This window comes from Periplaneta americana, chromosome 16, assembly GCF_040183065.1.
Source record: "Periplaneta americana isolate PAMFEO1 chromosome 16, P.americana_PAMFEO1_priV1, whole genome shotgun sequence".
In the NCBI taxonomy this organism is placed as follows: Eukaryota; Metazoa; Arthropoda; class Insecta; order Blattodea; family Blattidae; genus Periplaneta; species Periplaneta americana.
Genome location: NC_091132.1, coordinates 148,154,804 through 148,218,275, shown reverse-complemented (window position 1 = coordinate 148,218,275; position 63,472 = coordinate 148,154,804). Strand labels below are relative to the sequence as shown.

The 63,472-nt window shown below is 35.3% G+C and overlaps 1 protein-coding gene across 2 annotated transcripts; it reads right to left on the bottom strand.

Moving 5' to 3' along the window:
* Positions 1-2,876: 2,876 nt before the first annotated feature.
* Positions 2,877-58,885, bottom strand: LOC138691292 (uncharacterized). 2 transcript variants are annotated; one of them, XM_069813129.1, is made up of 5 exons: positions 58,794-58,885; positions 25,373-25,467; positions 19,274-19,441; positions 14,986-15,078; positions 2,877-3,279 (listed from the first exon to the last, which is right to left on the bottom strand). In XM_069813129.1, exons 2-5 carry the CDS (start codon positions 25,425-25,427, stop codon positions 2,993-2,995), a joined length of 603 nt encoding a protein of 200 aa, XP_069669230.1. In that variant the 5' UTR covers positions 25,428-25,467; positions 58,794-58,885; the 3' UTR covers positions 2,877-2,992. The 2 variants fall into 2 exon arrangements, with proteins under 2 accessions (XP_069669230.1, XP_069669231.1); XM_069813130.1 differs by having other exon boundaries at positions 19,274-19,438.
* Between the last annotated feature and the right edge of the window lie 4,587 nt (positions 58,886-63,472).

Below are 63,472 nucleotides of genomic sequence, written 5' to 3'. Positions count from 1 at the left end.
AATGATTTCTGATAATTTTTATTCTCTGAAACATTTTTGATAAGACTGATATTTAATGAGATAAATGAGTTTTAAAATTAAAATATCTGCCATCTAAGGCGGTGTATTGAAATAAAAAACAAATGACTTCGTCTATAAGGGGCCTTGGACACAACAATCGAAAGCTATGAAACATAGCCTACAGACAATGTTTCTATGTTTGTATGAAGTAATATCGGAAGCTAAATTAACCGATTTGTATAATTAATTATTATTTCATCATTGGAAAGTGTAGTTTCTCTGGATGGACATAATGCTATAATGTTATTACTGTAACTTGTGAGTGAATTGAGGACAGGTAAGATTAAAATAGCTTCTTATGCACAGAAAACTTGATAGGTTATCTGTATATTCATTTCCTGTATTTCTTAATATAATGTATGAACATATTCATTTTTATCTAAGAGAATTAACGAACAATGAGAGTGTATTGATTTAGTATGCAATAATAGTACGTTAGCTTAGCAATCCATTATTGTATAATTCAAATTTTAACTATGCTCAATTGAATCATGTTAAAATACATAAAATATATATGCAATAAATGTAATGCAAAAAAAATTGGGTAATGAGCCAAGCAGATTATGTTGCGCTGTTGTAAACGCTGTTCCTCCTGAGATTCAAGAGCTCCCACAACAAATTAAAAACTTTCTAATTCGAGTACATCCGTTATCAATACACTTTTTACATAATATAATGTAATGTAATATAATATAATATAATATAATATAATATAATATAATATAATATAATATATTATAATATAATATAAACATAATAATAAATCTGTAGCCAAAATTTTTCTGTTAATTTTCGCTTTTCCAAAAATAATTGGTAATAACAATTAAGAAACATGTTAAAGGAATTGTCATTGCACCAAATGAGTGGTCTCTGGATCAAAATGATCGTATTTTAATATTTTAAATACAATTTAAATTAAGTAACATATTGAACGATTTATCCTTCTATCAAACACGAATGTTCCCTGGATCAAATGTCCTATTTTAATTATGTAATTACTTTATATTTATTTCTAACGGGTGCAGCGGAGCGCACGGGTACGGCTAGGATCAAATAAGAAACATGTTAAAGGAATTGTCATTGCACCAAATGTGTGCTCTCTGGACCAAAATGATCGCAATTTAATTATTTTAATACAATTTCAATTAAGTAACATATTAAACGATTTATCCTTCTAACAAACACGAATGTTCCCTGGATCAAACGTCCTATTTTAATTATGTAATTACTTTATATTTATTTCTAACAGGTGCAGCGGAGCGCACGGGTACGGCTAGTTATTAAATATGAAAAAAAGAGTTCTTGCACTAACATACTGTTTATAAAGTAACCAAATCTTAAGAAATACAGTGCAGTATATGTATCAGTATTCTATATAAAGGCATAGGAGTGAATATAAATCTGTTTTAAGGAATTCCTATTCAATATTCCTGCTATAGGAACTTGACAAAATAAATACAACGCAGCATGGAAGCTAATTTAACTCTTTATCGAGTATTGTTGATAAGATGTGTTATGAAGGTAAACCGAATCATACAATATAAATGTATAAGTAGGTTGAATATTAATAGATTAATTTCAATGTATGTAGTATCAAAACTGAAAGCGGTAACTAGTCTATGAATGATGTCTTAACAAGTATAAATAAAATGGACTCTTGACAATAGACACACATTTGGCTTCAGTAATAACTAGGACTTCAAGGAATTTATAGTAGCTCACCTGTCAAGCAAAACTCTGAATAGTCAGCATTGTCGAACTATAGAAGCGCGATTAAAAAGTATTTTTTTTTTCCCACCCATTACATATGATTGCTTTTTTCAAGTCCGGGTAATAACATTATTAAATTAATTATCCCACATATTTGGGTGGCGCCTTTCTTTGTTTCTGACATAATTTATGAGGGTTTCTCTTTTACACTTCAATAGAGAAATACAACTTTCAGTGGACAATGAACGTGTTACTCTAATGGAACTCTAAAAACCACAGCATGAATGTTTTCTTTTTTTCTTTCATGCCCTTTATTTTTTGTTGCAGATAACATCATGCTATTGGATAATTATACATGCACTTTTCTAATAAAATTGGCATATATTTCACTGGTCTCAGAAGTAAAATGAAATGTATAATAGCTTCTCGGTGCAAAATATTTACTGAAAATTATTGTAGGATATAAATAGAAATGCCACTTCTCAGGCAAGGTTATTCGTGGATAACTGTATAATATATAGAAAAAATTAGTGATAAATCTTATATCACCGCCTTGCAAAACTAGCTTGATGTTATTGAAAACTGGACTGCAACAAATAAAATTAAAATCAATGTGATCAAACGTAAATAATAATATATCTCTCCCGAAAAATTTGATTCGGTGGACAGGTGTGCCTTTAAAAATAATCGATTCATTTGCAGTTTTATACAACATGAACATAGACTATATTGAGTCATAAAACATATAATTCATTCATTCATAGTCTTCTGCCCAAGGGCAGGTCTTTCACTGCAAACCCAGCATTCTCCAGTCTTTTCTATTTTCTGCCTTTCTCTTTGTCTCCCCATATGATCCACATATCTTAATTTCGTCTATCATCTGATATTTTCTTCTGCCCCGAACTCTTCTCCCGTTCACCATTCCTTCTAGCGCATCCTTCAGTAGGCAGTTTCTTCTCAGCCAGTGACCCAACCAATATAATTTATTATTGATATTATAAACTTACATTACAAAGTATATGTATTTCGGTTTACTGGGAGACATTTTAGCTACTTGATTTCGTTTCCATAAAGGATGTGAAGTAGAAAGGAATGAATTTGTACAATTACGGTCAGACACAAATTTTATTCATATGGTACACGTTCGTCACTGCACATCTGTAATCTAAATACATGGATCAAATTAATGACTTGGAAATGGAAGCATTGTGGAAGTGAGATGTCACACAATATCTTCATCCACGTCATCATAGTCATCGTCATCATCTGTTGTGAAGGTGCCCAGTGGAAGACCACCACCATCTTCAGGCTTCACTACTGCAACACCATTAGCACCAATTCGGATGCAGTCAAACGAAACTTTGAACAATGTGGTGCCAGCCCATTGACCTTTCATATCTATACACATATGCACGTTTCTACCAGCGAAGTAGACATTGCTGAAGACTGCGCATAGTTTTATGTTTGGCACTCGAGGGACAGATACACATACAGGCTCTGGATTCTTTCCTGGAATCAATGGAAACACGTACAAATTAAGTAAATATTCTCCTATAGGAAAATTTCAAAATGCAAATTTCTAATCCTGATTCTTTGAAATACCCTATAATTGGTATCTTTATTCTGAGAAACATATCAAACTCATTTTGTTTTCCATTATACGTAGCATAGGAAAAATAAATCGTGATCATGCAGAAACGCGACTTCAAGGCTTTAATATTGTCTCAGTACTCGTTTTCAGTATTCAAAATATCGAAAAAGATATTGTTGGCATGCTCTGTGAGAACAGCTATTGCTCAGCAGTTATTGTCCCTACAGTCGCGCTCAAACCTCCTGAAATTTCGCGAGCGCCAGTAATATTAGAGCGCGACGTTGTCACAACTACTCTCTCCGTCTCTCTCAGCGGCAGTAGTTTTAAAACTGTGGAGCGCGACCCTTTACCTGAGATTAGTTTGATAGGGAGATGCAGAAGGCTTCTCAGCAATAATAATAATAATAATAATAATAATAATAATAATAATAATAATAAATAAACAGAGTGCATCGAATTAATTTGAAAGTCACAAAATACAGAAAAATTAGTTGAGTCAGACGTAAATTATCATACTCGCTGAGTTTATATAAGTTTTTGTAAAAGTTTTACTTGTATTAGAATGATAAAGTTGTCGAATAACACAAAAGCGCAGTATGATAAAATAAATTGAATGATAGGCTTCATTTGAAATAGTAACTTTCTGTACAAATGAATTGACATGACACAAAATAGCATTATGTCCTTGTTGTCAAAGCATATTCTTGCAAAAATAGGGGTTATTACTCGTATATGCCTGTACATTTCATATAGAGTATAACGCCTTTATAAAATACTCCGTTTGTTGCGCTCATGTCCCGCATATTACGTTATTTTTGTGGAATATTTTCGATGTAATTTTCATCAATATATTGAAACGGCAATGAAACATTTTGGCCATTGAATGGAACTTTTTGCTGGTCAGTTTGTTGTCTTTTTAGTGTATTGAAGTGCCTGTGAGTGCGATTACAATGAGTGTTATACGCTTTCTGTGTCGGAAAAATTGGAAATCTTACGAAAGTACGGTGGAAACAGTACTCTTAATCAGAATCAACTCTCTAATTAATGAGGAATGCCATCATCGACATTAAGGACGATAATAAAAAATCGCGACTCAATCACTGCAGCTGCGGCGTCGGGAGGATATAAGTGCAGAAAGTGAAGTGTGGTAAACAGAACTTGGAGAACACGCACACGGCAAACAACTATAAATGACTTTTTTCGAAAAAAATTAAGTACAGTACATATTGTAAATGTCTTTGACCTACAGTACAGTAATTACATAATGGAGTAATACTGTAACGGTATTATCTTTCATGAATCATGTATTTCAATAAATAAAAATGCTAATAGATACTGTAAATAAGTCAAAACTAGTACACCCGCCTAATACGCGATCCCGGTTAATACGCGGTTTACACACGGTCCCTTGGAGTTTTACTGTGTTAATCCATACAATTGGAACCAATAGGGGTAGAAATGTGATTTTTGTTCCTGTGTGTCCAGAAAACATGAAACATTCATCATATATACGTGCAGGGTCCCTACAACGTATCAATTTTCCGAGCGCACTTGTTATTTGATTTTGAGACTTTCCAATCGACGAGTCTGCGTGCCCATATGTTGCAACGCAGCACTGCCCCCATTGGCTATCGCCGATAAGCGGACACACCTGCAAACGTCAGGAGGCTTGAGCGCAACTGTAGACGCACTCAATGTATTTTGCAGGTACAGTTACTTCAATATGATTGTCAGACATAGAAGTAAGTTAGTTTTCTTTTAGTTACTTCGTTTATTTTAGTGTGACGTTTCATTATTAGGCCTAAGTTAAGGTACGGTCACGTGTCGCTACTTTTGCAGCGCTGCAGTACAAAAAACTGCGCAATTTTCGTACTGCGACATGTGAACAACGGTGCAACCGAAAAGTAGCGGCTGTCGACCCTGCTGCCCCTACTTTTTCATGCTGCGCGCAGCTTATAAGTAGCGACGTGTGAACAGGGTTCTCAGGGTTGCAGCCGCAGCATTTTTGATATCGGTTTTGTTGAAACTTTTGCTGCGGTTGCGACCAGTGTTGCCACTGAAATGTGTCAATGATACTTTTATTGTTTGGATATATTTTAATGTTAATGTGATGAAAATAAATGATTTGTAACAGTTACTAAATGTACAACACAGTCTGAGCATATTTCCTGACGATATAATTCATTTTTTTTTTCCTTAGCGTAGTTTCAAACAGGAGGGTTGCCAACATTGATTACGTGAATATGCTGTTGGTTTTCATTTAGGTATATAAGCGATTTTAATAGCTTTATAGTAAAATAATGCAAATTCCTGAATACTAGTTAGGACATTAAAGCAAATAATAGATAAGTAAGCTATCGGTGAGTTTCATAATAATGCGAACATAACCACAAAATGTATATTGAAGAGTCAACATGGAGATGGAAACCTGCAGCTATATATAGACTGCAGCTGCCTTGTGTGTCAACAGACTCGTAACCTCTAGTTGCAACTTTTGCAGCGCTCGGGTTCCGCAGCACGAAAAGTAATGTACAGCTGTCAAAAGAAAAAGTGGCCGCTCTCTTGAAACAAAGTTCCCTTCGGGTATCTTCGCTTCAATTCGGAGACAGGCGATGTTACATGTTGTTGGACCACGTTGCCTGATATCTACAGTTATAATTGAAGTATACTGTGTGTTATTCGATAGCATAATGGTAGCGTTCAGGACTCTTATTCATGAGGTCCTGCGTTCGACTACAACCTCGTGCTTTTTATGTCCTTTTTTGTTCTGTTTTTGAGAGAGACAAACTATACATAATGGCTCCTTTTTTAGTAATTAACATCAGGTTCATTAATATATTATGCCATGACTTTATCATTATCATTATGATATTATGGCTGCAAATGGAAAGAAAAAAGATTTTATTCTCAATAAAAATATCTTTCGTGGCATAAACATGACAAATTTACTGGCGTCGGCCTTAAAACATTCAAACAATTAAGCGTTCAAAAACAAAATAAAAAGCCACAATTCAATATTTAGTCTATCTTCCTCTTATCTCGATCATCTTGCAGTCGAGTGGGCATGGAATTGACTAGTCTTTGCAAATAGCGACTGTTCTTAGACACGATATTCCAGGCATTCTGAACATACACACATAAATGTTCTGGCAATGGGCAGGTCTTTCATTGCAAACCCAGCAATCTCCAATCTTTCCTATTTTCTCCCTTCCTCTTAGTCTCCGCATATGATCCACATATCCTAATGTCGTCTATTATTCTTTTCAACCAGAGACCCAACCAATTCCTTTTTCTCTTTCTAATCAGTTTCAGCATCATTCTTTCTTCACTCACTTTTTCAAACACAATTTTATTTCTTATTCTGTCTGTCCACTTCACACGCACCGTTCTTTTCCACATCCACATGCTTCAATTTGTTTCTCTTCATTTCGTCGTAATGTCCATGTTCTTTCCCCACACAATGCCACACTCCACACAAAGCAGTTCACTAGTCTCTTCCTTAGTTCTTTTTCCAGAGGTCCGCAGAAGATCCTTCTTCTTCTATTAAAAGCTTCCTTTGTTCATGCTTGCAGTTTTCTTGGGAAGGATAGGCCTAAATGCGGTAACATCCCGTTGCTTTCCGCACACCACTATCTCTTTCGCATCTTATTAAATTCCAGGGGGCCCAAGCGTGGAGATGAGGAGAGTGAATTTGACTAATTGGGCCCTCCGGACTTCACCGAAAGTCACGGCAAGGGTTAAATATTAATTCTATCAGGATGTTTGACCCGGTCAGAGACCGGGAAATCTCAATTAGCCTTTGCCCCCTGCATCCTGGACTAGCTTCTACGAATCATCAGAAAATCTTAGAGTGTGATTGGGCCAATTTTTCCGAAAATGTTTCCACACTTTTGCTCTCGTAGCTCAGCGGACGAACGTCGGAATTTAGATGTCAACGTCTTAGGTTCAATTCCTCGTTACTCCTTTTCATTTTATTGTGGTTCAAGATAGTAAAATGTAATAATACAAAAAGAAAAACTAATACCAGTATTATTCAACTGGATTTTTCCAAACCTAATATTAAATTTATGTTATTTATATCGCTAAAGAACGATTACAATATAAATAACTTGAATATTATTTATACAGTATCACTAAAGAACGATAACAGAATATAAATGATAAATATCGGTTTGTTTAATTAATATATTGCGAAAGAACAATAACAATATAAATAACTTGAATATTGTTTTATAATGCTAATGAAGGAAAACAGAATATAAATGATAACTTGAATATTATTTAAATCGCTAAAGAACGATAACAATATAAAAAACGTGAATATTATTCATGTCGGAATTTCACAGATTTATTACAGATGTATTTAAGAAATTGTAGAAGAATAGTAATTAGTAACAGTGTCCTATTTATTCTTCTTGGAGCCAAATTTGTAACTTTTAAAAGTGTGGTTACTATGTTGAAGTGTAGGGTAAACATTGGTAATTTCGTGATAATTTCATGAAAAATAATTTAAAATGCAAACATAAAATTTACTCTGTCACACGTTAAAAGTGTTAAAATTGTTAAAAAGGTATTTACCTTCGACAGACGGCCCGTTTCGACGCTATTTGTCTCAACCACTCAAGAGACACTGAAGACGACGACAAATAGCGTCGAAACGGGCCGTCTGTCGAAGGTAAATACCTTTTTAACAATTTTAACACGTTTAACGTGTGACAGAGTAAATTTTATGTTTTTAACAAAGTGTTAACGAGAACTTTAATCAATTAAAATGCAAATGTGTAAATATATCCTTATTCCGATTTTTTCATCTAAAAGACGATAACTCGCTGTACAAATCTGGAGACATAAAAGATTGGATACGTTCTTGAATATGTGCCAAAAACCACTTTTACAACTTAAGCTGAAAGGTTGGTTATTTCGTGATAACCTTGGTAATTTCGTGATATTGCATTGATAATTCGTGAGAGATAGAAGAATTGTGGAAAAATTCATTAAAGTCAAATGGATTTCTCATTTATTGTTACAAGACTTCAAACATAGTAATTCCCTCTAATATTCATAGCAAGAAAACATAGAAATACATATCAACACATAATAAGAATGAAATCAAAGTATAAATTGAATTTGAAAAGGGATCTTCTTTGCCCTGAAAGTGTGAAGATTTTTATTACGGACCTTACTATAGCCTATATTGCTAGGGTAACTCCAAAAGTAATGCATAACATTTGTTTAAAAATTATATTTTTATCCTACAGCTTTGCTATTTTCACAGAATGTAGATGCATCCTTAAGGAACAAATGTCACTTTTCCACATAATCCCTGTCCCTTTCAACTGCCTTACGTAACCTAGGAACGAGGGCCTGTAGACCATCACGGTAAAAGTCTGGACCAACACGTCTGAGCCACTCTTTAGCAGCGTGCACAAGGGAGTCATCTTCTAACCTCGTTCCGCGAAGGGATCCTTCAGTTTACCAAAGAGATGGTAATCGCACGGTGCCAGTTCAGGACTGTAAGGCGGCTTTTTCAGTGTTATCCATCCGAATTTTCTGATGTGGTCTGTGGTCTTGTGACTGACATATGGCTGTGCGTTGTCGTGCAATAGCAGAACATCCTGCTTCTCCCGATGTCGTCGAACACGACTCAGTCGAACTTGAAGTTTCTTGAGAGTTGCAACATACCCGTCAGAATTAATGGTGGTTCCGTGTAGCATGATGTCCACAAGCAAGAGTCCTTCTGAATCGAAAAACACAGTAGCCATAACGTTTCCTGCCGAAGGTGTACTTTTGAATTTCTATTTCTTTGGTGAATTTGCATGATGCCACTCCATTGTCTACCTCTGTCTCCGGTCCAAAATGGTGGAGCCATGTTCCATCTTCTGTCACAATTCTTGCAAGTAAGTCATCTAGCACTTATCATTGACACTTAGCATGATAAGAAATCAAACAGAAGCTACACTGAACCCACTGCGTCTCCGTTTTCTTTTTTGTTATCACATCTTGTCTTCAGATTTATAAAATTCCTATTGTAATACATTTTATACTATTTTAAAAATTGTAACACTTAATGCTCAACAAAATTTCGCCTCAAACAGCTAAGATTTCTATCAGTAAAGCTAAGCCTATATGGCGACTACAGATGTATCTAAAATTCCAAAAACATTTCCTAAAATTTCATGAAGATACAATAAATCTTTGTACCAAATATCATGTGCTTACCTTTAGTAATAAGCCTGTAATGTAATTACAAACATCCACAAAATTTGTATGCCTGAGAAGTCGACGCAAACTTGCTCTCTCCAAACATAAAAGCTCACTGAAGCAACTACAATAGTCACACAAAGCTTAGCTGTATGTTTCTGGAAACTGGACAACATATGCAATCCCTTGGCGGAAATTTGGATCTCGTAACACCATTGGTTAGTTCACAAAAGAGCAAAGAAGAAGTATCATGAAATAACCATTGCCACGAAATTACCAATGTTTACCCTATGTGTTGTAACGGATGCTTGATTTGTTATGTATGTGAGTCAGTTATGGGATGCTTGATGTCGTCGCAATGTCGTAATTGTAGTTTGATTGTGTTTGTGTGACTATTGTGTATTAATTTATGATGTATGGTACGGAAAGCTGCATATTTGTGTTATAGAAGTGTTACGTATGTGTGTTGTTAATGTTTTTGTAGTTTCAAATTGATACCTGATATTTGTTTTGCAATCGCAATGCCTAATTTACGGATTGTTTATGTTTTGTTTACATCGCGTAAGCTAATTTAATTTTCTTTTCCATTTCTCTTTATGCTTATCTTTTTTTGTGTATAAAACTATAGCCCTAACATACATATGTAAAATAGGGCTAACCCCCATTGGAGATACAATAATAATTATTATTCATATCGTTATAATACGATAACAGAATACAAATGATGACTTGAATTTTATTCATATCTCTAAAGAACGATAACAAAATATAAATAACTTGATATCCATAAAGAACGATAACTGGATATAAATGATAATTTGAATATCATTTACATCGCTAAAGAACGATTAAAAAATAAAATGGAAACTTGAAGAAGGCCCGAACCCACGACCTTTGAATCATTAAACAAGCACTCTACCGCTGGTCTACGAGGCGCAGATGTGGAACACTTTCATAGTTCCGGAACTGCTTGTACAAGCACATGCATCGTGTAACATCGCCGCGACCCGAAGTGGACTATGAAAATATTCGCTGTTCACGAGTGCGGCCACTTTTTTTTTTTTGACAGCTGTACAGCGCGCTATTTTCAGCTTACGTGTGAACACGACACGCAACTTTTCCAACTGCAGTACAAAAGTTGCGCAGCAAAAGTAGCGACGTGTGACCATACCTTTAGTTGCATAAATTCGAAGATGCCATCGACGTAGCTCAGAAGGTAGCGCGTTTGCCAGTTGATCTGGAGCTGCGCTCAGGCGTGGTTTGAATCCCGCTTGGCCTGTTTATCTGCTTAGGAATTTTCCGAGGTTTTCTCAACTGAAATGCGAATTTCAAATAATGATATGGCGAATTCTCAACCTGATTGCGCCAAATACAATCTCGCTATTATCAATTCCATCGATGCTAACTAACCAAGTTCTAGTACACCAGAAAAATGTTCGAAGAAGAACACAAGACTGGAAAATGAAAATATCAGATTTGTTCGTAAATTTACTATTTTAATGTTTAATAATAATAAAACTACAATACTGCTGCGGTTTTAGGGTGAAAGATATCAAATTTAAATATTTCTTCGGAGCGTGCCACAACGATATCCTAGAGTTTCATTGCGGCAATACCGAGTGTCACTGTAACGTTGCAACTGGCTGACGAGAGGCAAGTCATCACATCCTTAGATTTAAGTAGGGATGACAAACTACAGTATTTAATGTTACAGTATTTAATATCCACTTTATCGCAACGTAGCATGGCTCTCATAATTCAGTTTATATATTTATTTTTGTTGTTTAGTCAACTGTCCGAAGACAAGTCTGACTCTCACAAGCAACACCAAGAATGCATCACTTATGAAGCAACTAGGAGATAATGGGGTAGGGTGGCCAGTTCCTTTCCCCTTCCATTGCATACATCACCGACTAGCTACATATTAGGGCCTATACTAGTCAGACTTCAAATGCATACAAACAATATTCTTCCTTTTACACATACCGTCAAGTGAGATGTACTGCCTGAGATGTACTTAACGGCAAAAATAATTGGCCGCCGACAATTTCTAACTTCCAGAGACAAAAACATTGCGCTTGCTCGTCTCGTCAAAGCCGTAGTTCACCAGGTAACACATAATTAAACCATTTAAATTTGCTGTATTTTGTTCAAGAGTCTAAAATATGTTATAAAATCGAATGTATGGTTGATTCTAGATACATCAGAACCTTTGAAGAGTGAAATAATAATAAAATTGATAAATACAAAATCAACCGAAGCGAATATGAGCAGAAAAACCACGTATTATGCCGAAACAACATTAACAGTTTCAGTAGCGTAAGTGTTTACGCATTGGTCTATTGAACGAGTTAATAATAGCAGTTAAAGTTTCGAATATCCTACCATCTTCTTCTTTTTTAATTACAAATTTGCTATCATATATGTCTCGCAAAGCTATATTTATCTGGCGACATTTCTTAGAATATGCCCAAACTCTAACATATAATAAACTTCACTCTCTTCCAAGCAATACTTGCCTGTTAATAAAATGTTCTGTCTCGTCATTACGCTTGAATATGGCACAGAGACAACAACTCCGTCAACAAGTGATTGCCCTGATCCGCGTAAGTTATTCTGCGTCGATGACGGCCAGAGAGATTGGAGTCCCATTGTCAACTGCTAAGGAGGTGGGCTAAATTGTTTATCGCGAATGGTGAAGTTGTGAATCATACCATTCCTGGTCGACCGCGCATCTCTACAAGGGAAGAGGACCCCATGTTAATGAGAGAAGTTGAGGACCATTCCTTTAGAACTGCCTCTCAAATCAAGATGGCGTCAAATTTTCCAGGTTCCCCACACACAGTGTCGATACGTTTTAGAGAGGTGGCATACGGTGTCGTTGAGCTGTGAGGAGAGAACATTTGACGATAGATGATGCCGTGCACCATCTAGCGTATGCTACTCTCCGACAGGACTTCGATTGAAGAAATGTCATTTTCTCCGACGAGGTAATTGTCTCCAGTAGCAACGATGGTCCTGCCCAAGTTTATCGTATGGATGGCTACCGAAACGATGACCGCTTCGTGAGACGACTTAACAGGTCGGGTCACGTAAGCGTTGCGTTTTAGGGGTGGATGTCATACGATGGGGCAGGGCTTCTGGAACGCATCCACGGTCGGTTTACAGCACAAGTCTACGAACTTATTTTGGCAAATGTAATGTTCCCTTCCGCCCGAGAACGATATCCAGAAGGAACACTTTTCTCCCAGCAGGATAATCACCCGGTACACACCACCAACCGGATTCAGAGATGGTTTACGAGGAAGCCTGATGTCGATCTGGTCGACTGGCCTCCAAAATCACCAGATATGAATTCGATTGAAAATTTGTGGGCTGCAGTCAAATAGATATTACGCTCTAATTGGGCAGAACAACCACCCGTTCGAACAGCTGACGAATTGTTGGACAGAGTTCTAGATGCGTGGGAAGAGGTGGCCATGAATTTAGGCCTGTTCTATAATCTTGTGGACTCCATGCCGTGCAGAATGAGGTCAGTTGTTGACGTAGGTGGTTTGTGAACGAGATACTAGTCCCCAACACAGGTCTTTTTTGTTGATATATTAACAAATTGTTTGTTTTTTGTTTATTTAATTATTTATTTATGTTTGGTATTTATTAGAGTGTGAAACAGGTACCTATTTTTTATACAGGCCAGGTCTCGCCTATTAATAGCCCACAAGTGATGGCCAATAATATTTTTACAAGGAAGGCATAACGAAGTTTGTGAACAAATGCCATTTCACATTTAAACTAATAAATTAATTAAAAATTAAATTTAAAAAAATAATAATTATATCGTACTGGAAAGCGAACTCACAACCTCTGGCACGAATATCAGACATCTTACCACTGGGCCACACACAGCTCATAAGGTTGACTACATTGTAAACGGATGACTTTTAATGAAGAGACATCACAGCAATGCTTTGAAGTGCAGTGCGTTTACACGAGTGAACCGCGGGATAGAACTTAACATTTCTATCGACCAAGAGTCGGCCCATTTTTTTTTTTTTTGCCGTTAAGTATACAGTACATATCAGCCAGAACCTCAATCAGATATATTTATTAATGTAGATTATATCTATTGGAATGTCTAAACAGTAGAATATCAAATAAAAATATAAATTACCGGAATATGCCATGCTGGGACTATTCGTTGTCACGATGGTTGGCTGTTTTAAAAGAGTCGATAAGTGAAATGTCTATTATATATATATATATATATATATATATATATATATATATATATATATCAGTAATGATGTATTTAAGTCTCATGTTTCATGGTTCAGTAGTTTAAGGGTCCCTTCAGACGAGGCCACTTTAGTGGCGTGTTGGTGTTGTGAGCGCGCGTTAGTAGCGCTTCGAACGCGCGTCAGTGGCGCTGCGAACGCGAATTAGTGGTATTGCTTAATGTACTAAATTGTTGTATAGAATTTTTCAGTCTTCCAATAAACATCGATGTAGAGGGAGATACTTTTGGCAACTTTGCTCATACGGAGAAAGAATAGACGTAAAAATAGAAGAAGAGTCTGAGTTCATCCATTAGTTTTGGAGAGACTGAATCGAGGACTATTCCATACCTTGTTTGATAATTTACATCAGGACGATAAAAAATATTAATTTAAAATTACGCAAATGAGGGACGATATGGTACAAAATATATTTTTGCTTATTATTTAAGAATTCAAAATGAAATATAATGGGCATTCTAAGCACATAATTCAACCAATATACTACAAATAGGTGTCTATAGCGTAATGGTAAAGACGAAGGCTGTGGTGGTGTAGACTAATTGAATCCAGGTTCGAAACTGAGATCAGCTAATTTCTTTATCTCTTAGTTGATTTATTTACAATATTTTAGATGCGTTATTTTATTTTAAAGTGAAATGAAGGAGATTTTACTATATCAATAATAGTCCTATATCCATAATTTGCACTAGTCCAGCTATTTAGTTATCTAGTCTATGGTTACTTTATTATTATTATTATTATTATTATTATTATTATTATTATTATTATTATTATGATCATCATCATCATCATCATCATCGTCATTCTGTATTATTCTGTCGTAACATAGCCTGTATACTGTCGTGAAGGTGTAGGTGTAGGGAATTGGTGGCCCAACAGTCGTCCGTTAGCAGCGCCACGAACGCACCACTAAAATAGTGGCCTGACTGTAGCCCCTTGTGAAACCTACCATTTAATTCTATGTATCGCGACGAGAAGCGTTACTTTTAGTGGCCGCTACCAGCGGCGAAGCCAACCACTCAGAGCGTCTGCAGCGCGACTATTCTGTGGTTGTGGCTGTGTCTGAAGGTATCTACTTAAATCCATTATTCACAAGCGGCAGCTAGAATGAAAATGATATCTTACCTGATAATAAGTTCTTGTAGAGCACTCTGTCGTTATATGTGAGTACCACAGTGAAAGCGAAGTCATCAGGATCGTAAGTTACATTGAGACATCCTAGGAGAAAATAAATGTTTTTCATATAAGTAATAATTTATTTACAGGCTGCAGTACATATAACGACTCAAGGCACTATTTCAACAAAACATAGCGCAAGTCAGCGGACTTGAGGCCCTGATACAAAGTGCAATTTCTTAATATCAATCAGAAAATCAGAATGGGTTAATTATTCTCTAAATTATTCAAATTTAATACTGCTGCCGAGTACACTATTCTCATTTATCAACAAAAGCTGAATTTTTTATCATAATCATATCGGCTACAAAGAAGCGTCCAGGCTTAACACATTATCTTACTTAGAACTCCGATCTTATATTCTAGCCTTTAAACCTTCCCCAATTATGACTGCTGTAAAATATTACCTTCATAATTCTGAAGGCCTACAAAAGTATTTGCTTCTACTTCAATGTGTTATACCACGCGTGTTGCTGTGTGATTATTAGTCTACTTTTTTAACAGTTGCTGGTTCCCCTCTCACGTTAAACTTCGTTTGTCAACTATTCGCACCCGGTTTCTTCTTAGTTCCGTAAATCTTGAGAGAGCGCATTCCACCCCGAGTCCTCCACTTACAGTACAGCCGGTCGTTCTCCGGCCCTGACGTTTCTCATGACCGAGGGAGACAGTGTTGCCGATACGTATAGAGTATAGACAGAATGAAAACTGTCACGCGCTCGCCGGCCGATTTTGTGGCGCGGAATAAAAACTAATTCGAACACGCAAGCTTGCCTATAAATCATTTTACATATAACTTAGATCACATCCTTCGTTAATGTACACAGCTAGCGTAGATCACAAAAAAAAACTAATGCGAACGCGTATGTAAATCATTTTACAGTTTTACACGAACGTAGATCGCATCTTTCGTTAATGCAGGCCTACACAGCTAAACAATTATAACAGAATAAAAACTAATGCGAACACGTATGTAAATCATTTTTCACAAACATAGATCGCATCTTTCGTTAATGTACACAGCTAAATAATTATAACAATAAAAACGCGTATGTAAATCATTTTACACAAACGTAGATCGCATCTTTCGTTAATGTACACAGCTAAATAATTATAACAATAAAAACGCGTATGTAAATCATTTTACACAAACGTAGTTCGCATCTTTCGTTAATGTACACAGCTAAATAATTATAACAATAAAAAACGCGTATGTAAATCATTTTACACAAACGTAGATCGCATCTTTATTTAATGTACACAGCTAAATAATTATAACAGAATAAAAACTAATGCGAACGTGTATGTAAATCATTTTACACAAACGTAGATCGCATCTTTCGTTAATGTACACAGCTAAATAATTATAACAGAATAAAAACTAATGCGAATACGTATGTAAATTATATATAGGCTTACTTTATATTACCACATACTATGGGAATATCTTTATAATGAAAGCGTATCAAATGAAATAGACTCTACTTTCCTTAGAATCTGTTCATACTCAAGTGGAAAGACGCCACACTTTTAACGGCTGTTTTTCTCACCTTCAAAGCTTCACAAATTCTATCTACCACTTTCGTAACAGGAAGAAGAGGTTCTCCATTGTCTCGCTCCTTCTCAAAATATTCACTCAATCTGTATATAAATTCATGACTTTAGCTCTTAAAAGAGCCGATTTGTTCCTTCTTTGATTCTGACGACCACTGGCCATATTACAGTATATCAATAATAAGGTCTACAGGCACCGTAAATCGCTGGAGCACAAAAAAACACAACTACTTTGCCTGTACTACGAGGGGGATCCAGGAAATAACGACCGTTTTGTTGTAATAATTAAAAAAATATATTTATTTGAAAAAACAAAGTCTTACATAACTGAAGCTTCCTTTACTTCTCTACATAATCACCACCTACATTTAAACATTTGTCGTATCTGTTCACTAGCTTTAGAATTCCCGTGTTATACTCCTCTGCCGCCAGTTCATTAAGCCAGGTGTTCACTGTCTTCTTCAACTCTTCATCACTTCCAAAACGCGTACCACCCAGAAAGTCTTTCAGCTTAGTGAAAAGGTGAAAATCGCTAGGAGCAAGGTCTGGACTATAGGGCGGATGATCAAATATTTCCCAACCGAATTGATCCATCAATTCTCGAGTTGAAGCAGCAGTGTGCGGACGGGAGTTGTCGTGAAGAAGCACAACTCCTCTCGAAAGCATTCCTCGCCTCTTGTTTTGGATGGCTCGCCGTAGTTTTCGTAAAGTCTCACAATAACGATTTGCATTGATCGTAGTGCCTTTTGGCATCGAATCCAGCAAAAGAACACGTTTGCGATCCCAAAAGACAGTAGCCATGACTTTTTGTGTTGAGAGAGTCTGTTTGAATTTTCTCGGTTTCTTGGGTGATGAGGGATGATGCCACTGACGTGATTAGCACTTGGTCTCTGGGGTGTTGTGAGACACCCAGGTCTCATCACCAGTCACAATTTGATCAAGAAAGGCGTCTCCATCTGTGTGATATCGCATCAAGAATGTCAATGCTGAGGCCATTCTCTGAGTTTTGTGTTGGTCACTCAGTTGCCGTGGAACCCATCGTGCACAGATTTTGTGGTAGCCAAGATGTTGCGACACAATTTCACCAAGCAAAGAACGAGAAATGTCAGGAAAGGCAATATGCAATTCGTCGAGTGATGTGCGCCTGTCTTGCAAGATTCTGTCATTCACTTTAGTCTTCAGGTCTTCTGTGATGAGTGATGGGCGTCCGGGTCGAGTTTCATCGTGGACATTTGTTCGCCCATTGTTGAACATTTCGCACCATTTTCTCACATTTCTTTCATTCATTACAGTATCACCATACACTTCTTTCAATTGCCGGTAAATTTCTGCAGGTTTCAAATGTCGTGCATTCAAAAATCGAATCACACTCCTCACCTCACAGTCGGCGGGATTATCAATCACGTCGTTCATTTTGAAGTAACACAAAATGCACAATGGCGACTTGTTGCAACCAGTACTCACAACATTATGAGAACACATGTTAAGGAAGCCAGTTGACCTTCAAACAAGGAAGGGGAGTCAGCTGCGCGGCGGGTATGCGCGAACGGTCGTTATTTCCTGGATCCCCCTCGTATAATACAAAGAAGTAACGACTCGTTCGCCACGTGCTTGGCATAAAAAAAGAAGACGCAACATCGCGCTAAATACGTCAGACGCTCATAGCTGGTTGGTTCTAGCAGACAACTTTAACCTCTAGTGCCCGCCTCTATCCCAGCATTGCAAACTGCGATTGAATTAATCTTCGCATATCAGAACTCAAGTCTTGTAACAGCAAATTACAATAGAATTAAAAACATTACTTTAAACCGAGCCAGAGTGTTTTATGGTTGAACTTTAGCGTAATAGTTTAATTCACAGTGGAATTTCTAGGTTCTTTTGACAACTCCAAAACGCCACAGGTTGGCAATGCTGGTCACTATCTTTCTCTCTCGTTCTCTCTTCTCTTTCCAAGCGAAATGTCAGAGCCGGAGACTGGCCGGCTGTAGTTTTAGGAGGGGGTAGACTGGTCACAATATGTTACTTGCACTTAGAAATAAATTGCAGCAGCGGACATAGTTTTGTTCATCATTATTTCCGTTCTGACAGTTCGTACCGTATTAAGATTAGCTCCAAACAACGTGCACCGCGACATGTGGTAGCCAACAAACATTTACCGTGAATTTTGTTGTTTTGTATTTCTGCAGGAATTCTGTGATCAAACCAATCGTCGCATGAGTGTGACGAAATGAACTAGTATAAATTTCCGGGGACGAATTGAATGTACAAGTATAAACTGTGAGCATTGATGATGTCTTCCAAGAGACATTTCCTAGCAGACAATCATAGTTAAATAAACTGACATAGTTTATGCTTGTATTGAATGAGATTATTTCGAATGCGAACAATTCCTAATTTCGACGGCCCAGTACAAAAGGGAAACAACTAAAAAATGAAAGTTTTGACAATCCTGCATTTTAAAGCCTCATGTTGCTGAAAAAAAAATCAAAGGATCGTTGAAATTACTCCTAATTCTGTTAATGATATTTTGTATAGCCTACACTATAAGTTTCAAATTAGAGTGTGTTAATTGAATTTTTCACAGCTACATGAATCTTTAAAATTCAGTTTTCTCAAAACTTTAAATTTTGAGTTGTTTCCCTTTTGAACGGGCTCGTCGATTTGATAATTACATACATTTACTTACCTCTTTGTCTGACATCGTAGCCCAGCTGTCCTAGTACGAAACCTGTGCAACAAGAACATAAACCTTCTGCACAGTTGCACGGCGGAGGCGGTCTGGATTCTGCTCGCTCAAAACTGTTACCGGAATGTCCTTGATTCACCTTGGAGGATGTATTCCTATCCTCTGCTGCTAACAATGAGAGAATAATTTGTAGTTATTATGCTGGATGAACTTCAAAATAATTACAACTATTCAGACGTTGAACCATTATGAGACGAATATTAACTTGAGGCACTAGCATAAGTAATAATTTGAGGATCCCAAGGACAAGGAAGATGTTCGACCACATTTAGGTATACAGTATACGCGTACATCCAACCATCTACTGGGTGTTCATTTCAAAGTGTGTCATGACGTCACTGTTGGTGAGTCAGCGATTTGAAGCGAGTTTCAAATTTTATGTCAGAGAAGTTGCCTATTAATCAAGGCGTTCAATCTGAACTTAAGAACGTGTACGGTATAACTTGAACGTCGTAGCAACAGATGGCGGTCTGTACGGTCTGTGTGCTACCATAACCTCTTTCGAACTGTGTTTTGCGCGGGCAAGTCGTACGCAGGGTATTTGTTATCATCGGTTGCGTACGGCAACATTCCGCAACACAAATCAAATGCTCCGTGTCCATGTTGACCGTCCAAGTTAATGTCAACAAATACGTAAATAATCGCCTTAACCCTCTCCCCATATCCCGACAGTAAGAAAAAAACTCACCTCAGTACGTGTTTTCAAACAGTTCACATTCCTGCCACTGCAGGCGTTACCGTACGTATCGGTAAGTACTCTTCAGAATGAACGCCGTACTTGGTAGGCAACTTCTCTTGCATATAGGTTATACGCCTTTGCGGAGATGTAGGAAGATTGAATTCTCTAGGCTCATCGGCTAGCCACATGACGACATACAGCGAGCCTTGACACACTTTGAACTGAACACCCAGTATACATCCACATTGCGCTTGCCTGGCTTGCATATGAAACGAGACAAAAATTGCTGATAATATAAGTCCAGAAACCAGCCGTTTTCAAAATGTATGATGTTGTATTATGTCTCTATATAGGTTCTCTGCGCTAACATAACAGCCTATATGCACTAGAGCAGTCGTGGCGAAAATGTGACTCGGGAGCACATTGTGGCTCGCAATGATAGCTGTGCATTTCCTCTTGCTTCCTACCTCCCCCAACCCCCACTCTCTCACTCACTGGAGTCAAACTCCGTTCCATTTGTATTTGTCTCTGACCTGCGAGTGGCGTCATCGCAATGTCTCTCTCGAAACCATGTACCTGTACAAAAACGAAAGTTGCAAGTAGGATGGGAGGACGCATTTTTTTTTCTGCCAATATGATGAGAATATTAAATGTATGATTTGTTGACAAGTATTACGAGGAAAACGGTTGTATAACATAAAACGGCATTATACATGTTACTCATGAAATATTAAAAGGTTGTGTTATCATCATCATCATCATCATCATCATCATCATCTCTGTACGTCGATCCTTTTTCAGCAGATATACGATTAATGCGGTTAGATCTTCAATTTAAACTCACAGATTTACAATGTGAATGTGATATTAAATGAAAGCTAGACGTATGGACTTGACAAAGTTAAAATTTTCAAATCTTTGCCAAAAAATAAATATCCGAAGCTTCGTTCTTTCGCTTGCTCTGTTGAAGCCATGTTCACTACAACTTACGTTTCTGAAAAATTATTTTCAATAATGAAAATAGTAAAAGCCAAATTTAGATCACGACTGGCAGTAAGTGACATAATTTTTTATTTTGAAACTCTGTCACAGAGACATTCTGTCAGTTAATAGGTTGTGATAATGTGTCCTATGTTTTCTTGTTCATTTCTTTCTTCGTTACACGTACTAAATATTAGTTTGTAACCTTGTACTGTATAAAATTATATTTAAGTGCTTGGCGTAAAGAAAATGAAAATCCGTTAATAATCAGACAGTTGCTTCACATCCCCTTCGGGTGTACGCCTCCATCCATAGGTGCTATGCTCGTTGCAGGTTACACAGTGGCTCGACGTACGATTACATTTTCGCCACGGCTGCACTAGAGGAAGAGAGCGCTATAACATGTTCACTGTTCATGAAAAGGCAGCATCAGCACGTTTCCTCATCTGCAATCGTACATGTTCGAATATTCATGAAGTGCCTCCAATGTCTGTACGACTATTGACAATGCGTTTCCGGAGTTCGCTGACATTATCAACAGGGCTGGAACACACAAATCATTTCAAATACCCCAACAACAATCCAAACGATTTATGTCTGGGGACCTGAGAGGCCATGTTGTCGGTAAGTCACCGTCTATACACTTGTTGTGAAAGTATTTGCGTAAGAACCCTCGAACATTCAAAGGAAAGTGAACCGAAGCTTGGTCTTGCATGTAAACCTACCATAGTAGTTGCCTTTGCCAAAAAGGCACATAATCCAGAAGGTCGCGCAGCTATTGTTGCATAAAATGGAGGTACACATCACCATTAAGACTGTCATGTAAGACATGAGTCCGAAAGTTGTAATGGTTGCATATGTACGAGGTGTGTTCAGTTTGTGGCCACAATGATGACATAATATTTCTGAAATTGCTGGTTTCCGGACCTAAGTTTATTAGGACATTTTGCCTTGTTTCATTGTTCCCTAGTCAACACTGCATTTTTTACCTATGGTTATGAAACACCCTGTATACTCACCCAATGGGCCATTTGTGCCTAAGTGTAGAGATGAGCAATGGGCCGTCCCAGGCCCAGTATAAGTTGCGTCATCACATCACGCAGGCTTGTATTGTCCGTTGCTCTTACTTCGCGGGCTAAGTAAAGCACACTGCATATCTAAAAGGGGTAGCTTATTTACTCGTACATAGAGCTGTAAATTCAGTAATGCGGACAGTAACACGTAAAAAGTTTCCTTCACAGTAACTTAAAGTGAAAGAAAGATATTTACATTAAATATGCTAAATTATTATTATAACGAAATACTGTATTCACAAATAAATAAAGTGTCTGGATAAAAATTCAGTTTCAAGTTGTGTTAGTTATAATTAATGTTGTTAATGTTCTGCATTTCCTTTTCAAGCAATGTAAAATATGCAGTTGTAAGTTAAAAAGAATTTTGATAGAGTTTCCTGTTGTAAGTACAGTAGAACCCCGATTATCCGTCACTCTATTAACCGATTGGCGGATTATCCGACTCTCTCTCTCTCTCACTTTTTTACAGGACAAAATATAAAGTCCTATACAGTTACTTGTTGGCGGGGGTGTTTTTCCCAACTTGTAAAATAGTCACTACCTCCTTTCAAGCTAATGACCCAAGAATTTTCACAATTGCAAAACCCGTGTACAATTCAGTCCTTGTTCTACTGTTGGAGTGGATGTTCTGTGTAACATAAATGTAAAATATCTTCCATGGGTGTCGAAAGAAAATGTGTTGTGCTAAGTATAAAAAAGAGCAAATAATTGAGAGATTTGGGAAAGTAGAATCTTTATCTCATATCGAATTAGAACACGAAATTGGCGTTACAACTGTGCGCGATTTAATAAAAAAGGTAAATTGTATAAAGTACGAGTGTGTAAATCTGTAACACGAGATCTCTACTTCTATCTTTCGGCAGACAACCATCACAATGAGTTACCTTAGCCCTTAAAACCCATCACTGATAACCAGACTTAAATTAGTGAACTTCTGATCCACTAACTAGTATGTTAAACACAACACCACGGAGGCCTAAATATTATGCACTTTATTTATGAAAATCTTTTATGGTACGGATTATCCGATTTTTTCGATTAACCGTTCGGTCCATCCCCTTCATTACCACGGAAATAGAGGACCTACTGTATCTGGATTCCACGGTGAAAAACAATATTGATGTTATGACTGATATAACAGAGAAGATTGCAGCTGGGAATCGAGGTCTTTGGGCATTGAATAAAACAATGAAGTCCAGGTATATCTCAAGAAAAGCTAAAATAAGAATATATAAAACTATTATTAAACCAATAGTAGTATGTGGAAGTGAAACCTGGACTTTACCTGAAAGGGCAATAAAGATCTTAAATGCCTGGGAAAGGAAAGTATTACGGAAAATCTTTGGGCCTACTTATGAGCAAGGGTTTTGGCGAATCAAAACAAATGCTGAGTTATATGAATTATATAAAGATACCAAATAGCAGATAGTTGTGAAGATGATGTCCAAGATCTTTTTGTATACATTGAGACAATATATGCAAGAGACCGTCTAGCACAAGACAAGATTTTCACTCGCACTTTGGAATGTTTATGGCCAAGAGACAAATAAAGTGCAGAGTACTAATAAATTATGTAGAAGGGTGGCACTTCCGTTTTCAAAAAGATTATTAGAACACATCATTCAAACATTGGGACATTTTGGAACACTTTGAATAAGATAGTTCGGAAATACAAACGACAATTGTACAGTTATCCGCGGGACACGTAAAGAAAGGTAGTCTATATCCTGAAACAACGGTAACTAGAACAAATTGTGGGTATATATCAAACATATTGTAAACATAACATCATTAATCTGTATTTGAGAATTATGAGTTACAAAATTAAATTGTATTCGACAGAACCACAAGGAGAAAGAGAACATTAATAACTATAGACAAATATTTTGACGAAGAGAATATACTTAACATTGAATAATAAATTAATAATAATAATAATAATAATAATAATAATATTATTATTATTATTATTATTATTATTATTATTTTCTGTGACAGTGATATCATATGGACGAAAAATCTTTTGGATGAACAATGTAGGTGGATGAAAAGGGAATGGAGAAAGATATAAGCTTTCTTACAATGGAGAAAAGATTAGAGTAGATGAAAAATAAGAGTAGACGAAAAGATAATCTACGGAACGTATGTGGACGACACATCTGCAATGGATGAAACAATGCATTCAACATTCAGCAGCGTCAAAAGAGAATCCTGTGTTGCTCTTGCTCGATGGGCATGCGACACATGTAAAAAATCTAGCATTCATAGATTTGGCACGACAAAATGGAGTAATTGTGATTTGCTTCCCTCCTCACTGCACCCACAGGCTGCAGCCTTTGGACGTCAGTTTCATGGGTCCGCTCAGTATTTTTTATGGACAAGAAGTGAAATCATGGCTGCTAAATCATCCTGGAAAAGTTGTATCGCAATTTCAAATCGCCAAGCTTTTTGGCCTTGCATACGCTAGAGCAGCAACTTTAAAGAATGCCATATCCGGATTCCATAAAATGGGAATCTATCCATTTAACCCCAATGCATTCGACGAAGAAGATTTTGCTCCTTCATATTCTACCGATTGTGCAACTGCAGGCATCGAAGAACAGGTGCACCAAGAACCACAAGCAACCGACGAGCAACAACCTGGACCGATTTAACTCCAATGCAGCACTCTGATATTACGGTTAGTATGTCTTCATTTGAAAAAAGTTGGGAATCCTGGTGTAAGTAGTCACTTTGACTGAGGCGGATGAGGTTATTATAGTTGATATGATTGAAGTTATCGTAATAATTAATGTGGTAATCATGGTAAAGGTGTCCGTTGTGGTCGAAGTGAGCCTGCTGGTTTGGATTACCGTGATGGTGGAAGTAGCTGTGGTAATCAGTTGGATGTTCTGGTCTGGTTGTTCGTGTTGATCATTACGGCAGAGGTGGAGGTGATATTCGAGTTAATTGAGGAGGTCGAGGTGGTAATGGTGATTTTGGTGCCAATGTAGCTTTGACAATGGAGCTTTTCGAAGTAGTGTGATAGTGGAGGAGGTCGCTTCGGTCTCGTTGATTCGTCTGGTTGAATTAGTCGAGTTGTGGTGTCATGGTGATCGGAGTGATAATAGCCGTTGAGAGGACTTTGTGATTTTACTGCTTGAGGCTTCGTACGTAGTGATAATTATGGTGGTGATGATAAAAAACACTGTATGCCCAGAAACTACTGAGGGTCGGTCCTCTTGGCCTTAGGAAATCCGCATACGTCACTCCACTCATCTTAATATTTAAAGAAACTCACTGAATGGAACATCCGCTGTTGCTTACCTTCCATTGTGACACCAATATAAGAAAGTAGGCATAATATAAGCAACTTCTGCATCCTGCGTGGCGTTGTGGACTGTTGTTCAATTTTTTTCTGACTGTAATAGATAAAAAAAATGTATTTTAGTTATGAGCCACTCATTTATTTTAAAAAATAAATTTTAACTTCCTAACAAACGCATAATTGAATGAACTGATGTTAACAATTTAAATGCATTTGCATTTGGTGCAATGATTTTTCTCTTATTTTAGCCTATATTATTTCCTATTATATTGTTTCATATTTGTAGTAATTTTACTATTTTACGTGATAGTTTAAATAAATTTGTGTTAGATATATTATTTTGTCAATCACTTGACATTCTTTCTAAATTGTTGGTTTATAATAATAATAATAATAATAATAATAATAATAATAATAATAATAATAATAATAATAATAATAATCCGTGACGCTACAGCCCGTGAAGGGCCTAGACCGACCAGCCGGCTGCTGGCCTCACGCCCACATGCCGAAGCAAAGGTGGACGACTATCCAACCAGAATGGAGGTATCGTGTGGTTAGCACGATGATCCCCCCAGCCGTTATAGCTGGTATTCGCAACCGGATTTCGCTACCTATCGTAGCTTCCCAAGTGCATCACGATGCTGAGTGGGCACCGGTCCCATACACTGGCTGAAATTTCATGAGAAAATCTTTTCCCCCATGAGGACTCGAACCAGCGCGCATTCCGTAACGCGAGTCCTAGGCGGGATGCCTTAGACCGCGACGCCACGACGCGGGACTTGTTGGTTTATTGGAATTATTTTATTATTTCACGTAACGATTTATATATTTTATAATTCTACATTTCGTTTTATGATTTTGAGCCCTACATTAGTTATAGTTGCTGACTTAGGCCAATATTTTCCACCGTGTTGTTATTTGAAGTAACATTTAAAGCACATACATATTCAATTATTTAACTTACATGGTAAACCGTTAGTAATGTCATTAATTATTTCAGGAGGTTATTATTTGAGATATTTCAAACAACTTTTAATGCAGTTTTCCTCGTTTTTGCTTCCTTTTCGAGATAAAAATTGTTTTATATGAAATATTTCATAGTTTGTTTTGTTTGAGAAAGCTATTGATTTAATTCCCAATATGCTCAGTCAGTTCATTGCGATAATAAATTATGAAAGAATGTTAGTTTTGGCCTTTAAATTGCAGAAATTTGATCCGAAGAAATGTAACTTTTCGTTCAACGAAGGATTTTTTCAGAAGAGAACTGACCACCCTACCCCATTATCTCCTGGCTTAGTTGCCTCATAAGTGGTGCTTTGTTGGTATAACTTATAAGGTTCAGACCTGTCTTCGGACAGTTGACTAAACAACATTTGTTCAAATCAAATTTCTGAACATTTAAAGGACAAAACTGAAGTTCTTTCAATCATTATTATCGACAGTAATCTCCGTAGAGGTTTTGATTTATCTAGAGAAAATCAAAACTCGAGTGGGATTTAATTGACTGTTACATGATTAGAAGAAAGTATATAAAGGTTAGAAGAAATAAAGTACTCTAATACAATAAAATATTAATTGATTTACTAAAATTCGATTTCACTAATGTTAGATGCACCAAAACATTTGAACGGAGCTGCCATTTTCATTTGACTATCTATACGGTAAACAAATGATGATCGCAAAGAATTTACATTTTGAAATGTTGGTAAAAAAAAGAAACAAATGCTAGGGAAGTAATAAAAACAATCAAAATCTAGGGAAGTGATGAAATTATGGGATAAACAGCCATGATTGGTTGAAACACGTCCTTTCCTACCGTTTTATTAGTCAAAGATAGTATGACGTAGTAAAAGTGTAATAGTGATAATAAACTGCTCTCTTAAATTGACTGAGCATATTGGGAATTTAATAAATGGTGTTCACAAAACAGCTATGAAATATTTCATATAAAACAATATTTTTATCTCGAAAAGGAAGCAAAAACGGACAATATATATATATATATAAATATCTCAAAGAATAACTCCTTGAAATTAATGACATTGCTTAAGTTCACCATGTATATTTTTAGGAAGCTATTTCTAAAAGTATATCTTTTAACGCAAAGCAAACGTGTTAAAAATTGACTACAATACGGTAGCGCGCGAAAATACTTTTAACACTAGGCCTATAACTTTTACAGGTATAATAATAATAATAATAATAATAATAATAATAATAATAATAATGGTTTATTTAACATGGCAGAGTTAAGGCAATACGACCTTCTCTAACACTCAACCAGGAGTAAAACTGCGATACAAAAACACACTACAAATTTACAAAATACAACACAAAAAAAAACGAACTAGATAATCATAATACAATGTAAACAATGTCAGTAGTAGCGAGACATAATATATAACATATAGAAAGAAAGGAAAAGACATAATAAAATGTGAAGAGTAAGTCAAAATAAATAAGACAAAGTAAGTATAAAAATATGAAACAATAATAATAATAATAATAATAATAATAATAATAATAATAATAATAATAATAAAGTAAAGTACAAAGCATATAATGACCACAATATTTATCAAGTACACACTGCAAGGAAGATTATGAATATAAGTAGCTCAAGGTATCACATGATAAACTTATCATTATCAGGAAATATGATATACTAAAAATAGATAAAGTAAAATAAATGCCACTAGAATATAAAAAAAATGTAGTGAATACGTGGAAACATGCAATACAACGCTTGTCATAACAGTAAGTTACTTTGGCAACTCGTCATAAGATAATTTTCTAACTAGGTTTGAGAGATTTCAAAGTTCGGCAACTCTTGACTTCAGGCGGCAGAGAGTTTCAATGACGATAAGTAGCAACAGTGAAGTGTGGGGAGTACAGAGATGATGTGTGAAGTGGAATTTCTAGCGTGTATGGAGAGAGTATGGAAACGGGAGAATAAATAAGAGGAGGATGAAGTTTACATAATTCGGAATAAGAGAGAAAGCGAGTGCAGATTTCTCCTCTCATGTAACCTAAGCCATGATAACTCCTCGAAAGAAGGTGAAATATGATCATAGTATCGAACATTACAAGTGAAGCGGACGCATACGTTAAGAACACACTGTAGTTTCTGTGAGGAATCAATCTTGAGATCACTGAACAAAACGTCGCAATAATCGAAGTGAGGTAGAATGATTGCCTGTACTAGCATCTGTTTTCGTATGAATATATAATAATACAATCTTTTTAGTGAATGGAGAATAGAGAATGCCTTCTTACATGTATTTTAATATGTGCATCCCAATTGAGATTAGATTCGAAATGAATTCCGAGGTTTTATACTGTCGAGCTAAACTGGATAATTGTTTTATTCAATTTCACAGGTGGAATATTCAGGTCGTTGACATCAGAAATTTAATCTATGGTTCGTGAACAGAATAGCCTGTGATTTATATGCGTTTAGGTTAAGTCCAAATTGTTGTGACCAGGAGAGTCCAGATCTTCATTAAGTCTATTAATGCTGTCACTCAGTGCATCAGGACGGACTGAAATATACATTTTTAGCGTCGTCTGCTAAAATTGTAATAAAAATTTTCAAATAACACCTAAATGACGTTATTTGGACCTTTAGCTACAGTTTTTACAACATTCAGTGTCAACAATTTCACAAGTTTGGTATATAATATATGATTCTTCATTGTTATACAGTGGCTCCTAAATCCGTGACAGGGATCCAAATTCCGTGACAGTGGTTTCCTAATTCCGTGGGTAATATCCTAATTCCGCGATATTAAAATAATCCTCATTAACTGTTCAGAAAACCAACGTGTATTTGGAAAAACACATTAAAGTCATGGTGTATTGTTTTAATATGGATTAAGCAAGAAATTACAACATAGAAAAAGGGCCTAAGTGACAAATTTCATAGAAAATACTTGTGTAACTACAGGAATACATATTGCATATTAATATATTGTAAACAAAATAAACTGAAAGTTAACCCATTTAATCCCATTGTCCTATGAATAGGACGGAAACATAATTCCAGTTAATAACCGAATTTTGTGAAGAGTGTTTGCTCTAAATCAAAGCTTATCAGTTCAAATGACTCAGCAATGTTTTCTGAACGCACTCTGACGAAGATTTTCAACAATCGCTTGGTTTATTCCCGCCTAATCGCCAGTGGTTGAAGTACCTGCTTGCTGGTTACATCATGTCTACAGGTATGCAGATTTGTTTATTTATATTTCTGTTAGTTGTATAATTCTAAATTTTCTATCATGTTATTGTGGTTTGGAATTATATGCATCACCCTCTATAAATTAAATCAGATCAATATTTGTACCAGTGTTCAAGATAATTGCGTTTACATTCAGTGTCATATCTATAGGACATTGGGACAATATGGATTATTTCTCTATTATGATTTTTACAGACAAGAGGCAAAGCAACTTGCTGTCACCTGAAGAGGCAGTAGAATATCTGTATCAAATATGGAATAATGAAACAGATGAAAACGGAGTCAACTCAATTTCCGTGGCTATAATTCCCCCACCACCAGATGCCCCCAGCGATTGGTGAGGATATTGATGACGATGTCATTGTGGTTCCTTATAAAACTACTGGTATGCCATCTGATATTGTGGGTATGGTGAACTACCAATTCCGGAGGAGAAAGATATCTCTCTTACAATTAACACCAACATCTCAGAACCAATTGGGACAAAGAACCAACCCAGCAGTAAAGAAACAATTTCCCTAAAGTCTCCAAAATGGAAAAAAAAAAATTAATGGAAGGTGTCGCCAATGTTCCGATTCTCCTAACAAAGTTCCTCTTTGAATGAAGGAAACCATAAAGAATAGTCTGCAAGGGAAATCTGTCCCTGACATATTTATTTCTATATCCAACAACATTTTTGACAACATATTAGAACAGACACAAGTATACAGTCAACAGAAAAATGACTATTTTCACTCGCAAAAGAAGAGCTTATGAAGTTCGTTGGTATTCTTCTTTTTAGTGAGTACCACACACTGGCTACGGACTGGAAGGTCCGGGCTTCGATCTCTGGTGGTGACAGGATTTTTTCTCGTTGCCAAACTTTCAGAACGGCCCCGAGGTTCACTCAGCCTCCTATAAAATTTAGTACCGGGTCTTTCCCGGGGGTAAAAGGCGGTCAGAGCGTGGTGCCGGCCACATCACCTCATTCTAGTGCCGAGGTCATGGAAAGCATGGGGCTCTACCTCCATGCCCCCCAAGTGCCTTCATGGCATGTTACGGGGATACCTTTACCACACACTACCAAGGGAGTTCATGTACTGGGATCGTTCTCCAGATTGTAGTATGGAAATTGTTGCTGACTGCATGTCACGTAATAGATTCCAAGACAAAAAAAAGAACCATTTCAATGACAACAGCAGCATTGACAAAGAAGACAGATATTACAAAGTGAGGCGAGTATATGATTTAGCTAATGAATCTCTGAAGAAATATAGGGTTATTTTGTAAAATTTATCAATTGACGAAAGGATGATGAAGTATTATGGCAGGCACACACTGAAAATGTATATGAGGGAAAAACCAGTAAAATTTGGGTACAAACTCTGAATGCTATGTAGTTATGATGGTTATCCTTTGCAGATTTTGCCATACCAAGGGAAAAAAGGACAACTATCATGAACCATTGTCATTTAGAGTTGCAAAATCGCTTGCATACATAATTCAAAACCCTAAACAGCTTGTTATTTATATGGATAACTTCTTTACATCCTAGAAACTTGCTGTCATGATGAAGGAAAAAGGTTTCTTTGTGACAGGAACTGTTCGGGAAAATCACATTGAAAAATGTCCACTCAAACCATCTTCCGAAATGAAGAAAAAGGAAAGAGGAGCTATCGACAAATGTTTGGATACAAATAATAATATTGGAATAATTCGCTGGAATGATAACAAAATAGTAACAGTTGTCACCAGTTTTGAATCCTTCGATCCTAAAGGAGAAGTGCAACGAAGGACAAATGCCTCAAGAACTAACATTGCAATCCCACATTGGATTAGTTCCTACAATAAGTACAAGAATGGAGTTGACTTCTTCGATAACCTGATCGCTGTATACCAAATCCGGATTCAAGGCAAGAAGTGGTACTTCCCTCTATTCACAAATGTCTTGAACACCATGGTGGTAGCATCCTGGAAGCTCTACACTACTGCTGATCTGGGTACTCATGACCTGCTTATGTTTCGAAGAGAGTAAGTAATCAACATATTTTATGATATTAGTAACCATATGACATACATTGCATTTATTATATTATTATTATTATTATTATTATTATTATTATTATTATTATTATTATTATTATTTAACAGACTGGCAACGTTTTTCTTGAAGAGTAGTGGTACACCGAAACCCACACCAGAACCATATCGAAAAGAAAATGTCTTATGGACGTCAGGTTCGACAACATTAGGCATTTCATAGCAAAAAATCCATCAGGAAAACAACTTCGGTGTGCCTAGGGAAAGCCAACAACAATGTATGTGAAGTTTAAAAGGAGGCTCTGTGTGTCAAATGTTTTGAGAAATATCACAAATTGTAAAATTTATGGATTAAGATGTGAAAGAAAATGTTTCTTAGTAATGTAAATTAATACACTAGTAGATTTCTCATATTGCCTCAATGTCCTATATATAGGACACACTGTATTTTTCAAATGAGACAATATTTTTTCGAAAATCCAGTTTGTACATAGTCAAATAATGTATCTGAGTTCATTCAGTAATAAAATATCAAAATAAATTATGATATGCTATTGTGATACAAATTTAAATTAGAATAAATTGAATTATAACACAATTATTTCTCATTATTTATATTCGTAACAACAGCAGCCCTATTATGTTATTATAATTATTATTGATGCTTTCTATAACTTATTTCTATTATTATTTCCAGGAACTATTTTCTTTCATAGACGTTAATTTTCACAATTTAACGTTGGCATCACTGGTCGAGTGAGCCAGGAAGGAGAAATATGAAAATAAATCCGAACATGGGAAAGCTTCTGTAACATTGTTATTGTCTCATAATGTTTAAATAATCATACACATTGATTCAGTTGACTATAATCTACAGTACCGGTAATATATCATTTTTATAATGTTATATTAATTCTTACCTCAAATACAAAATGTTTCTTCAGAAGAGAAAGAAAAACTTACTGGTCAACTACCTTTCACTGAACAAAAGCTTCTGCAGTCGACTGTTTCTATTCAAAAGGTGGGTAGAATTGAAAAGAAGACATCTCCTGGTGTCTGTTAGGTATTTCAAAAACTTAAAAGTCAGGGACCACAACTCCATGGCAGTCAATTGAAATTTTATCACGGGATTAGGAGTATCACGGAATTAGACACATTTATCCTATGTGATAGCTACAGTGTTTCAATGATTTAGAAATTCCGTTTATATAAACAGAGAAGAGCAAGAGGCCTAATATTGAACTCTGAGAAACTCCTGTGTCTACAGTCCGCCAAGATGAGAAACGATTATTAGATATGACACGTTGCTGGCGGCCAGTAAGGTAGGAGGTAACACTGTCAGGATGGTGTAGCGTCTGTAGTTTAGTCAATAGCTAGTAGATCGAAGTCAACAGAATCAAGAGCTTTGCTATAATCCAATAAAACTATTATAGTAGACTATCGTTTATCCATGGCTGCGCATATGTCCTCGGTAACATTCAACAAAGCAGTAGAAGCCATTTCTGAATCCTGATTGTAAAGGGTCTATAAGATTTAATTTGATTAGATAGTTTGACAACTGCTTATGAATGATCCGTTCAAGGGCTTGAGATAAAAAAAGAAGAATGAAGATTGACCTATAGTCTTTGGCAGAAGTAGGTGAATTTTCTTTAGGAAGTGGACGTACCAAAGCTGTTTCCCAGAGTTGCGGATAAACAGACGTGATAATTGAAGAAATGAAAATATGGATTATTACGGGAAACACGACATCAATTAACTTATTGTTAAAGATTATGCTTATGTTATCAGTGCCTTGTGCTTCAGAGTTAATGCTTTTAAGAGCCCTCCCTACTTCAGAATCAGTAATGTGCGAAAAGAATTTTTTTCGAGAGAAGGAGGAGGATTAACTAGGAGAGTATTAATTGTATTTAGTTTTTACTATTTTTTAGATCGTAAAGTGGGAGGTGAAGTAAAGTATTCATTGAGTTTATCAAGTGGTATGTTTGTACCTTCAGCTTCTAATGCTTTCTTCTCTACTCCCATATCATTTAAGTTATTCCAAAGACACCGCGGAGGAATGAATGGGTCGACGAGACTCAGGGCGTGACGGCGTTTAGCATAAGTTATAGGTATTTAAGAAAGTATAATTCGCTTACCGTATTTGATAATTTCATTTTAGAAAACTTTATTTGAATTTCAGTTTAGTAAATTTTATTTGAGACAGCATCAATTGTACTTAAGTTTACAATTCATTTTGAAGGCTCAGATAAGTCCATTCAAATGTTATTATTATTAAAAAACGTTATAATTCAATCATATGACTTATCATTTAATGTAATCTACAACATAGTTCACATTACATACGTTTGTTGTAAATGTTTTCACCTTAAAACCGGCATCTTCAAACAAAAACCAAAATTTGGATATCATATGAAAAATTGCATAAGCGTTCTAAGTGACATATATATGATCAAATATAGGCTACATATTAATATAGATAATTATTAAGTGTCAATACTAAAATTACATAAAATAAAATACATATAAACAAGTTAAAAATGTGGTTCACTCAAGTTAAAACAAAAATGTTCATACAATTTATAAAAAATTATGCCTTGCCTGTTACTTTGATGTGAGTAGATTCACTGAATTTGTTGTATAATATTGCGTTATAATATCTTCATTATTGACGTTGAATATACTGGCTTTAGTTTACGAAATAAGACATAAGGTAAATAAGGGTCCGTTGAACAGTCGGACATGTTGGACACTTTATATTTTAACGTGTTACCTCGCCACTTGTGGGCACCACATTCTGCTAGAAGTCAATGACGGAAGTAGCCACGAGTGGGGCTACTTCAGTCATTGACTTCTATCAGAATGTGGTGCCCACAAGTGGCGATGTAACACGCTAATGTGCAAAGTGTCCAACATGCCCGGCTGTTCAACAGACCCTAATTTACCCTAATGTGTATTGCTAATGGTGATCAATATACATACATATACAGGATAAACGTTGGTAATACTGTGATAGTAATAATATTATGATAGTTCTTTTTTAGAATTTACCGGTTTTGTGCAGAAACTTGTCCACGAATATTTCCTCAATACGTTGACGCAATAAACCGATCTTCCTCTCGCTCAGTAAAATTGTAAAAAATTCTCAAAAAGAACTATCATAATATTATTAGTATCACAATATTACCAATCTTTACCCTACATATATATATAGGCTATATGTATAGATGTTATGATGTATATGGCTCAAATATATATTTCACATAGGCCTATATAGCCTATAGATGTTACGATGTGTATGGCTCACATGTTTATTTCACAATATTATTATATAAGAAGAATGTGTAGATATCAATTACATTTATGAACAATATAAATGTAAAATATACGACGAACAATATGGAGAAACGCTAAATATTATTTGTAGTCATGTGGTGCTATGGTTTAACTGCCTTGCTGTCGTTTGGGTAGGTAGTTACGATTTATTTCGTTGAAAAATATATCAATCAAGTAGCATGGAGTTAAGCCGATGTTATATCTGTAAAATATTATATTAATAACTAGATGTACCCGTGCGCTCCGCTGCACTTGTTAGAAATAAATATAAAGTAATTACATAATTAAAATAGGACATTTGGTTCAGGGAACATTCGTGTTTCATAGAAGGATAAATCGTTTAATATGTTACTTAATTTAAATTGTATTCAAATAATTAAAATGTCATAATTTTGGTTCAGAGACTACTCATTTGGTGCAATGATAACTCCTTTAACATGTTTCTTAATTGTTATTACATACATATAATTAAAATACAGTATGATCATTTGATTCAGAGAACATCCGTTTTTGGTTCAAGGATAATCCGTTTAACATTTTTCTAAATTAGTCTTGAATGCATCTTTTAATAAATCACTCCAAATTAATAGAGCGGATTGTGTACGAAGATAATTTTTATGTTAACATTAGTGTGCATCTTTTTCCTTTTGTTTGTTAAGTTTATTGTATTCACGCCTTAACATCTGTGGTCATTTCGCGAGTTTAAAATGTGTGGGTATATCAGTAGGCCCGTTTTACTCTTGTTGAGTTACTGTTTTGATTAATGTTTTTGGTATTGGTAATTGAGGTGGTAATGAATCATGGCATGTGTCTTTCCAATCCGGCATTTGCCTTTATGACTAAAAGAAATCATGAAAAATACCAGTCAGATTGGTCAGCCACGGGGTTTGAACCCGGAACCTCCTGAATGCGTGTCTAAACGCTGCCGTCCGAGGCAACTCACTCGGTTGTATATCATTGTTTATGCATATAAAAATGAGGTACCCTACATAAATATTATTTTAAGAAACACAGAAAACGAATATGGGTAAATTATGAGCGCAGGAACGCCGTTTCGTGACACCTTTTAAAATAACTTAGCTCCAGTGAGCTCTATGATAAAATGCTTATTTAAGCCTATTATGGGCTGTATTTTTGATCCAGTAAAATACTCATCTTTACGACAAAACTCTTAACTATTATATTCTGTGAACAAAAAGAAACTTAAATGTATAAAATTAGAGTATTTTATGTAGGCCAAATAAAGTTGCAATAATCAAGTTATATAATATTTCGACAGAACATCAAGTTGTCTGTGCGTAAGAATCTATTTTAATCTTAATTGTCCTCGAATCACTCAGAAGTTACTGTAATAACATTATAGCATTATGTCCATCTAGAGAAACTGCACTTTCCAATGGTGAAATAATAATTATAGGCCTATAAATCGGTTAAAAAGCTTCCGAGGTTACTTCATGCAAACACAGAAACATTCTCTGTATATTAATAGTTTCCGTTTGTTGTTGTCGTCTAAGGTCCCTTATAGACGAAGTCATTTGTTTTTATTTCATTACAGCCCGTTAGGTGGCAATAATAAATGCATTGTTAGTTTAAAACTCATTTATCTAATTAAATATCAGTCCTATCACAATTTTACATAGAGTAAAAATTATCGGAAATCATTTTTAAAGAAACTTTTGTTATGTAACATGTTTCATGAAAATCAATAATAGGGAGATATTTCGATTTATTTAATTCAGGCCCCCTTATAACCCCCCTTTTAAATAGAGTATTTTGAATGACATACAGCCTATAATCTAAGTTACAACAAACTTAATTTATATTCCAATTTTCATATAAATCGGTTCAACCATTATCGCGTGAAAAGGTAACAAACATCCATACAGACAGCCATACAAACAAAAATTAAAAAAAAAGCGATTCTCGGTTTCATGATGGTTAATTATACATGTTAACACCAATTATTTTTGGAAAATCGAAAATTACCAGAAAAATTTTGCCTACAGATTTATTATTAGTATAGATTAGGAATAAATTTTTGAAAAGCTTAGAATACCAAGTGCAAATTTTGAATACGTATACGTGTCAAGTTGTGTGCATGGTGTATGTGTCTAGTGTGTGTGTGTCTGTCTAAATAAATAAGTAAATGAATGAATGAATGAATACACGTACTGCAGTTTGAAGAAAACTGGAACCCGTAAAGAAATACTACTTCCAAAGGAAATGAGAATATGATTATGTTGTTGAAGAAGACGAAAGAATTCCTTATTTACTGTGTCCCATCCAATTTATTCCTACACCTCATTTCAATATTAATCATTTCAACAAAGTCCATATTAAGAACTAGCCTGTACCCGTGCGCTCCGCTGCACCCGTTAGAAATAAATATAAAGTAATTACATAATTAAAATAGGACATTTGATCCAGGGAACATTCGTGTTTGATAGAAGGATAAATCGTTTAATATGTTACTTAATTCAAATTGTATTTAAATAATTAAAATGCGATCATTTTGGTCCAGAGACCACTCATTTGGTGCAATGACAATTCCTTTAACATGTTTCTTAATTTTTATTACATGCATCCATACTTTAATGAAGACTGACATATCATTTAGATTTAATGTATATACTTTATTTTACTTGCTATATGTTTCCATTGAATTATGATAATAACTTAATTTTAACCCTTGTTTTCTACGTATTCAGTAAATGGTGCTTGGACCACTATGGTTCTGAATTCTTCAAATAACTTAAATTATATTATATTATATTATATTATATTATATTATATTATATTATATTATATTATATTATATTATATTATATTATATTATATATACTTATAATATATACCCATTATCATTTAAAATATAACATGAAATATAATATAATATAATATTATATTATATTATATTATATTATATTATATTATATAAAAATGTGTTGATAACGGATGTACACCGATAAGTAAGTTTTTAATTTGTTATGGGGGCTCTTGAATCTCAGGAGGAACAAATTTTATTTTACAACAGCGCAACATAATCTGCTTGGCTCATTACCCATTTTTTTTGCATTGCATTTAATGCATATGTATTTTGTGTATTTTAACACAATTCAATTGAGCATAGTTAAAATTTGGATTATAAAATAATGGAATGCTAAGCTAACATATTATTACTGCATACTAAATCAATACACTCTTGTGGTTCGTTAATTCTCTGAGATAAACATTATTTTAAGAAATACAGTAAACGAATATACAGAATAGCCTATCAAGTTGTTTGTGCATAAGAAGCTATTTTAATCTTACCTGTCCTCAATTCACTCCGAAGTTACTGTAATAACATCATAGCATTATGTTCATATAGAGCAGTGATCGGCATGTTCCGTGCTTTGTGACGTCATACCACGGAGCCGCCACGCTCTTTGCTCGGCAATCTCTGCATACTGAGCACAGCGAGGAGAGAAGGTTCAACTGAACAGTGGTGGTACGGCGCCTATGCAATGAGAGAGCGCGATCCATTCGTCTGAGGTAGTATGGGAACAGCACAATTACAATACATGGAGGAATGGCGAAGTGTTTGATTTGTGGCAAGCTGTTTCAGCATGTAAAGAAATTCAATATACAATGCCATTATTCTCTATGCCACACAAATGATTATGACAAATATGGGGGAGAATATCGACAAGTACTAGTGCAGCAATTGAAAGATAAATTGAGGTGTATAGTTCCAAAACCCGACATTTGCTTTCTAAGTGGTTTAGAGGAAAAGCCAAAAAACTATCTGTAGTATTTCCAGTGTTGAGATGAGCAGGAAATTTTTATAATAGTATTTAATAGTAAAGCTGAGGATAAAATTACATGTTTGAACTAAAAGTATGTATTTTTGTAAGAGTTATTAGATTATTAAATATGAACATGTCGTGTTTTGGAACTAACTATTGCATATGTCGGATTTTGGAACTAACAATAAAATGTATGTCGGATTTTGGTACTAAGAATACAATTTATGTCGGATTTTGGAAATTCTAATAACATTATTTCCTATAAATAATCCACATTTTATACTAAAATCCTATTAATTTTATTGAATCCACGGAATATAATAAACAATTGTCATTTATATATACATATATCATCAGAATATTATATTAACCTTCATTAAGTGTACATTTTAAATCCTGAAATTCTCTTCTCCCTATGGTTCACAGATAGTCAATCTTCTTCATCCTCATCCTCTCTGTAAATACGGTCTGTAATATTCTTGCAATATTCAAACGTTTCCGTGTCTCTCCAGTTATCTTAAACATTTCTTTAAGTAATTTGTTAACATTACTTAGTTCTTCCTTATAGATTATGCATGTGTTTTTGTGCAAGTGTGATTTTTCCATCCAGAGCACTTTTTCCCCTTTTTCAAAATCCTTTGTACAAATTTACAATTCTGCTATAGTTTTGTTCACCCCTTATCGCAACTCCATTTTTTATTCCCTTATCTTGATTCTTTTACAGAATTTTAGTTTGAAATGCCAGCCATTTGGTGGCTTCAAAACAGTTTGTATATTCGTTTTCCAGTCATAAACTGGACAGCCTATACTTAACTTGTTTATGGTGTCATTGTTGTGAAGATATTGCAGTAATCTTCGGATTTCATAATGTTCATCTTCTTTGCCTCCTCAATTCCATAAAAAATTCTATCCGTTGGTATGGAGGAAATGGAGTGACTCATTTTACCTAATTATTCGATGAAGTCTTTCATAGCATATCACTTTATTTCACATTTCTTGCTACATGCATCCTCTTCTCTTCTTTTTTTTACTGGCGGAAGTCCAATTTTTAAATGCCACTTAAATAGAAGTCCCCAATTCTTTGACACTTGCAAGATTTTTAAGAAAGTTTGTCAGTAAACTGGTGGAACACGACGTGCTCCCATCCTCTTATGTCTCACTGTTCTGTTAACAAAATATGTTTTAGGATAATCAGCTGTTGTGTATTCAATATGAATTCATCTTGAACCAACTTATTGGGGACGCTGTAAAACACTTTGTAAAAGTGGTTGATATCACACTGAGTTAGGAAACTTAATTGGTTTATGGGTAAAGTTTTGAGTTCTGAGGGAGTAGCGACCAGTAATCAATACAAAAAATTATCAAATACAGGCAAGCATCGCACAATCACTGTAAAGACAAACATTACAGTTGGCATAAAACTTAACTTCCTATCCCTTTTCTGTGCTTTGTCTAGTTCTCTGTATCACCGACCCTTCTTCTTCCACGCCCAGGCTCTGAAGGCGAAATGTGTATGTGAGATTCTATGAAAAGTTTACTTCTATAAGAACCTCACACAACACGTCAACACGTTGTAAAAATCTGCACAGCTCTGAAGTACCAATATAATGAAGCATATTCTTATTCAGCTAAAGTTCCATTGTCGATTTTCCCAGTAAGTTCCGTGCACTGAAGAATTATGATATTCTAAAAGAAAACATTAGTGGCATAAAGAAATCACACACTTTCTTTGTCTTGAGCAAAGATGTCGACTTCTGGAATGTTACTGGCCTTCATAGTTCACACAATGGAAGTGTAAATGTCGGACTTTGGAATAAACTGCATATGTCGAGTTTTGGAACAATACCTTAACAAAATAAGTCGGGTTTTGGAAAAAACTCCATATTTTAAAGCTTGATTTATGTTAGAAATATCGAGTTTTGGAGGATAAAATAGTGTTTTTCCAATGTATTTCAACCCAAAGATATAAGAAATGATCGTAACTCATTTTTCATAAAAATGGCAGATGTCGACTTTTGGAACTATACACCTCAATTGTTAAGTGAAGCTAGGGAACACACTGTCAGTGAATCAATGGTAAGCTTAAGGCTTAAGATATAGGATTTCACTAGCCATTGCAAAGAACATGCGTTCTTTTAATGACGGGGAATTTGCCAAGAATGTTGCCATCATGACCGCAGAGTAGTTATTCCCTAGCAAAATACAGGAATGTGATTCCATCAATTTATCTCCAAGATCTGTCGTATCATTGCTGCACTGACGCCACTGCGCTGGTGCGTGATAACAGTAATACGACTCAACTGCTCGCTCTTCCAAGCTCTTGAGGCCTGACTGGCTCTTACGTCATAACTGCAGCATCTGCCGGCCACTGATATAGAGAAACTACACTTTCCAATGGTGAAATAATAATTAATTATACAAATCTGTTAATTTAGCTTCCGATATTACTTCATACAAACACAGAAACATTCTCTGTAGGCTATGATTCATAGCTTTCGATTGTTGTTGACGAAGGCCCCTTATAGACGAATTCATTTGTTTATTTCATTACACCGCCTTAGATGGCAGTTATTTAAATTTTGAAACTCATTTATTTCATTAAATATCAGTCCTATCAAAATTTTTCAAAGAATAAAACTTATCGAAAATGATTTTTAAAGACATTTTTGTTATGTAACATTTTTCACAAAAATCAATAATAAGCGAGATATTTCGATTTATTTAATTCAGACCCCCTTGTAACCCCTCTTTAAAATAATGTATTTTGAATGCCATATAGCCTAAAATCTAAGTTACAACGACTTTAATTTATATTCCAATTTTCATCGAAATCCGTTCAGCCATTATCGCGTGAAAAGGTAAGAAACATACAGGCAGACAGACAGACAGACATACAAACAAAAATTTCAAAAAAGCGATTTTCGGTTTCAGGGTGGTTAATTATATATGTTAGGACCAATTATTTTTGGAAAATCGAAAATTACGGCTACAGATTTATTATTAGTATAGATTATGGAATAGACAAACTTTCGGGTAAGTTCATTATTACGAACTATATATTGAATATTTATTTATATTACTGTTAAATTAAGGGCACGCATTATATACTTCACCTGACATAATTAGGAACATAAAATCCAGGCGTTTGAGATGGGCAGGACATGTAATACGTATGGGCGAATCCAGAAATGCATATACAGTGTTAGTTGGGAGGCCGCACAGTGGTCTAGAATGCAAATATAGTGGGACATATTAATAACTTTTCAGCTACCTAACAGATTTTTATGAAATTTTACACAGTAGTTACAGGTATCATATATGTTTTGTATGCAAGCTCTCGTTACGTTCGTATAAGGGGAACTACCCCTTATAGGGGGGCGCATTTAGACAAAATTAGAAACTTTTCTCCTATCTGACAGATTTTTATAAATTATACAAAACAGTTACAAGTAGCATATATGTTTTGTATACAAGCTCTCATTACGTTGGTATAAGGGGAACTACCCCTTATAGGGGGCGCAATTAGACAAAATTAGTAACTTGTCTCCTATTTAACAGATTTTTATAAATTTTACACAGTAGTTACAGGTAGCATAGGGTATATGTTTTGTATATAAGCTCTCGTTACGTTGGTATAAGGGGAACAACCCCTCATAGGGGAGCGCAATTAGACAAAATTAGTAAATTTTCTCCTATTTAACAGATTTTTATGAAATTTTACAAAGCAGTTACAAGTAGCATATATGTTTTGTATACAAGCTCTGATTACGTTGGTATAAGGAGAACTACCCCTTATAGGGGGCACAATTAGACACAATTAGTAACTTTTCTCCTATTTAACAGATTGTTATGAAATTTTACACAGTAGTTACAGGTAGCATGTATGGTTTGTATACAAGCTCTCATTGCGTTGGTCTAAGTGTAACTACCCCTTATAGGGGGGCGCAATTAGACAAAATTAGTAACTTTTGTCCTGTCTAACAGATTTTTATGAAATTTTATACAGTAGTTACACTTAGTACATTTGTTTTGTGTACAAACTCTGTTTACGTTGGTATAAGCAGAAAGTGCCCCTTACAGGGGGATGCATTTAGACCAGCGGTTCCCAAACTTTTTGAGCCACGGAGCCCTTTTTCAAGCAAAAGTTTCTCGTGGAGCCCCAAGAAATGTTTAGTGTTTAGTTCTGTCTGTATATGTTCTATGAAACATAATACACATGATATGTACACGAAAGTATGAATAATAAGGTGTGTATATATATATATATATATATATATATATATATATATATATATATAAAGGAAACAACAGTAAAAACGAACTGGAGACAATATTATTTAAATCTATAAGATTATAATTATAAGTAGTACCGGTAGTTAAGATATTTAGAAAATGTTACATTTAAACCCGAATTAATGTGAACACAAACAATTTAGCTTTTGAACTTAACATGGAAAGTTCCTCCCCTAACAGCCCAAAATTCGGGAAGTGGTTTGAGAGCGCAAGGAGGGCTGATAGTTTTGACTTCACTGGAAATGGATCTACTATCCACTCATATTTGTTTCGAATCGATTCCTGAGTGTCCCTTGGAAAGTATGAATTCATATTTTGAAGCAAATTATCAAGGTGCTATTTTATTATTGCTATGAATGAGTTATTCATTTTATGTTATTTTATTCTATAAAGTTTGAAGTCAATGAGAAACATGTCAGATCCTTATTCTAGACTCTTTCCATGTAGAACGTTATTTTTGTCTTCAATGCGGCAATTTTGTCATTAGCATTGAATATAGCCTTCTTTTTTCCTTGTATGGATGTGCTGAATTCGTTATTTTTTTTTAAATGTGTGTCAAGTAACATAATTTGCACAACCATTCATAATCATTCAAATAATCTGCTAGCAAACACTTTAGGTCATTCAAAAGTGAAGACAACGCTTATCAAGCGACAACCAGCGCACCTCTGTGTGTAATAAATAACTAATAACAATGACTTGTGTATACTTCCCATATCTTCATACAGGATTTTAAGTAGCCTACACTGCAAAGGTCTGCCTTAACAAAGTTGATAATTTAGACGACGTTGTGTAGTACTCGCTTTAATAATGTTGGTATTTTTTTTCGTTGCGAGGGCTTGTCGGTTTAGTGCACAATGACTACTTGTAGGCCTACAGTTTTTTAAATTTTCTTGACCCTTGTAACAGTGCCAGCAACAGGACCTACCATGGTCTTTGCTTCATCTGTGCATACGTCAATGCAATTGTCTCATGGTATCGATGAAGGAGGATAGAACAGAGAAAAATTCTCTTCAGCACCATGACTCGAACCCAGGTTTTCAGCTCTACGTGCTGACACTTTATCCACTAAGCCCACCGGATTCCAGTTCCAATGCCAGATCGAATCCCCTCAGTTTAAGTTCTGTCTCTCAGTTTTACCTTTGGTGCCTTCCCTCATGTACTGTATGACAGTGGCACAATATCCAATGCACTATGTACAGAGGTACACTCATTACGAGTGACTAAATGCCCGGGATCCGACGGGATGAGCGCCGTCTTCAATCACTAAGCGATTATTTACGCATATCATATTATTATGATGTACTTCGGTACATCATAATAATACCATGGTGTCGAGTTTTCAATGAAGACATCTATCAGGGAAAAAAATTCAGTACCGCTTGTAGAGGATGGCAATGGCTTGCAGAACAAAATATCTTCATGAAAAGAACCTGAAAATTCGTACCGCACAAACGTCATTAGCACAGCTAATTCGGCAATGTCCGTGGATTCGTCAAGTTGTAGCAAAAATTTCGTTTGACTGACACGGGAAATTATGGTATTTTAACACCATTTGATAGATCCTGGATCCAATTACGCACAGTGTTATTTGATAAGGGCACACTGGAGATCAAGTTTGTATTTTTTCGTCCAATATGCACTTCACTACCTTCACTAATAGTGGTTTTATAAGAATTTCGGGAAGAATGTCAGGTTTACCAGTAAGACCCAGGTCATGACTAACAAAGTACGACGCTTCCAGTGCTTTATATTTATTTGTCTTTACATGAGATACCATTTTTGTTTGAGCTGCATGGAGTTCGTCAAATTTTTTTTAAATAGTCTGCAGTTTTATTTGTGAGTCAGGATGAGTTTCGAAATGCTGTCTAAGCTTGGCAGGTAACATGGAAATATTGGGCAAAACTTTGTTACATTTCACACACTGTGGACGTCCATCAGCAAATTCAGTGAATCCCATATCCAAATATGAATCACAATATTTTCGTTTTTTACTTCCTTTGGTTACCTCTACACTAGGCATCGTAAACTCTGAAGCAGGATCATGTGCAGCATATTCTGAACTCAATCCCAAATAATTCGCACTATCTTCTTCGAAAGTAAGGTTACAGCTGATGTTATCCCCCTTTGACTAAGCACTGATTGATGGCTGATGACTCTAGCAAATCTATTATTCCTGCTTCTATCTAGCAAGAAGAAATCAAACTACTTTCTGAGAAAGTACTATTCGCTTGATGGAAGTAGTTTACGTTTTTCGCACTAGCGACTAGATGAAAGCAGAAATTTTTGTCATTTTCATAACTGCCGAGGTCGGAGCCCCTGAGACTCACTTGCGGAGCCCCAAGGGCTCCGCGGAGCACACTTTGGGAACCGCTGATTTAGACACAATTTGTAACTTTTCTTCTGTCTTAACAGATTTTTATAAAACTTTATACAGTAATTACAGGTAGTAAACTTGTTTTGAATACAAGCTCTAATTCTCTGGATTGTCTCTGTTTCGACCTCATACTTGCTGTAATGGAAAAGCTTTCTTGGGCAGACACGAGTTTTTCCAGGGGTAAGTTTTCTACAAATTTTCATTACTATCACGAGGAGAACCTAATTTAATAAGTAGCTCACTAAGCCAATGTCCATTTCGTTTAAAAAACGCATATTCCTTATCCTCTTGCTCTCCAACGATAAATTATCTTATGGGGGGAAAATGTAACATTTTAGGTACTATTCCACCTTTTGGGCACTCGGGAAGCTTATTTGGTACATAATTAACAAGCTGTCATCTTGAATTCCCTGAATTATACTGCGGAAGAAGATTCGGTTAACAGATATTGAAATAACTGCAACCGAGAAAAATTGCACTACTGCACCTCGAAAGAATAGTGCTCATAAATTATTACTTTTCGAAAATCTGCGCACCTTAAGACTAGATTTAAAATAGAAGTAAGTAGTGGAGGAAGTGAAAAAAAAAATCATTTTTGGACGAACCAAAGAGGTTTTTTTTCTCTACCTTAGCAAAGTCTGCACTCAATGGTTATATTTACATTTTGTCCCGTGTCCATTCATGCTAATTTTACATACTATAATAACATTAAATTTAACAAAATCAAACAGTGTTACATACCCAAAGAACTACTTGACATGTTGATACCAAATATGAATGGAATTGACACTTACAACAGTTACAGCAGAAGGAAAACGGCAGACTCGCGGCACTTGCTGAGTAAGAATGCTGGGTGGCGAAATGTGGCATGTTACCGGCTTCTTATCTCGCTCTACAGCCACCTCCGCTGATTAAGATTATCAATTCAGTGTTACTCAGTTGTATAGGAAAAATAATTTATGGGTTTTATTTCATTTTTTTACATGTCATTTTTCTGAATTTGTCCTCCTAAATATGAATTTTAGACCACTGTGGGCCGGAGGGAAAAAGACCTTTGGGGAGGCCGAGACGTAGGTGGGAAGATAATATTAAAATGGATTTGAGGGAGGTGGGATATGATGGTAGAGGCTGGATTAATCTTGCTCAGGATAGGGACCAATGGCGGGCTTATGTGAGGGCGGCAATGAACCTCCGGGTTCCTTAAAAGCCAGTAAGTAAGTAAGTTAAATTAAGGACATCATTCGTTGTGTTCATTTTGTATTGAAATTAATAGTGACATTTATATTAACTTTCAAGATTCATTACTTGCAATTAAATTTCCAATTTAATATTCCAACTTAATAGTGATCATTGATGACATTATGAATTCATCAATATTATGGGAATAATTTGAAAACAGGGCATAGAATGAACTCAATGTGACAGACAATAACAATATAATAATAATAATGATAATAATAATAATAATAATAATAATAATAATAATAATAAATAAACCACTTAATCGCACTGTGATGTGACATTTACAAAATGTCTGAAATTATTAATAAACATGTGGCACATGGATAAGAAGAGCTTTGAGATCCTTTAGTTTATCAGAAGTGAGCTTCATTGGCGTGACATAGTACCTCTTTGGCAACACTAGCTGAGAGAGGTCGGCCTGTTCTTAATGCGACATATGTTCACATGAACACTGGGTACGAGCTTAGAAATATAGGCATTCTGGAGGTCATAATCACCCAACTCCCAGAAATTACGAAATACAGGTTGTAGTTTCTCCATACCTAATGCGTTGAAGCACCCACAAGTACATGGCGGGCCTATACCGCGAGCTTGCACATGTCGAGATGTTTTCGTACTGATGTACGATTTACCTTTGTTCCTTCTAATCTTTGCTTGTACGTTTATCCATTTTTCTACATGCCTCTGACGTTTCCTACAATAACCAGATATGCTTGGTTGATTATTACTGTCACTATTACTCATACTAAGCTATTACAATGTCCATAAATACACTATAATTCTTCACTACGATGGCGCGCGCCTTCAGGCGGAGTGGCGTATTCGCCCTTCTCGTACGGAGTAATATGAATATTACAGACTGCGCAGTTTCTCCAACCTTACAAACAATGATAATTTCGATGTAGCAAAGGAGAGCCCGCCAACGTCTGCTTAAGTTGTAGATATGTGTCTTAAATATTTTAGGAGTAAAAAAAAAAAAAAAATCGACCCTTGGCGGGTTCGCCCTTCTCTTACGGAATGCCTCATATATATAACCTAGTTCAGCATCACATAACGTGAGTGGAAGGATTTAAGGGACAATGTACTCTAATGATGTAGACTAATTAAAATGTCTGAAATACCCTACCTTTGGCACTGCCTGAAAGACATTAATTTAATTCACTTCTCAGTTTTACAATACGAAATATATATAATATGATTAAAAATAATAGAAATTACATTTTTCCCCCAAAGAATAAAAGAAATTGTACAAATTTTGGGATTGTCATAAACCAAGAGATCAACAACGGATATTTTTGATATTGTACAGAACTTGAAAATAGCGAATTGTGGGCCAATACTGTGTGAAATACAATTTACTCTTTCTCAGCTACAAATTATGCTTTCTGAAGTTAAATTTAATTTTTTCTGAAATACAAATTACATTTTCTGAAGTTAAATTAATCTAATTCGGTTTCTGGTGTCTTGTCAGCCCATTTGAGTTGTGTGGATATAAATGGAAGAATTGTGAGTGTCGTATATGGTTTCTAGGGTAACTCAGTCGGTACAGCATTCGTGTGCTAAGTGAGGGGTCCCGGGATCGATACACGGCCCCGGAACAATTTTTCCCTTGAAATTATTCAAGCCTGCTTCACAGAGAGCTTCTACATGAAATTTGCAATTAATTTTTGTGTTCAGATAAGTCTAGTAATATAATGAAAAATATGTAAGTTCAATCATAACGACACGCTTTCCAAAGTAGTTCCCCCTTAAACCACTACGCCATCACACAGCAAAACATGCACGATCACCCTGCTCTTAGTACGCATCAAACCACCAAGCAACACACTTCTACAAATAGAGGCATACACACACGTAAGTGATCGTAAACCGTCATTGATATTATGAACTTATTAATTACATTTACTAAAACTTTTCATTCTTTTATAATATAATAGTTACTTATTAATATACATTTACATTTATTCTTTTGCCCTATGATTAACTGTTCGTACGGATCGAAGTACATACAATTATTAAATCAATACTTTTCCCTATTTTCGGAAATTATCTACATATATAGCTCTCGTTAACTATGTCTACACATAGCAAACCACCCATGATCACCATTTATAGCATGCATTAGATAGAATATCATATGTAAATCCAGGAGTATACATACGTAAGTAATCTTAAAACACTCTATTAAACTTTACATTACCTTTCTTTTGCCCCCTTTCTCCCCCCCCCCCTCTATTAATTGACTTTACACAAGCTAAAAACATATACAAATTCTACGAATTACCACTTTGATTAATTTCCCCTCTCTTATTTCAGCACATCACACAGCAAATTGGTCAGCACGTCTGGCTGCGAAACCAGGTGGCCCGGGTTCGAATCCCGGTCGGGGCAAGTTATCTGGTTGAGGTTTTTTCCGGGGTTTTCCCTCAACCCAATACGAGCAAATGCTGGGTAACTTTCGGTGCTGGACCCCGGACTCATTTCACCGGCATTATCACCTTCATATCATTCAGACGCTAAATAACCTAGATGTTGATACAGCGTCGTAAAATAACCCAATAATCCACAGCAAATTCCACAAGCATATAATTTTCGATAATGATCAATTGACAACATAAAGCACAAGATTCATTAATTGCTACATTGTATTAATAATAATTGATCATATAGTAATTTTAAAACATTTTATTCTTCGTAAATTTTTAATCCATGACATCTTGTTACTTTTATTTATAATCATATTTTAATTAAAGTTTTTAACATCGCTGTTACCTGCATAATTTAACTACTTATCATTTACCATGTATATATACTTGTAACATGAGTTATATGTATACGCAACTATTTTTCGATTCCTTCAAGCTCACATTGTATTGAAATCAGTTCTAACAAACTTATAACTCCATACATAAAACTCATGAAGATCCATTTTCCATGTATATTATATTGTTCATTTGTCAATTTACTCAAGTTCCAAATCACGTATTTTATTATATCTGATGATGCCCAATAAGGCGAAAACGTTTATATATTTTATACCTTCATAGCAAATAAATATTTGCAAAGAGATAAGTCTTATGATTGAACTTACATATTTTTCATTATTCTGCCTGAAAGCCAGATTTGCATAATATATTCGTTATTGTAGGTACGTTAATAGAAAGCCACAATTTAAGTCACACAAATTCTGTGCACTCAAAGTTAGATTTCTGGCATCTTGTCAGTCCATTTGAGATGTGTAGATATAAAGGGAAGAATTGTGACGGTGTCCTGGGGTATTTAAGTCGGTAGAGCATTCGTGCGCTAAACGAGGGGTCTCGGGATTCATACCTGGGCCCGGGAACAATTTTCCCCTTGAGATTATTCAAGCCTGCTTCACAGGAGCTTCTACCTGAAAGTCAGATTTGCATAATATATTCGTTATTGTACTCGTAGGTACGTTAACAGAAAGCCACAATTTAAGTCACACGAATTCTGTGCACTCAAAGTTGGGTTTCTGGCGTCTTGTCAGCTCATTTGAGATGTGTGGATATAAAGGGAAGAATTGTGACGGTGTTCTGGGGTATTTAAGTCGGTAGAGCATTCGTGCTCTTATTTAGCAGAAGAAATAAATTCAATAGACCGGGTATAAATCACACGAAGTTAGCTATAAATGGATCACAAATCGAGTAGAAAACTTCAGTTAAATATCTCGGAGTAACACTAGACAGACGGCTCACTTTCTCCGAACACGTACTACAAAAACTCAGACTTGCCAATGCTAGAATGGTGGAGCTTTACCCAATATTAAATAAAAGCAGAAATCTAAATATACACACAGCTCTAACTTTGTACAAAACATTAATTAGGTCAGTAATACTATATGCTTGTCCTGCTTGGGGACATGCACCTATTACAGTCCGTAAAAAATTACAAATTTTCCAAAACAAAATTTTAAGATTCATCACAGGACTTCCTAGAGTAACTCCTGTTAGATTGATTCATGAAGAACTAGAAATTCCGACAATTCAAGAATTTATTTCAAATCAAGCCTTCTGCACGTACACCAAGTCGTACAGCAGCACAAACCCACTAATTTCTTCACTAGGAAATTACAATCCTGCGTTAGATAAACATAAAAGACCTAAGAGTGTACTCCACCCTCTAGCTTGGAACGGCAACGTACAAGACGAATACCAACTTGAACTCTAAACAACAATTTGACTCCTCAGACATACATGTCACTTAATGCACTAATAATGTTATTTCTCTGTTCCAGGGTCATCACGTTATTGGCTGCATAGATGCCTTGAATTCTTTGTAACAAATTAATATGTATTTTAATGTATTTGTACTTTGAATCATGATTAAACTAAAACCTCCCACCTGAACATATTCCGAACCCACTATAGCCAATTGGCTTGTCGTCAGCACGACATCTCATCCTGCTCTAGGTTTTTCCGTGGTTTCCCTTGAGCAGTAAAGACAAATGTCGGGATGAGCCCTAAAAGAAATGGACCACGGACCACTTCCCTTCCCCCACTCTTTCTCTTCTACTATCACAAAGAACTTGCTAATTTCTTAGATAACAACCCTGAATTATGACAATTGGGGAACATAGATATATTGTAAGTTCACAGGGCTAACGGCTTCGAAGCTGGGTACCTGGTTCTAATGAAGTGCACTGGTAGCAATCTAAAGCATGGGGGCATGAGATAGTTACTCTGTCTGCCATTAAAAATTCACTTCACTAAATCCCCAAGGTAAAAAAAAAAAAAGTGCGCTAAACGAGGGTCTCGGGATTGATACCCGGGCCCCGGAACAATTTTCCCCTTGAGATTATTCAAGCCTGCTTCACAGGAGCTTCTACCTGAAAGTGAGATCTGCATTAAATTAACTGTTTTGATATACAAATGACGCTTTCTGAAATTAAATTAAGGGGTTAGGTACATCTTACAGCAGTAAAATTTTGGACATATTCAATATTTTTTCCCTCCATAACTGTATCTTGTACAATAATGAAAATTAGTATGTGTAAAACACTCTCCTTCTGATGTATGAAAAAAAAAATTACGATTAAAAAAATATATTTACATTTTTTTTTCAAAATTCGGTTCACTGTGCAGTGATGAAGCGTTTCCCACATAACTAAACAACTATCTACAATACGATGCAAGATCACTTCTCTACTTTGATAGATTGTCTGATAAAAATAAATTCATTTTAAAAAATGACAAATATCAGTATTTTCTTCTAAAACAAAAAAATTATTTATTAAGGAATGTAGTTGAAAAAGTATGATATTGTAAACATGAGTTTCAGCAATAAAATAAAAGAGAGAGAACATGAAAAAGTTGACAAGTTATTGAGTTATGAGGGAAACGGTTCATCACTGCACAGTAAACTGCCACTACTTTGAATTTTGAAAAAAGAAATATAAATAATTTTTTTAAGTAAAAATATTTTTTTCATATAGCAGAAGAACAGTTTTTACTACACACCAATTCTCACTATTGTACAAGATACAGTAATGGAGGAAAAAATGTTGCATATTTCCAAACAGTTTACTGCTGTAAGCTGTACCTAATCCCTTAACCAATTCTGAAATAGACTGTATCTGGAAAAGTCGTAGTGCGAAAAATATTTTTAATACTGACTCTCACCTGACTGCGCTGATTGTCAATCGTTTACAGCAATCGATTCATAAAGCAGTTCAAACAAAGCCAGATTTACTTTTTAAATTGACTATTTTTTCGTTAAGAAACCTATACAAATGAAATAAATTGCTCAGACAACTACGTGTAATATATTGATAACTACATGAAACAATTAAGAATTAAAAGTAATTATAAACATTAGGAAGTACACGGATTTGAATCGGTGTCCTCTTCTTCTGCAGTTGAATTCTGAATCAATGAGCTATATTTCCTCCTGTTTTAATGTGACTATTACACTTTTACTACGTCATACTACTTTTGACCAATAAAACGGTACGAAAGGACGTATTTCAACCAATCATGGCTGCTTATCGCACAATTTTATCGCGTCCCTAGCATTTGTTTAATTTTATCGCGTCCCTAGCATTTGTTTCTTTGTTTGCCAACATTTCAAACTGCGCTGGTCTGGACGTCAAAAAAAAAAAAAAAAAAAAAACAGAAAACTCCAGTCGATGCACAGCCTTTTCAAATATGACTCGCATTGGCATTCAAGAACAGGAATTAATAAAGATCACTGGTCATACCTATGCATCTTCCCTGAAATCCTATTTACAAATAAATGAGGAGCACCATTCGGAAATCCTGAATAAGTTGAGGAATACACTATGTAGGCCTACATCAACGAGTTCCACTTCTTTTACGCACACGTCCAATATAACATCAACTGAACCACCAACCACTAAAACATTCAAATTTGAAAATTGTATATTCAATAATTATTCCTTTTAAAATTATTCATGTTTATTTTTTATGTCATCGTCGTTAATCAAAACTTTTCTAACACTTGTATATATTATTTAGGTTATGTTATAGCTTCTGCTATCTGATATTATGGATAGTCACGTATCAGAGATTGTTTAATATTAAGATTTATTGAAAATCATGTGTCAAGTGACATTGATTACTGGGATTCGGATAATTGAAGTGGAATACAACTGTTTTAATAAAAATGAAACTGAATCAACAAAGCTTCCTTGACTAGTAACACTGCCATCGTGATCTAGATCGAGAAGGCATTGCTAGTAATCGTCTGCAGAGTTCAATGAAGATTTCATAGTTGGCACATCTGATAGCAAGATAACAGCCACTGCCATCGTGATCTAGATGGCAGTGTAACAGCTAATCATAACACACTATTGCCATCTAGCATGAATCTAGCGTAATATTTGTAATGTTGAGATGGTATGATAATACATTTGATGGCAGTTGTATTTTCGTAAGTCAATTAATATTTTATTGTATTGGAGTACTTCGTTACTTGTAATTCTTATATACTTTCTTCTAATCGTGTAATAGCCAATTAAATCCCACTCGAGTTTAGATTTTCTCTAGATAAATCAAAACCTCTAGTGAGATTACTGTTGATAAAGTTTTACCATTGCAATGACGGGCAGGTCTAATATACCAGTGGAGAAGTCTGAGAAATTATGTCTGTACCAGGATGGATAAATAGCTGTATAAAAATAGTGTACCACATACATGTTAAAGATTATTGTATTTTGTTTGCCTACGGCCTAGTTTCGTAAACATCCCTATTCACGAAGTTGATTGTCGTTTTTAACTCTTGTATTACAAATAACTAGTTTCTATTATTTTACTTAACATTAAGGAGCATCTACTGCGGATCTCTGGAAAAAGAACTAAGGAATAGACTAGTAAGTACTTTGTGTGGACTGTAGCATTTTATGGGGCAGAAACATGGACATTACGACGAAATGAAGAGAAGCGACTAGAAGCATTTGAAATGTGGACATTGAGAAGAATGGAGCGTGCGAATTGGACAGACAAAATAAGAAATGAAGCTGTGTTGGAAAGAGTGGGTGAAGAAAGAATGAAGCTGAAACTGATCAGGAAGAGAAAGAGAAATTGGTTAGGTTACTGACTGAGAACAAACTGCCTACTCAAGGACGCACTGAAAGGAATGGTGAATGGGAGAAAAGTTCGGGGTAGAAGAAGATATCAGATGATAGACGACATTAAGATATATGGATCATATGCGGAGACAAAGAGGAAAGCAGAAAATAGGAAACACTGTAGAATGCTGGGTTTGCAGTAAAAGACTTTCCTTTGGGCAGGACACTATGAATGAATGAATGAATTACTGTTTTTGTTTAGCATATTGTAGTCTTTGATAATTTCACGAAACAATTCAAACGCGGTCTAATTCGATAATACTATTTTTCCTATTTTTTCACTTAATATTATTTCTAATTGTTGGTTTATAATCGCCGCAATTTTATTACCGGTGCTTAACACACTCAAATGTGTTCCCTTCTGACATCATTTTTTTTATATAATTTCGCTTAACATTATTAAATTTACAATAATTGTTTGTTTGCCGCCATTTTGTTACTTTCCTAAATTTACGTGATTTTATTTTATTTCATACTAGCCGTACCCGTGCGCTCCGCTGCACCCGTTAGAAATAAATATAAAGTAATTACATAATTAAAATAGGACATTTGATCCAGGGAACATTCGTGTTTGATAGAAGGATAAATCGTTTAATATGTTACTTAATTTAAATTGCATCCAAATAATTAAAATGCGATCATATCGGTCCAGAGACACTCATTTCGTGCAATGACAATTCCTTTAACATGTTTCTTAATTTTTATTACATGCAACCATAGTTTAATGAAGATTGACATCATTTAGATTTAATGTGTATATTTTATTTTACTTGTTATAGGTTTCCATTGAATTATGGTAATAACTTAATTTTAACCCTTGTTTTCTACGTATTCAGTAAATGGCGCTTGGCCCACTATGGTTCTGAACCCTTCAAATAACTTAAATTATATTAGGCCTATATAATATTACATATTATATTATATTATATTATATTATATTATATTATATTATATTATATTATATTATATATTATATTATATTATATCAGAAGTTACTGTAATAACATTATAGCATTATGTCCATCTAGAGAAACTACACTTTCCAATGGTGAAATAATAATTAATTATACAAATCGGTTAATTTAGCTTCCGATATTACTTCATACAAACACAGAAACATTCTCTGTAGGCTATCTTTCATAGCTTTCGATTGTTGCTGTCCAAGGCCCCTTATAGACGAAGTCATTTGTTTTTTAATTCATTACACGGCCTTAGATAGCAGATATTTTAATTTTAAAACTCATTTATCTCATTAAATATCAGTCCTATCAAAATTTTTCAAGGAATAAAACTTATCGAAAATTATTTTTAAAGAAAATCTTGTTATGTAACATTTTTCAAAAAATTAATAATAAGTGAGATATTTCGATTTATTTAATTCAGGCCCCCTTATAACCCCCCTTTTAAATAATGTATTTTGAATGCCATATAGCCTAAAATCTAAGTTACAACGAACTTAATTTATATTCCAATTTTCATCGAAATCCGTTCAGCCATTATCGCGTGAAAAGGTAACAAACATACAGAGAGACAGACAGACAGACATACAAACAAAAATTAAAAAAAAAGCGATTTTCGGTTTCAGGGTGGTTAATTATATATGTTAGGCCAATTATTTTTGGAAAATCGAAAATTACCAGAAAAATTTCGGCTACAGATTTATTATTAGTATAGATTGTGCAATACGGCCATAATGTAGGAAGGTTGTGGTTTGATACCAGCGACTAGCCTGACAGCTCAATTTAATTTTTAATTTGGAACATATGCAAGAAACAATTGAAGGGCTCACTGCAAAGAGGAGGTAGCTCCACCTTCACAAAGTTGTGAAAAACAACAAAAACATCATACTTACTTACTTACTGGCTTTTAAGGAACCCGGAGGTTCATTGCCGCCCTCACATAAGCCCGCCATTGGTCCCTATCCTGAGCAAGATTAATCCAGTCTCTATTATCATATTCCACCTCCCTCAAATCCATTTTAATATTATCTTCCCATCTACGTCTCGGCCTTCCCAAAGGTCTTTTCCCCTCTGGCCTCATAACTAACACTCTATATGCATTTCTGGATTCGCCCATACGTGCTACATGCCCTGCCCATTAGGTTTCGTAACAAGCTGTTTTTTACGGTGATGGGTTGTTAGCCCTTCGCCCAACCCCCAAGCTGGAGGACCACCCCTTATCGGCTGTCCACGACTGCTTATTCAATATCCTAGGTACGTAGAAGTTTCATTTTATCACTCACTCATTTATTACAATCAGCAATTTAGGGAGGTAAAATATAAACAAATAATGAAGCTACTTCCTCTTTGCAATAAAACTGAATATAATTAGCCATACTTTGCACTGAATACACTGAACACACATATATTGTGCGAATATCATTAACTGCAACACAAGATACGTACATATATATATATATATATATATATATATATATATATATATATATACATACATACACTTAAGTAATGCCATTAATTATTTCAGGGAGTTGCTCTTTGACATATTTCAAACAAAAAAGTTTAATACAATTCTGACCTTTTTGCTTCCTTTTCGAGATAAAAATGTTGTTTTAAACGAAATATTTCATAGCGTGTTAAGAGAGTAGTATATTATGATAATGAATGAGTGAAAGAATTTTAGTTTTGTTCTTTAAATGTGAAGACATTTGATGCGAACAAATGTAACATTGTAAAATTCGTTTGCAGAACGGAAAGTTACATTTGCTCGGCTTAAATTTGTGCACATTTAAAGGATCTATGATTTATTATCATAATATACTAGTCTCTTAAACTCAATGAACAGTTTGGGAATTAAATCAATGGCTTTCCCAGAATACGCTATGAAATATTTCATATAAAATAATTTTCATCTCGAAAAGGAAGCAAAAACGAGAAAAATTTCATTGAACTTTTTTAGTTTGAAATATCTCAAAGAATAACCCCATGAAATGAATGACACTACTTATGGTTCAGTCTATATATATATTTTTATTGGGTTATTTTACGACGCTGTATCAACATCTAGATTATTTAGCGTCTGAATGATATGAAGGTGATAATGCCGGTGAAATGAGTCCGGGGTCCAGCATCGAAAGTTACCCAGCATTTGCTGGTATTGAGTTGAGGGAAACCCCGGAAAAAACCTCAACTAGATAACTTGCCCCGACCGGGATTCGAACCCGGTCCACCTGGTTTCGCAGCCAAACGTGCTGACCGTTACTCCACAGGTGTGGACATATATATATATATATATATATATATATATATATATATATATATATATATATATAGCTCCAGGACCTGCTTCCTTTTTGCAACGAAACGATTTGGAGCTCAACTCTAATTCCATTGTAATTTACCACCAAATGCTCGGAATCATACACCGTTCTTGCAGTAAAAGATCGGGCATATTTTTTAACGTATGAAATAAGTAAAACATTAAATTGACCAAAAAGTGAAACCACCCTTTTGCAGGGAACCCATCAATTAATTATTCATTCTTCACCACCACAGCAAGATAAGTCAGTAGCATTCAGTTTAATTTTGACATCAACGAAGAAAGGCCGATAAGTATTACCTGAAAGTCTCTCATTGGCGCCGCAAATCTAAACATGGACCATGCACCTTTTTTCGAAGGAAGTCGAACTTAGGATTTTTGTCGCTTTAGGCCGGTTTTCAACTCTTTAATCTCAGATAATATGAGCAGTTCAGAGCAGAAGTGGTGTAAGTCAAAAATGGGTAATGAGGGTTAAGGCCCATTCACAATGAAAATTAAACATAACCGTAACATAAACACAGAAGTTTGCGCCCAGGCTACCAAATGGGATCATTCAGAATGATTCACACAAGCATTGACATAAACATTACCGTAAGACGTTAACATGGAAGTTTGCAAACTCCAAACTTTCATGCTTATACTTACGCGATTTGCAAACAGAACACAATCGTGGAGCGCTGAAGTATACGACAGAATATGGGGAAATGGCGTCGTTGTTATATTTCCATGGTTACCAAGTATGTTTGCTGTTATGTTTATGTTCCCATCGTGAATGATGGTATGACTTCTTGATTTTACCGTATGTTTAATTTTCATTGTGAATGAGCCTTTAAAGTAAACATTCTGTAAAATACAGCGCAAAGTAGCAATTAATATTCAATTTATTTAAACGATTAGTAGCCAGTTGATAGCAAGAAAGCAATACTAATTGCTACTTTTCGCTGTATTTTACATAATTTTTACTTGAAACCTCATTACTCAATTTTGACTTACACCACTTTTGCTCTAAACGGCTCATATATCAAGCATAATAAGTATTCGTCCACCGATGATGACCTTTATAGGCCTAGTGACACACTGGAAATTAAATCTGGCTCCGTGGACTGTATATATATATGTAACTACAACACAGTTATGCACTTGCGCCGTACTTACGCATCAAGAGGAGTAGAATCCTACTCCTCTTGTTACGCATGTATTATCATTGCCTACACAATGATCGTCGAAGAGTGCAACTTACCTGTTGTAAAGCCAGCTTGTGGATGGGGGAGCAGTCGGTCAACAACTAACTTAACCTGTTGTAAGCAGCGCTGAGTTGTACTGAATGGCGAGATAGTGTGTCACCGGGATGACCTGTAGCTATGCAACATCCTGTGAGAAATTACACATGGAAACAATGTTCAAATGTCGCTCTTCCTACTTCAGAATCTCAGTTTAATAAATTGAGGAAATGTAACAGGAACTATGGCACCATTGTTACAGTAATGGGAACGCAATGTCATACTTTAATTCCTTTACTGTAGGCCTATGGTTTTACCTTTTCTCCGAAGAACATACATGGCGGGTTTAACTTTGATAGAGAAGATGAAACAAATGTTTGTAGGCTGCGCCATAAAAAGTGCCTGTGTATTAATAATGTTTGAAAAGTGGAATTATTTAAAATAAGGTATTTTCAACTGGAACAAAGTGGAATGATGTTTCAAAACCTTTAGTTCCAAATTATTCCACCAGGAACGGATTTCCGTAAGCTTATGATCGGTTTCATGACTATCAATAGAAACACTTTAACTTACTGGTTCTTTATTTAATTTCGGGTAAGTCTATTTCATTTCGATCGAAATAGTGGCACAATTCGACCCACATCAATGTTGCAACAATTAATTATTTCATTCACGGATCCGCCGCTTGAAATAGTGGTCAGCATGCCTGACTGCGAAACTCGCGGGCACCAGTTCGAATCCTGATTGCTACAAGTTACCTAGTTAAGGTTTCTCTCGGGTCTGAAGCGTTCTATTGTCAGTCCCTCTCCACAGAACTTCCGCTTATTCTTCGTCATTTACAATAGACATTATCCGTTCTTGGAATTCATTACTTACAGATGTTAGGGGCTGCCCGACCCTAAACGCTTTCAAGTTCAAAGTGTCCCAGGGTATAGGCTATATATAATTCACATGTGTAACTAGTTTATAATGCACGCATTGTATCCTTCACCTGACATAATTAGGAACATTAAATCCAAATGTTTGAGATGGGCAGGGCATGTAGCACGTATGAGCGAATCCAGAAATGCATATAGAGTTTTAGTTGGGAGGCCAGAGGGAAAAGACCTTTGGAGAGGCCGAGACGTAGATGGGAAGATAATATTAAAATGGATTTGAGGGAGGTGGGATATGATGATAGAGACTGGATTAATCTTGCTCAGGATAGGGACCAATGGCGGGCTTATGTGAGGGCGGCAATGAACCTCCGGATTCCTTAAAAGCCAATAAGTAAGTAAGTAACTAGTTTATAAAGTAATCATGCAATTTAATTTGTCATCTAATTTAAGTAAGTATTTAAGTTCGATAATCCTCTGCTTATGCGTATTTTTCTGTTTCGATTTTGTCTGAGGTATAGCTATAACTTTTTTTTTTGTATTAACATTATATTATCATGTACTTCCTTTTTATCCTCTGGTTGAGTGGAAGAGAAGGCCTCACCGCTTTAACTCTGCGAGAATAAATAAAGTATTATTTATACCTTCGCCCAACTTCAAGACAAGCCTGGAATGTGACCACTGCCATTGGTTGAATAGCAATATTATTCTTCCTCCTTCGTCTGCCTGCAATGTTTACGTCACGTGTCAGAAATTATGGAACGAAGTATAATAACATAGTTTACTATCAGGCTTGAGATGTGTGCAACAATAATAAAATAGTTCTTTCTGTGACATACGAGTATATCGTCAAGTGAGATGTACTGCCTGATAGGCCCAATACATGTATCAGCCAAAACCTCAATCAGAGGATAATATTCATATGATTGAATTAATTTGTTTGTTTTTTCATCATCATCATCATCATCATCATCATCATCATTAATCAGGATTTTGGTCTGGTTTGGCCCGTACTGCCTCCATGTTGCATTAAGTATGGTAGCCTATCTATAATTTGTTTAAAATTTTAGACTACTATTATGGGTCATTCTCTGTCATCTTTGAACACTCTACACTTCTACGTTATTCCTGAGAAGTGTATTTTTGTATCGCTTTTTGGTAGTCTGTTATTTTCTATTCTTGATATGCGTTCTTTTAATTTATTCCTTGTTTTTCAATTATTTCAGTAATTAATACTATTTATACCAAGTTCTGTATGTATAATATAATTTTTGTCTAGGAGAGAATGTCCAGCTACTGCAATCAAGAATCACAATTCGGAAGTCTCTATTATTTTTGTTTGACTATTCATGAGTGCTCAGTTTTCAGATCAATATGGGGAGTAGAATAGCGATCACTTTATAAAACTTGAGTTTAATTTCTTTTCTTATCTCTTCTAAAAGTATTCGTCTTAATGTATCACAAAATTGCCTATATCTATAGTTTCTAGCATCAATGTATTTGTTTTCTATGTAAGGGACCTGACACCTCAAACAATTAAAACAGCTAACTTGTTCAATAACAGGCCTATTTCTTTTACTAGTTCAGTTCTTACTGAATTTTTATCACTGAAGGCCATTTACTTTGATCTTTTATACTGATATCTTCATATTAAAAACTTTTTGGGTGTTTGGTTAAGTTTAAAGACTGATTTCTGCTATTCATTCTCTGATCTGAAAATGACTCAAAAGTCATCTACAAAAAGTATAGATGTAAAATCAATCCTAATAATTATGAAGTTCAGCTGTAATTCAACTGTCCATTGTTTAATAATTTCGTTAAATAAAACTATTGTCTGGATTTGAGGGAGGTGGGATATGATGATAGAGACTGGATTAATCTTGCTCAGGATAGGGACCAATGGCGGGCTTATGTGAGGGCGGCAATGAACCTCCGGTTACTTTAAAGTCAGTAAGTAAGTAAGTAAGTAAAACTATTGTCAGTGCAGTGGCGGCTCAAGGTCAAGCAATGAACTGCATTTTCCACGTGTGCTTACCCCATTCCTGGACCATTCTCCTCAACTGAAGTCAGCTGGGACAGCCGGGATTACCAGTGCTTTAGTTTACAGTTTTCAGTTCAATGACTCGTGCGTGATTCTTACGTTTGTACGTGACCTTGACGCACCAGTGTGCTGACAATAGATAAAGGGGACAGCTCTATCTAAAACCTTGATTTGTCCCATTTTCAGTGATTGATAGAATTTGCTTTTATTTTTAACCACTCTGTATGCTTCTAATGAGATGATGTGGTATTCCAGTACTATTCTGCCATAGAAAATTTCGACCAACATTATCGAAGATCTCTCCGTAATCCATAAACACAAAGAAGATTGGTTTCATTCTCTTTTAATGTATTTTTCTATGAATTGAAACTAAATAGCATTTCTTGTCGACTTTTGTGTTCTTATTACGAAAATGTACTTAGTTTTTGCCCATCACATCAGAATTTTCCACAATTCATAATTTTATTTTTAGTTAAGGAATGCAGGGACTGAATTTTCAAACTTCCACACTTCTTGACAGATTTTCTTACAATTTTTACTATTAATTAACAGCATTAACAGTAATAATATAACAAAATTTGAATTTAATCGGACTAATAGTTATTAAGTTATTTTTTTTATATTTTGATATGCAAATAATGCCAATTAATCAAACGTTCCATGGGTCACTGTTTTCTAGATATAACATTAAATGTAATAATAATATTTATTTTGAGTATGAATTATATACATAGACATACTTTTACAATGAAATATTTAGTACAACTGATTTTATTTAAATGTAATATTTTCAGGGGGGATTGTAGACACTATCCCCACCATGTTAATTTTACCTTACTTTAGGTACACTTTTGTCAGAAATTATCACACAGTTATTAACTTTACAAATTTATAGTTTGAATATTTCTGAATCTTTGTGTATTTTTGAAGTGTGTTCGTACAAAAATTAATATTTTTAATTGTTTTTTATCATTTTTTTGCTGCAATTTAAAAGTAATTTCATATATATCTCTGTAAGTTGTTAGATTAATGTGGATATGAATTAAATATTTCATGTTCTCACCACTACTGCCACATGCCTGGAATGTTTTACACTGGTAGAATTTTTCCAACCCATAATAAGCGGCCACTCCCTGATTTTTGTATCTGAAGTAAATGCACATGGATGTGCAGGTGCCTGTTCCTATCTGTGGTATATTTAGGACTGTTTAAGCAGAGATAGGGCTTCCCATTGGGAGAGGAAAGAATGGCCTAGGAGGCAAACATTTACACCAGAAATGAAGAACAATATTCTGGAGCCATTGCTTTACCCCACCAAAGTTTTGTTGCCACCCTTACATATTAAATTAGGTCTTATGAAGCAGTTTGTGAGATCTTTGGACAAAAATAGACCGTGTTTTAAATATCTGTGTAGTAGATTTCCCTCACTCAGTTGTAAAATCAAGTCTGGAATTTTTGTAGGCCCCCAGATACGTTCATTAATGTTAGACAACTATTTTCACACTGTTATGTGTGATTCAGGAAAGAATACTTGGGATAGCTTCAAAACGGTTGTAAGTAATTTCTTAGGCAACTATAAAGACCACAATTACAAAGAAATGGTTGAAACTATGTTGGATAACTTCAGAACTTGGGGCTGCAATATGAGTGTTGAAGTTTATTTTTTATATTCGCACCTCAATTATTTTTCCGAGATATTACTTCAGTATTGGGAATAAATTTGAATAAGGAACAAAAAAAAGTTTCCTTTCCAGGCAGGATTCGAACCACGGAAGTCCTAGTT

Excerpts from the sequence above, each read along its gene's own strand:
- LOC138691292 (XM_069813129.1), bottom strand. The coding sequence starts at position 25,427 with ATGCAGAAGTTGCTTATATTATGCCTACTTTCTTATATTGGTGTCACA. Across the intron at positions 19,442-25,372 it reads TATTGGTGTCACAATGGAAG|CAGCAGAGGATAGGAATACA; the intron begins GTAAGCAACAGC and ends TCTCATTGTTAG. Across the intron at positions 3,280-14,985 it reads CTACAAGAACTTATTATCAG|GAAAGAATCCAGAGCCTGTA; the intron begins GTAAGATATCAT and ends CATTGATTCCAG.